At 34.8% G+C, this 72,089-nt stretch overlaps 2 protein-coding genes across 2 annotated transcripts; one reads left to right on the forward strand and one right to left on the reverse strand.

Annotated features, from left to right (window-relative positions):
- Window positions 1-7,443: 7,443 nt before the first annotated feature.
- LOC131166279 (DEAD-box ATP-dependent RNA helicase 18) lies at window positions 7,444-29,206 on the forward strand. The gene is made up of 11 exons (XM_058124683.1): window positions 7,444-7,890; window positions 13,582-13,818; window positions 14,383-14,643; window positions 15,674-15,753; window positions 15,839-15,944; window positions 16,074-16,187; window positions 23,759-23,857; window positions 24,054-24,143; window positions 24,324-24,430; window positions 24,528-24,671; window positions 28,529-29,206. Exons 1-11 carry the CDS (start codon window positions 7,621-7,623, stop codon window positions 28,797-28,799), a joined length of 1,779 nt encoding a protein of 592 aa, XP_057980666.1. The 5' UTR covers window positions 7,444-7,620; the 3' UTR covers window positions 28,800-29,206.
- A 7,412-nt stretch (window positions 29,207-36,618) lies between these two features.
- LOC131165988 (LOB domain-containing protein 12-like) lies at window positions 36,619-37,805 on the reverse strand. The gene is made up of 2 exons (XM_058124191.1): window positions 37,295-37,805; window positions 36,619-37,130 (listed from the first exon to the last, which is right to left on the reverse strand). Exons 1-2 carry the CDS (start codon window positions 37,448-37,450, stop codon window positions 36,690-36,692), a joined length of 597 nt encoding a protein of 198 aa, XP_057980174.1. The 5' UTR covers window positions 37,451-37,805; the 3' UTR covers window positions 36,619-36,689.
- Between the last annotated feature and the right edge of the window lie 34,284 nt (window positions 37,806-72,089).

Below are 72,089 nucleotides of genomic sequence, written 5' to 3' on the forward strand. Positions count from 1 at the left end.
AACCTCAATTCAAATATGAAATTAAATAGAAATGGCAAACGAGAATAAGGAGGAATACGTTGAGACAGGAGGGTGCAAGAGAGAGAGGAGCTACTTTTATAGGCATTAATAGATGGGGTTAGCAATTGCAAAATTATTTCAGGGATTAATTTTAGAAAGAGTGAAATATTAAACCTAGTGACAATTAATTCTATAGATTAATATGAAATTGTGAACAAGAAATACCTTTTGGATATTGCAAGAATAGTTTGGAGTACAACAAATGTCAAAACCCAGACGAACGGGATAGGATGGCACATCCATAGGTGTTCTAAGATAACCCATTCCATACTTTAATTACCTTCAAAAGATACTGTGTAGTTTAATATCACATAAATAAAATTAGAATTACATAGACATTCAATTGCAACAAGTCTCATATTTGAATTTTAGGAAAAGGTGGAAAGGGGTATAAAGTGAAAAATAAACTATTTATATTTGTGTAACTCAAGTCCAACGCGGGCTCTAATAGATTCATACCCCCAGAAAAAGGAGCTGGAAGGCTCTTATTGGTTGATTGTTGGGTGAAAAACCTAGCCACCATGGATGTTTATGGACTCTTCTAGGTATCACTATCAAAATTTTATGAAATCAAGAATCTTAAAACGTAAATCGGTATGTATGGTTGTTAAAATCGCGACTTGAAGGTTCTACGATTCAAATTCAACCCCACGATCCAACTCCTAAGGAAAACCACATTGCTGTAGAATCATAGCAGAATTGTTGGAATCGTAGAATCGAAATCGTAAGTAGAATCGTTACGATCCTACAATGCAGCGTGGGTTGGGTTTTTTCCTTCTTTGGGTTTGAATTGTCAGGCGCAAAGTTTTTACATTTAGCCCAAAATCTTGAAATCTAGGGCAAAATAGCTCCCAGCAGCTCTGTTTGACAGCTTTGCTGCTCGATCAGCAGCAAGCCAGCAACCAGCAAACCCTTTGAACACCTCTCGTCACTCTCTGACCCTTCTCTAGTCCACTGCTCCTGTAACAGTCCTGTTCGTGTTCGATTAGCAGTTCAGCACCCTTCACAGTCGACTCGTCAGTCGGCACTCAGTTCTGATCGTTCTTTAGTGTTCGGCTCCTTTCTTCAGTCCTCTTCGCTCTGTCGAACGCCTCAGCAGGCCAGCAGAGTTAGCACTCTTCAGTCTTCAACCAATTTCTCAGTATGCTTGAGCCTTGAAAAGAAAGAACCATTCATTAAGCAGAATCAGCACTCCGCAGTGAGCTACAGCCACCTACAACTGCTGAGCTCTGTTTTTCTCCTTCTTCCTCTTCCTTTTTTGCTGAGTCGCCGTTCATCTTTTTCTTCAAGAAAGCATCAGCAAGCTCTTTAAGTTTTTTAAGTATTCAACTTCGTTGAAATTTTCTCTTTTTGATTGATCTGGTTTTTTTTTTTTGTGAATTTTGTGAATTTGAGAACTTCTTGTTCAAACAAAGAAGTTGTTCGAAATCATGGGTTCACATTGCTATGAAAAACAAAGAAGGGAGGAAAGAGATGATAGTAGATGCCTGAAATTTATTGAAGCCAAAGGTGGCTGTAGGGCTCAGTGGGAATCAAAGAAAGACTCGGAAATTATGGCGGAATATGAAAGGTTGGAGGAAGAAGCTGAGAAAAGGTTCCAGGAGATGCGTAGGTCTCTTCCACGTACATCTCTCCTTGATATGCTTCAGAGCAGTAAAGAAATGCATGCGTGCCCTCAGGTGGGGCGGTAAACTCCTATTCTGACTACTGGGATGGCTCACTCCACTCCGATGGTGTTGAATGAGCGGATTATGGAGTCGCTGGGTTTGGTGAGCAGTGAACAATCTGCGGAGAAGAGCATGGATGATAATATTCCTGAAAAGAAAAAGCTTTGGGCTGATTTGGAGGAGTCGGAATCTGATAATGAAGCTATGAATGTCCCTATTGATCCAGAAATTGAGAAGGAGGAGGAAAATAATGAAATGAAGGTTCAGAAGGAGAGAATGATAGTCAGGAACAATAAAAGGGTCCCATGGTCTGATCTTTTTGCGAATAACAGGAACCCTAGCTGTTGTACTGCTATTCCAAATTTCCATTCCGATGGGGGAGGAGCTAGATTAAAGATATCTGATCTTTCGAAACCAGAAGACTCGTATGGAAAATGTCTGGTTGGTTATTTTGTTGGGAAAATTCTTGGAAGGGTAGAGATTAATACTATGGTTAACTCCTAGAAATCTAAGGTCACTTACATTAGGCACGAAGATGGCTGGGTGGTTTTCAAGTTCCTGATTGAGGATGAACTTGATGCTGTTCTTCAGAAGGCTCCCTACGCCATTCGTGACTGTACTCTTTTTATGAAGAAGATGCCTAAGCAGTTCCAATTTGGATCTGAGCACAGGACAATTTTGCCGGTTTGGGTGAAGTTGAAGTATCTTCCTTTAGAGATGTGGAATAACATTGCCCTGGGGAAGATTTGCTCTGAATTGGGAAGGCCGTTATGTGCTGATAAGCTTACTATTATGAAGGCCAGAATCTCCTATGCTCGTGTGCTGGTAGAGATGGATGTCACGAAAGAGATAAAAAACTCAGTTAAGGTTCTCCTTCCGGATGATGAAGTAATGGAACAGGAGGTTGTATACGAAAATTTGCCATTGTTCTGCACTTTATGTAAACATATTGGCCACACTGTCAACTTTGTGGTCTCAGAAAAGGAAAAGCTGTAGGTTCTAAAGCTGGAGAATTTCAGAGATCTGCTGCAGTGCCTACTGAGATAAAGGGTAATGTGAAGGGAAAAAATCTGGTGATTGGTGAAATGGCAAAATACATTGTTGATCTATCTGATCAAAGGTGGTCTTCTGGAATTTCCATGAGCCCTTGAACTGCAGGCCTATGGGGTTAGTGAATTCTGTGCATTCTGTTCAACAAAGTAACAAAGTGTGTGATCTATTCCCAGAAACTGGGTATGAATGTCTTCCCAACAATCTGGGTGTGGCTGATGGTTTGGAATTAAAGATGAAGAAGATGGATGATAGTAAATCCAATGGAAAGAAACAGGAGTGTATTAAGACTATCCCTTGTGGTGAAGAGGAAAATAATGAGACAGTTGTTGGTCTTTCCCAAGAGTACCCAGAAATGGTGAATGGGGGATTAACTGATATTTCTGTTCGAGTTCCTGATCCTTGTCAAGAAGTGTCCCAGCAGATGGTTTGTACACTGATGGTTTGTACACTGAAAGCTGTTGGGTGTCGCAGGGGTGGTCCATCCTATCAGGTCAATAAAGGTGTGAATGAGGGATTTATTAGTGGAAAGTCCAAGAAATTTGGAAAAAAAGGAGGAGGTCAGACACAACCAATCAAGAAAGGAGGGCCAGGTCCCTCTCAAGCCAAATGAAGGTTGCTGTATGGAATATCAGGGGTCTAAATAGGCCCCTAAAGCAAAAAGGGATTGAAGATCTCATTAGAATAAATAAAATCGATATGATGGGAATTTTGGAAACAAAGATGTCAAAGGAAAAACTGGAGATAATGATGGAAAAAAAGTTTAGTAAATGGGAGCAAGTTAACAACTTTGAGAGTCATCATGCTGGGAGAATTGTTGTTTTGTGGAACCCCCTCCAGGTGGACTTGCAGGTTCACCATATGAGTGCTCAGGTGGTTCACTGTCAGGTGAAGTGTAGGATAACAGCAAATGAGTTGTTAATTAGCTTCGTATATGGCCTTAACTCCTTTGTGGGTAGAAGAGTGTTGTGGGAAGATATCATACAAACAAGCTGCTCTGGTCCTGGAGCTTGGTTACTTTTAGGAGACTTCAATAGTGTGATGAGCAATGATGAAAAATGAAATGGAGTGCCTGTTTCAGAATATGAATTGAAGGATATGAGTGATTGCTTTAATGTTGCTGGGTTATCAGATGTTAACTCCTCGGGTTGCCACCTTACATGGACAAATGGCTCTGTTTGGTGTAAGCTTGATAGAGTTATGATTGACCAAGACTGGTTCCTTACAGACTGGATGGTGCATGCTAATTTCCAATTTCCTGGTTGTATTTCTGACCACTCTGTTGCTCTTGTTTCTTTGTTCTCTGAACAGGAGTTGGGCAGACCTCATTTTAAATTTTTCAATATGTGGGCCACGCATCCTGACTTTCAAGACAAGGTTAGGGTGGGTTGGCTGAAGGAATTTGAGGGGAGTTGTTAGTTCTGTCTCACAAGAAAATTACAGTCTCTTAAGAAGCCTTTATGTACTCTTAATGCCTTACACTTCTCCCATATCTCATCTCGTGCATAGAAAGCTTGTGATGACCTCTTGGAAGCCCAAGAGAAGTTACATGAAGCCCTGACTGTGAAGAATTGAAAAATGTGCTGAGAACCAAAAAAGACAAAGTAGAGAAATTGGGGGAGGCTAACAAATTGTTCCTTTCACAAATGGCTAAGAGCAAATATTTAAAGTCCAGTGACAGGGGTTCCTCCTTCTTCCATGCATTGCTGAAAAGAAACAAAAACAAGAATCACATCACGTCTATCATGAAACAGAATGGAGAAAGAACTAAATCCTATGATGAGGTGGCAAATGAGTTTGTTTCCTACTTTTATCAACTGCTGGGTACTGAAAATGAATGTACAAGAATTGATATACAGGTAATCAAAAAAGGCCCTGTTCTCAGTGATGCTAGAAAAAATAATATGATCTTGGCCCCTTCTGATGAGGAAATTAAAGAGGCTTTCTTTGGGATTGGTGAGGATAAATCTCCTGGGCTTGATGCGTTCTTATCGGGGTTCTTCATAAAGGCTTGGAATATTGTAGGGCCTGATTTTGCTAATGCTGTCAGGGAATTTTTCCTGAATGGAAGACTTTTGAAGCAGTTAAACCACACATGCATTGCCTTGATCCCTAAACTTAACCATGCGAATTCTGTAAGTGATTTCAGACCAATCTCTTGCTGCAATGTCATCTATAAGGTTATTTCAAAACTTATTACTGCAAGATTAAAACCTGCTCTCGATGATCTGATATGCCCTGCACAAGCTACTTTCATCAATCAAAGATGTATGTTAGATAATATCTATCTTGTTCAAGAACTGGTTAGGGGTTATGCTAGGAAAAGGATTTCTCCATGATGTATGATCAAAGTGGGTTTGAAGAAAGCTTATGATTCAGTTTTTTGGGGCTTCCGTAAAGAATTATTGGAGCTGCTGGAATTCCCAGAAATTGTGATAATCTGGATTATGGAGTGTGTGTCAACTGCTTCGTTCTCTATTGCTTTGAATGGAAGGTTTAAGGGCTTCTTTCAAGGGAGGAAGGGCTTGAGGCAAGGGGACCCCCTATCTCCCCTTCTGTTTGTTCTATGCGTTGAATACCTATCAAGGCTTCTCAGATTTATACAGAACAAGAATGACTTTAAATTTCACCCGAAGTGTGAAAGTTTGGGGATCACTCATCTGGCCTTTGCAGATGATTTAATATTGTTCTCTAGTGGTGATAATGCTTCTATCAAATATATGTTGAAGTGCCTCAATGATTTTTCCTACTGCTCAGGGTTGACAGTCAATCTAAATAAATCTAATTTCTACCAAGCAGGAATGAAAGACTCGGATCTGGATGATGTGCTGAGGTTGTCTGGTATGAAATTAGGTGCTTTTCCTTTTAGATACTTGGGAATTCCTCTGCTGTCTACTAAGTTGAATTCAGTTCACTATAGACCCCTCATTGACAGCATCTCCAATTTGCTCAAGAGCTAGCTAGGCCACACGTTATCTTATGCTGACAAGCTTGAGATTATTAATTCGGTTGTACAGGGCATGGAATGCTTTTGGCTTGCGATTTTCCCGATTCCTCTGAATATTTTGAAGCATGTAGTTAAACTTTGCAGAGTTTTCCTATGGGGTGGAAAAAAAGGGTCTCTTGTGGCCTGGAAGGAGGTATGTTTGCCGAAAGCTAAAGGTGGTCTTGGTATACTTGAGCTAAAAAATTGGAACAACACCCTCTTAACAAAGACTCTTTGGAATATTCACTCAAAGAAGGATAGCTTGTGGACAAAATGGGTGCACCACTACTACTTGAAGGAATCCGAGATCTGGGATGTCTCTCCAAACAAAGGAGATTCATGTCTTTTCAAGAAGATAATGGAGTTGAAAAACCAAATTGTACTGAAAGCTAGTAGCATTGATCTAGCTATTGAATTGATGAACAAATGGGGAATTAATGCAAAAAAAATCTATGAGTTCTGGAGGGAAAAAAACCAAAGAGTTCCATGGGTGAAAGGGGTGTGGTTCAATGGGAGCTTACCTAAACATGCCTTTTGTCTTTGGCTTGGAAATAAAGGAAAACTACCTACTTGTGATAGACTACCAGTGGAAGGAATTGAGCAGAATTGTGTGTTTTGTAAGGAAGAGTTGGAGACACAGGATCACTTGTTCTTCAAATGTAAATTTTTGGAAGAAGTGTGGAGAGAAATTAAAGGGTGGTTGGGCCTAAAGTGATCTATGTCTATCATTAAGGCTGCCACCAAATGGATTCATAAAGAAGTGAAAGGTAATGGTGTCCATGCGGCAGGAAAAAGAATTGCTCTTGCTACGACGGTGTATTTTATATGGCACTTTAGGAATAGATATAGATTTGAAAATCATGTAATCTCCCCTATAGAGTTGGTAATTGTGATAAAAAAATATGTCTATAGGACTGTTTTTGATAAATTTGATATGTATCTTGTTTGATTTGCTTGGAGTGTTGTACTTGAATTGATTTTGTTAGCTACAAAAGATTGGCCATGATTGGTGTCCGGGTATGCCCGGGTTATGATGTATATTATTTGGCCTGGGAATGCCCAGTGTATTTGTAAGTATTCTTTTGATCAATATATTTTACCCCATTTTGATAAAAAAAAAGAAAAAGAAGTTGTAAGAGGATTAGTCACATGGACCGTAAAACGGATGTGTGGATATCCGGTGTGTAATCCAAAAAAAAAAAGTTCTAAGAGACTAAAGATTTGTGTTGTAGACTTGCTGCTTACAAATACTACCTATTATATGACCTAGTTGTAATTTTTTAAAACCTAATCTCAATTTGATTATAAAATAATGTTAAGTACACGTATAAATATAAAATGTTTAATATTAAATATTAAATTGAATATGTAAAAATATAAAATTACATAATCTTTTGGATAGAGTATTATAAAACTCAAACTCAATTTATTAACTTACTCAAAAGCTCAAGCTGAACACAAATTCTAGTAAAATAAACCCAGTAGGGTTATAGCATGAATCAAGCTTGATTAACTCATGAGTTGGCTTGACATTAAGGGTTTGTTAAAAAATAAATATTAAAAAAAAATATTGATTGAAGATATTGTTTTATTTTATTTTAGAAGTATATTTATAATTTTTTTGCTAGGCGTAATTATTTTATTTTTTAAAAAATAACTCGCTATTTACTTTATCTTGGCAAATGTTTATGCGTGTACCGCATATGTTTTTCTGAAACTGCATCTTTTACTTCCGCTTTCAGAATTCAGATTCCTAAAATGATATAGCTTTGACTGGTTTGCGTTTGCTAACTTAACCCTCTAATCAGGGATTACACCTTCTGAAACAGCAACACTGATGCATGCAAAGCAACATACATGGCATCGCCGGACTTTGCTAGTCCAAACAAAGCCTTAACAAACACTCGCTTCTCCGATCTCAGGCCATCGCTGTCCGAGCCGGTTCTGAACGCCCTAAGCCAAGGCGGGTTCGAGTTCTGCACGCCAGTTCAGGCTGCCACCATCCCCTTGCTATGCAGCTTCAAAGACGTCGCGGTCGATGCCGCCACTGGCTCTGGAAAAACCCTAGCCTTTGTCGTTCCCCTCGTTGAGATCCTTCGCCGCTCTTCCTCCCCCAAGCCTCACCAGGTGAGACAGAGACCTCCCTTCATTTCATCCTCGCCCCTTGTTTGTTTTGCTGAGAAGTCGAGATAAAAAAAATATCACATGATTTTGTTTGTTTAAAGCTTGCTCTGAACTTAAATAGTATTTTTCTTTCTTTGAAGAAACTAAGCATCAGAAAATTTAGTCGGCCAATGGAAAAAAAAAAAATTCAACTAGTTTACCAACTGGGGCATTAGTCTAGCTTGTTCTACAATCCATTACAAACTTACGAACTGTATTTTCTAGAATGATACAATCTACCCTTGATATCGAATAGACATGTTCATGTAGTATCTTCAGCATCGAGCTGGACTTCATCATATAAGCAACTTGTGATGGACAGCAGCAGTCCAAAATAACTTATTATAGGCTTGAAGTGAATTGGTAGAGCGACTTGATAGAGCCAGTGAAGCCCAATGCTCCCAATAGAACTTGATTTAAGCTCAAAGCTATGAGCAAAGTATCTCTTATAAACATCCTCATCAGTGCAGCTCTCAGAACAGAGAACACAAAAGGGTGAAAGATGTACTTCCCACTTAACGAACCTCTTAATCCTTGAGAATCAAACAGATTTAGTCCAACATACAGCAGGAGACATATGCATAAGGAAATTTGAGGTTCAATTTCCTAGAAAATCCTGTTAGAATTAAAAGTATGAGGCTGCATCTTAGGTGGACTAAAGAATTGAAGATCACATTGGAAACCAGTTGATCATTGAGACTAGTTCCATGAACCATAAGAGTTAACTAATTAGCAACTCATGAAAGGGAGGGAATTGGACTCATAATTGTTAGAATCTTATGATTCATGATTCAATTCATACGATTCGTATCAATTCCGTACCAAATAGATTTAAATCTTACTAGCAAAAATCTAAAATCAACTTAATCATTGCCGAATCTATTGAATTGATCTAAATTTCTCGATTAACGCAATTCTAGATCTATCATATCCTAACATACTCGACTAGTTTGAGACCCCCAAAGCAACATTTTTTTTTATCTCTTTTATTTTTACATAATTACCTTCCTTTCCTTGTTTTCGTCAATTTTGTGCTTAAAAATAGGAGAAATAGAAAATTGGGTCTTATATTACCTTAACAAAACCATTCTTCGCTTTAGGAGTATAGCGCTCATTGAGAAGAAGGGGTGGAACACTTACCGGCTTACCGGCTAAGGTGGTACTCATGTTTCGTTGTGTTGTTAAGATTCAAAAGTTAGTTCTTTTAGTACTTTGTTCAATTACTACAATTTTTTTAGCTTAATTACGTTTTTTTTCTTCTTTTTAATCCAAGAAAGAATATGCATGAAATACTGTTTTTTTAATTGTTGATAAACTCCAAAAGTTCAATTTTTTTTTTTTTTTATTGATTCCTTCCCTTAAACATCTTAAAGTTTACTATTTTATTAATATTTCGTAGCTCATCCTCTTACTTCTTATTTGTTTAGGGAAAGCATACACATGAAATATGATTTTCTTATTATCAAAATTTAAATGTATTTTGTGTTTTTTGCTTCTTGTTTTTATATCAATATATGCATATCATTTATAATTGATTTTGGAAAAATTTCCAAATCTTACGATTTGATTTGATTTAATTCTTAATTTGCAATTCCAAAAATTGGAATTTCAATTCACAATTCGAATCTCAATTTGAAAATTATGATTGGACTCCTAAATGATTTGAGAGCCAAAACTATGGATCCAACAGGGCCCCAACTTATCAATAAAAAGAAATGTAGCTAAACCATTACCACAAGTTGTCTGAAGCAAGGGTATATGTCAATTCATGTTTGCAGAATTTTTCTCCACATCCAGGTTCAAACTGGAGAAATCTTTGAGGATCAAAAGTTCATAACTCTCAGTTTATAGGAATGAATCCAAGCACCCAACAACAACTCATTAGAAGAGAAAATATTCCAAATTATTCAATAAACAGAAGTCTTATTCCAGTCCTCTAATCGTTTTGAGGCCTAAACTTCCTTCCTCATATGGTCCACACTCCATACACATCCTTCTAGTTTGACCTTGCTACTAGTTGAGCTCCATTCATTACCATGCCATAGATAAGATTTGAATTTATGTACTAAACTATTAATGAATTTCTGTGGGAAAATACGAGCTGAGCACCAATGATATTGGGGATGAAAAGAACTGATTTAGTAAGTTGTAATCTGCCAGAAAAAGAGAGAAATTATGGTCCTGCAGACCAATTTTCACTGATATTCTTTCCAGGAGAATCTCAAGTCATTAGCAGTGAACTTCTCTCTCTCTGTTTTTTTTTTTTTGGGTAATTAAAGGGAGATCCAAATATCTCGCAGGAAGAGCCCCTTCAAGGATTGCCAATCAATCAACTATATCAATTTGAAGTTAGGAGATCAATACGTGAGCAAAATAAGGCAGATCTGCTCTTAAACCAATAAGTTTGTGAAATATGTGCATTTAGCTGAACCTAAATCACCATAAGAAAATAAAATGAGATCACCTGCAAAACTGAGGTGAGTGAGACTTTTAACTATTTTACACTTGCTATGATATCTGACAGCCTTTTCTGGGGAGCTCTTCTTAAAAGCCTAGCCAATCACCTCCATAACCATTACAAAATGATGTGGTGAAATAGGATCAGTGAATCACCCTGCCCATTCCCCTTACGCCCTTTAAAGGCCTATTGAGAGACAGAACAATAAGGAGAGGTAATACACTACTTAATCCATGAAATAAAATTCAAAGGAGTGTCAATGCAGGTGACACGATCAATTAAAGAGTTCCTTTCTATGGCCACCTCAATACAAATTTAAGAAGTGGTTTTATCCTACTGATAGCTATGCGATAATTATAGAGCCACTAAAATGTTGTCCTGCAACTGTCTCATTTTAATAAAAGCAGCTTGGCCCATTACCGACGATGAAAGAAGGAAGACAAGATTGAGGCCTATATGTCATAATTTGGGTCAAACACTTTTAAACTAAATTACAGCAAGCTAGCTATAGGCTCCAGTCTGAAACACTAGAGGGGTTTTTAGATTTTATGAACCAGAAAAATAAGTTTTGCATGAAATCTGTTTCAGTAGTTTTGAATTGTTAAATAAATAAAGTCTTCTGACTCTTCCCTGATGATATGCCAACACCATTGGAAGAATTGAGCATTATAGTCATCAGGTCCTCCAGCTTTTTCGTCAGAATATGAGAGTAGGGCTTTTTTATCTCCTGTTGATCAATATCGTTATTAAGAGCAGATTTCTTGGTGCGAGAGTGACCGAAAATATTTTGTGAACAGTATAGATTGCAGGGCTTGGGATGAACTTCAGGGTTAGCAGAGTCAATAGACCCTAGCGAACCCTCAAAAAATTCAGAATATCCCTCTTATACTATCGTAGCCTTCAAGCTTAGTACCATTTGGATCATAAAGAACTTTTATAGCATTTTTTTATCATTGTAGAAACCATTTGGGAAGAACCTTGTGTTTTGGTGTCCTGACTTAAGCCATGGACTTCTAAACTTTTGCCTCATAATAGATTCCTTAGCCTTGAGAAGCTCCAAATAAGACTACTTCTTGGTTTTGAATGTAGACAACGTAAAACCATCAAAACAATTTTGCAACAAAGCCTGGTGAGCCAACCCTGCATGCTGCGTAGCCATGCTCGACCGCATTGAGTAACTGTAACATGAAGCTTCTGAAATGCCTTTGAACTCCTTTAGAATTTTTAGTTTGCTGCAAAGCACAAACATTGGTGTCTCAGAGATTATAGAGTAGTTCAGCAGTTCTAGATTTTGAAGGAAGTTTCTGTATATGACATCAAAATCCTTTTTCAAATGCATAAAATTATACTAGTAAATGTGTCACTTGCATTGCATGTGATTGTAAGTGAGTAATCTTGAGTTATGTTTGAATAATATATGATATAGCTTAGATTTATTTTAAAGACATTGATATTATTATATTTTCAAAATTGAGTTATAAATTAAAGTATGAATATTCAAAGCTACTTGTAATTTCTTGTAGTTTTTTAAATAAAAACAAAAATTGTTATAGTTTTTCTTTTGTGATTATTATGTTTATGAATAAAATAACACAAAGTCATATTATAATGTATCATTATATATTTAAATATATTTTAAAGGAGGAGCACCGCCCAGGAAGTGCCCCATGAGATGTTGGAAAAGTTTCAAACATTAAAAAATATTTTCTCAAAATTGGGATGACGTCTTAATGAAGTGTAGCATGCATGTTCAGGAGGCATTCAAAGAGTGTATGGACACAACAAAGATATAGACATGCTACTCTCGTTGAAAATTTTATTTCTTAGTTTTTTAAGACTTGCAATATGGTAATTTAGTGGTAGTCTATTTATAGTTTTAAACAAATTGATAATACTTTCTCATGAGTATACTTATTTTTATTTGATATTCACAAATATTCACTGATAGATCATGCATTCGTGTTGTTCTTAAAATTAAAAAATTTAAAGGAAATGCTATATAGTGTACATGGATATATCATACAAGAAAATTCTTATTGATATTGAAATAAAGTTAAATAAATTTAGTATAAATTTATTATCTAAGAGTAAGTGTAATATATTAGACTATTAGATCGGTATGTGTAGATGCAACAGTTTGAAAGATGTATAAACATTTTAAGTTATTGTGTGATAAACATTTATAAAGTATTTTGAAAATATCAAAAGTATTATTTTCTAAAAGATTTTTTTTTTTTGCATGTCTATAAGTCATGATTTTTATTTATTTATATACTAATTGTATAAAGGGATCCTTCGGTATCACGCAATATTTTTTTATACACAATTTCTTAATCATTCAATAATTAAATATTTATTTAATTGTTATTCATTAACTAATATCTTTATAACTACTATTTTTTGTTTGAGTAATGTTTAATTTGAAATAAATTTTACTTTTGTTATCCAAAAGCTACTTCTAGATCTATTATTTTATTCTTAATATTTTTTTTAGAATTTAAGTTAATTGTTAAAATTTGGTTGAACTTTATTATTTTTAGGAATGTTTTGTCCTACATTTAAATGATTAAACATTTTTGTCTGCAAAATGATTTACGCTATTTGCACTTTTATACAGTGTATATTTGATTGAATTTTGTTAATTTTATGAATGTTTTGGCATACATTTAAAAGTTAAGGATATTTTTGCCTACAAAAAATATATTTAGTTAAATTCCATTATCTTTAGAATGTTTTGTCATACATTTTGTTATTAGGATATGTTGTCCTCAAGAATCATCATGATTTAGGGTATCCGTACTTATATATACATGTACGCATATAATTTTGAAGTACTTTTCTTGGCCAGGAGGGATGGGTTTGGATTGATTTGATCTTTTAAAAGTGAGAAAAGAACATTCAAAATGCTAATAAACCAAAGTGTACCTTAGTTAAAGTAAATTTGAATATTTTTTCTCTAGATGTAGCTATTTTTCAAATGGAGGATTAATTTTACTAGAAGATTAGGGATTCATGTACACAAAATGCCTTGGAAACACTTCAGCTATCCAATACCATTGGTCTCGCAGGGATATTCCCTAGTATTATTGTGGAACATTTGTTTCATTAACTCTCAGCCAGAATGAGCAAGTGACTGATTTCATAACTTCAAATTTGTTCCTGTTTCTTTCTGAAGTTCCTAATTGAACTGTCTACAGGTAATGGGAATAATTATCTCACCCACCAGGGAGTTGTCATCACAGATATATCATGTTGCTCAGCCTTTTATTTCAACGTTATCTAGTATAACATCCTTGCTTTTGGTGGGAGGAGTAGAAGTAAAAGCTGACGTGAAGAAGATAGAGGAAGAAGGAGCAAATTTATTAATAGGCACACCAGGGAGGCTATATGACATAATGCAACGAATGGATGAATTGGATTTTCGGAATCTTGAGGTATACATTTCTTTTCTTTCATTAATGCTGTTTTTAGGTTTTCCTGCAAAATGTCTTAAAATTCCAAGGAATTGTTAGTATGCTCTAGCCAATGGCCATAGTATTCCAATTATGGGTTCAAGAAATGAATTGAGTGTGAAATATTGGTAAATATATAATGATGCTCTCATAACAGTATTCAAACATGCTGTGCTGTGACAGAGCATGTTCTAATGTCATAGGCATGAACATTTGAGCCTCTGATAGTTTATGAAAGACAGGAATATTACTGAATTTGAGACAGGCTGAAAAGAGTTTTATGTCCCTTGGAGTATTAATTAAAATCCTCTTTTGCTGAGAATGCTGAGCATGGATTCATGTTGGCTCTTCCACATTTTGTTTGCCCCTTACCTTATTTTTCAAATTTTCTGGTTAAGAGTATCTAGTGAAGTGGAGTGTTTAAAGTTTTTCTCTGATGAAAAATGGCAGAATTTAACGTTGAACTATGGCTTACAAAGTATTTATTTTGGTGGCAATATTAGAATTGATTTTATAATTTATAAATTATAATTCTTGTTGAAACAGATTTTGATTTTGGATGAAGCTGATAGGCTTTTAGATATGGGATTTCAGAAGCAGATAAATTCCATTATATCTCGCTTACCCAAGCTTCGTAGAACTGGTCTTTTCTCAGCTACTCAAACTGAGGCAGTTGAAGAGCTATCAAAAGCTGGATTAAGGAATCCTGTGAGGGTTGAAGTTCGTGCAGAGACAAAGCTGTCTGATGATTCAGCATCATCAGAACAAATGGCTTCTTCAAAAACACCTTCAGGCCTTCACATTGAGGTATGTCTTTCTATTTAGTTCAACCTCCATTTATTAATTTAAATTTGATTATTTATTTATTCAAAATTTTATATTTTCTCTTGATGTGTCAACCAGAATTAGTGAACATAATTGTTGTTTACTGTTTTTGTTTGGAGGTTCCATTATCACAATTCACAAAGGCCTTTCCTTACCATTGAGGCATTCACACCTAACCAGTGTAAAATGGTACTTATTTTGTACCTCGATATGGTGCTGGTTCTAATGAATCATGCTCATTTTCTGTAGTATTATTTGACAGGAACATAGCCTTGTTTTGTTGTTTGAACATTTAACCTTGATCAACTGCCACATTGCTTTGTTTCAAAATTGTTCTTTAAATTTTATATTCACATCAATGAATAAGTTATAACTAATGATGGAAACAGCCGGATATTCCTTTAATATAAGTAATTCCATTATCCTTTCTCTATGCAACCCAGGGCTTCCACTACCAACCAGTAGACATCATCTGGCTGGGTCTTGCAGTATAAACAATGAGGAAAAAAAACAACAAAATGAAACAGTAACTATGGCTCTTGGCCCAGACAATGTCCTAATTAAAAGTCTCCTTTCTCTTCATGACAACCTAAAGGTTTGTGAACCAGATATCATGATGTTGTCAACCCATTCTCAAAATTTTGATCAAATAAAAAATTTGTTTTTAAGATCTATCCCTATTATGACTTAATGGCTATTATAGGCGATTAGGCACCAATTGTTTTCAATTCCTTAACAAAATTTTATGATGAAATAAGTTTATGGATGCAATGACATTTACAAATCATTGTCCATTATATGAAGTTAGGAACCAAGGATCGTGTTGTAGTGTTATCCCATTCATGGTATTACTACCAGTTGCCAATCTCTGTCTCACACGATTTTTCAAATTGCTACATTGCGTCATTTGCATGCTTTTTATGTTATGCAACTTAAAACAATTTGTTATTAGTGATTTGCATGATTTTTCCCTTTCATTTTTTTTGACTTTATCTCTCTTATGATTTTGTAGTATTTGGAATGCGAGGCAGATAAGAAATCATCTCAGCTTATTGATATCCTTACCAGGAACAAGTCCAGAAAAATAATAATGTGAGTTATGGATAGAAATGCAGCTTGATTTTATCATGCTTAAGACAATTAATTATCATAGGCAAATAATTTCCTACTTTTGCAGCTACTTTATGACTTGTGCTTGTGTTGATTACTGGGGAGTTGTTCTTCCACGTCTTGCTGTTCTAAAAGATTGCTCTTTTGTTCCTTTTCATGGGGGGATGCAACAGGTAAAATTATGACTCTCATCCTTCATGATCCAGAATCAGCATTCATAAAACTGATCATCTGTTGTTTTCTAAGTGTGCTGGTTACTTGACTCTGCATTCTTACACTTTCCATTTTTTTGTGTCCACTAGAAAGCAAGGCAGAAAGCATTAGGTTTATTTACAGGTCTTTCAAGTGGCATTCTTCTGTGTACTGATGTTGCTGCACGTGGACTTGACATTCCAGGTGTTGATTGCATAGTGCAGGTAGCTTGATAATTTTTCTGTTTGCCTTTTATTCATCTTGTGATCTTATGGCATGGATAATTTGTTTGCAAATTCACATTGAAATGAATGTCCCTCCTTCCATTTTTTTTATATTTCTTTTAAAAGTTGGTGTACCCTTTATTTTTTCTCTTCTCCTCTCTTTCCTATCGGGAGAACACCACAATTCTAATTTTTTTTTTTCCTTTGGTGGGTTGCAAGTGAATTTTGTTTTCTTTCGTCCCAAGGCCGGGTAAAGGAGGAGGGTTACATTTGGTAGTTGATAGCTAGCGTAAAATTTGTCAGATCATTATGATATGAATCCTTACCGAATATTTGTTGGGGCATCCCCTATGAGCGAAGCGTTGAACTTGTATCGCTCGGGTGTAGCGAAAAGTGGGCGAAGGTGGGTTAGGTCGTTGCCCCGAAGCCACGTGCCGTGTCGGCGTCCGGGTATGGTGTCAAATATGTGAGGGTTTTTACATCATTCTGGATGTAGGCTGGTAAAGAAGTTAGTTCAGGAAATAAGGATTGCAACTTGGAATATAGGGACACTTACGAGTAAAAACATGGAAATTGTGGACACAATGATTAGAAGAAAAATTAACATAATTTGCCTTCAATAAACTAATGGGTGGGGGAGGAAGCTAGAGAAATTGATAAATAACGATTTAAAATTTGGTACATGGAAAAGAAAAACATAAGAATGGAGTAGGAATTATTGTAGACAAATACTTAAAAGATAGCGTTGTTGATGTAAACAGAGTAGGGGATAGAATTATAAAAATCAAGATGGTATTAGGCCAAGAGATAATAAATATCATTAGTTCTTATGCTCCTTAAGTAAGCTTAGTAGAAAATCTTAAGAGACAATTTTGGGAAGATATGGATTGTATTATACAAGGCATACTAGGGACTGAGAAAATATTCATAGGAGGAGATATGAATGGACACGTTGGAAGGGATAATAAAAGTTATGAGAGGATACATAGAGGATATGGATATGGAGAGCAAAATGAGCTTGGGGAGATGATCTTAGACTTTGTTATGTCATATGATTTTATTACAATTAATACTTGCTTTAAGAAGAGAGAAGAACACTTAATAACCTTTAAAAGTGGACAAAATAGAAGTCAAATTGATTTTTTTTTTTAACTAGGAGAGTAGATCATTTATCCTGCAAGGATTGTAAAGTTATTTCAGGTGAAAGCTTAACTACACAACATAGAGTGTTAGTGTTAGATATATGTATTAGAAAATAGAAGAAAAAAGATAAAATAAACTAGTGTAAGAGAATTAGGTGGTGGAACCAAAAGGGATAAAATATAATAAAATTTAAAGATAAAATGTTAAAAATGGGGATTGGACTATAGAGGATGAGATAGATAGAAATTCTCTTTGGAGTAGATTAGCTAGTTCTATTAAAAAGATAGCAAAAAAGATTTTAGGCGAATCAAGGGAAAGATTCTCGAAAAGCAAAGAAAGTTGGTGGTGGGATAATGATGTCCAAAAATCCGTGAAGGCAAAAAGAATTTGGTATAAAATGTGGCAAAAATGTAGAAATATGGATAACTTTGAAAAGTATAAAGAGGTGAGAAAAGATGCAAAAAAGGCTGTTAGTGAAGCTAAACACAGATCATTTAATAGTTTGTATGATAGATTGGATACAAAAGAAGAGGAAAGAGATATAATTGAACTTGCTAAAGCTAGAGAAAGGAAGAGTAAGGATTTAGGAAATGTAAAATGAATAAAAAGTGAGGATGATATTGTCTCGGTTAAGGACGTAGACGTAAAAGATAGATGACGAAGTTATTTTAGTAAGTTGTTTAATGAAAACCAAATAGAAGGCTTAAACTTAAAATTGACAAATGAGGAAAAGAATAAAAATATGAGATTTATTCGCAAAATTAGAGTTAATGAAGTTAAGTTTGCACTAAAAAAGATGAAAAATGGAAAACCTTTAGGATCGGATAACATCCCAATTGAAGTTTGGAAACGCTTAGGTGATAAGGGAATTATATGGTTAACATATTTATTTAATACAATTATAAAAACTAAGAAAATGCCAAATGAATGGAGGAAAACACTTTAATACCTATATACAAAAATAAAGGAGATATTCAAAATTGTAATAACTATTATGGAATTAAACTTACGAGTCATACGATGAAATTGTGGGAATGTGTAGTTGAACAAAGATTAAGACTAGAAAAAAAGGTCTCAAAAAATCAATTTGGTTTTATTCATGGGAGATCTACCACAAAAACTATATATCTTTTAAGAAGATTAATGGAAAAGTTTATGCAAAAGAAGAGGGACTTGCATATGGTATTTATTGACTTAAAGAAAGCATATGATAGGTACCTAGGGAAGTTCTATGGTGGGTTTTACATAAAAAAGGTTTATGTAGTAGGTATACTTATGTCATTAAGGATATGTTTGTTGGAGTAATGACTAGTATAAGGATGATAGATGGAGAAATTAGAGAATTTCCAATCACCATAGGTGTACATCAAGGATTTGCTTTGAGTCCTTATCTCTTTGCTTTAGTGATGGACCAATTGATTAAGAGCATTTAAAATGAGGTTCCATGAAATATGTTGTTTGCAGATGATATTGTATTGATTGATTAAACTAGGGATGGAGTAGAGGTAAACTAGAATTAATGAGAAAAACTTTGGAATCTAGAGGCTTTAGGATAAGTAGAAATAAGATAGAATATATGAAATGTAATTTCAATAATGGTAGGAGCTAGGAGGAATATTGGAGACAAAGTTAAACTTGATGATGAAGAAATAAATAACACTTATAGATTTCGATACCTTGGATCTATTATGCAAGCTGAAGGAGAAATTGAAGATGATGTAAAGTATAGAGTTGAAGCAGGTTGGGTATTATGGAGAAGTACTTCAAGTGTGCTTTGTGATCGTAGAATACTTTTAAAATTTAAAAGGAAGTTTTATAGGACGGCTATAAGACCAACCATGTTATGTGGATCAGAATGTTGGGCGCCGAAGAAATAGAATATCCAAAAAGTAAAAGTTGTTGAGATAAGAATGCTTAGATGGATGATTGGTATAACACTGGAAGATAAATTAAGGAATGAAGATATTCGTGCTAAGTTAGGTATAGTTCCTATAGAAGATAAGGGAGGGACGACTCAGATGGTTTGGACACTTACAACATAGGCCACGTGGTGCGCCAGTGAGGAAGAGTGAGTTACTGTGGGGGACAGTAGAAGGGGTAAGGGGTAGACCTAAAATAATTTTGAATGAGATAGTAAGGATTTAATAACCTTGAATTTGTTAAAAGAAATGGTCGATGATCGCATAAATTGGCGCAAAATGATTCATATAGTCGACTCCACCTAGTGGGACTTAAGGTTTGGTTTTGTTGTTGTTAGGGAGGGGGGGGGGGGGGGGGAGGTTGTTCATTGACTGTGAGGCTAGGCTCTATATATGATAATGAATTGGGCATTGTCAATGTTAGATGCATCCAATCCAGGTATGCAGTATTTTATTTTAGTCTTCCTTTAAATTGCATGTGCTTGTCGGGGGCAGTGGAATGGTATTTGAATGGCTCGTTGATTTAAAACTTTTACATTGATCTTTACTCACATTCAAGTTAATTTCAGTTTGTTCTGTCTTTTGTGTGGAACAGTCTATTTCGTATTATTAAAAGACCATCCTAGTGCACAAAGTTCCTATCAACATGGGTTTTGGGGAGGTGGTCTTGTGTATGTAGGCTTTTCGTTGCACATGGAGATTTTGTGTTTATGGCTGCTTCTGTGTTTCATTATGAATATATTTTTATGTTTGACCAACTCCAAGTACTAGTGAAATTTGAAAACCAGATCGAACAAGTCCATTTACACGTGATGTAAAAAATGTCCCCTGAAAAAATTAAGTCACTGATTTATTGAGTATTATGATTAAGAAGAGGAACCCTCACAAAATCAGAATGCTATCTGGACCTAGCAAGCTAAACCCCATACTTAGTCCTTACTACTCCCCCCCTACTTAAAAAATGCTGTTTGATTCCAAAGGATTCCTATACAGGACTTGAACTCGTGAGCTTGTGCTTGGGGAGGCTTTAGTTTGCCAAATGATCTACCCGTTGGGAGCATTTATTGAGTATCCTTCTCCGTTTGTTGACAATCTATGATGCACTTATCCCTATTTTGGTGAACTGAGGGGTTTCTAGCTTTTTATGCTTAAGAAGGGTTCTTTTTTTGGGGAGGGTATGGTTAAAACTGAAAGAATAATCTGACAGTTCCTCTCAGAAGAACATTTGGAAGGCTTTTAAGCTTTTTATGGCTAATAAGGTTTTTTGTTTTTGTTTTTTTTTGGGGGGGGGGGGGGGTGGGGTTGAGGGGGAGGGTATGATTAAAAATATTTTTCTGACTATATCCAGATAAAAATGCAGAAAATTAATTTGATGACTGCAAATAAATTGAAATGAGATCAGTGGGAACTGGGAAGTTACTGTGGAGGAGACACATGTAAGGGGAATACATCACCATAATAACTGTGTCTAATCACTACAAAAGTGAAGAATCCTGCTGAGGACTGAAAGAGTGATCTGAGAGTCCTTGTGGAAAAAAAAAAAACAAAAAAATTGTCAAATCTATACTATGTTTGGTTTCAAGGCGGGGGAGAGAAAGAAACTGAGAAGTTGGGAGGAAGGGGAATGAGAGGAAAGGGAAAGGTTGCTACATTCTTTGATGTTTTTGGTTGTGTAGGGAAATGGAAGAAAAGGGAAATAAATCATGGTTTGATATGTACCCAAAAAGAAAGAAAGAAGGAACTACACTTTTTCTCATCTTTCCTACATTTCCCCCCTTTTTTTTTTTGGGTGGGGGGGGGGGGGTCGGAGAGAATTCTGATTACCTGAAAGGAAAATGCACCTCTTTTCCCCCCCTTCCCCATCTTTCAACCAATCAAGGAATATTTCACTTCCTCCTCTTTTTTCCCCTCCCACCATGCCCATGCCCTCTTACTTGATGACTTCTAGTGAAACACAGTGTTATTCTTCTCAAAATGCACCCCTCCCTTCCCCCCATCTCTCACCTTCCAACCAATCAAGGGATCTTTCATTTCTTCCTCCTTTTCTCCCTCCCACCATTCCCATGCCCTCTTTACTTAGTGACTTCTTGCGAAAAGTAGTGTTATTCTCAAAATGCCCAGTTCTTTTTAATATTCTTAGGCAGGCAGTCTTATTCCTTTATCTAAAACTAACAATTCTAGGAAGAACTTGCATCGAATATTTTAGAATATTTTTCAGAAGTAAACTAGAAACCATCCTAGTGAAAAAAATTGGAATAGTAACTGTGGTTGAGACTCCTTGACCTGCAAAAACAAAACTAAGAATAATATTAACAAAAATAGCTCCAACTGCTTTGGCCAAATGGGCTTGATTCAAAGCTAATATTAAGTTACTCTAGACAAATACTTACCAAAATTATCCAGCATCATTTCTTCCCATAAGTTCCCTTGAAGGGAATGATCACTCTGCTTAGTAATACTTTTATGACTCTTGACTATTTTTGTATAAATAAGATATTGACATCTGAACTTGTTGGGTGGTAATAGAATAAGCCTTCCAGCTATGGCAGTTCTGACAACAGTGACAAGCAAAAACATCCATCGTGTTTCTTGAACTTGTTGCCTTGTACTTCCAATATATATATGTATTTTAAAAGTCCATTTTGAGTCTCTTACTAGGACACCAGTACCAATAAATTTGCATTTCTACTTAGTTTAGGATCTTCTTGTAAGAATTGTATGATAATCATATCCTTGATGGCAGGTTGCAAGTTTTGAAGGCTAAAGTACTTATCTTTAGAGGGCTGCAATTTGATCATCATTCTGATTCCTGATGTTCTTGAGTCTAGTCCTGCTAGGTGGGCTCCCACTTCTTTCAGCTTTGAGAAAATTTGGTCGTCTCATTTTGGGGTTGTTGATTTGGTCCCACTGTTGGTGGGAAGAGTGTGTCGTTTTGTTAAGGATAAGTTAAAAGTTTGGAATTCGGAGGTGTTTGGAGATGTCAGAATTATATTCGGGAGGAAATTGGTAGTCTGGATAGATCAGAGGAGGAGGTTTCTCTCCACAGATTTGGTTAAAAGAAGAATTTAGCTGCAGAATGAGTCTGAGGAAGTTTTTACGAGGGAGGAGATTAGTTGGAGGCAGAAATCAGGCAAAGTTCTTGGTTAGTAGAAGAATTCAGTTGTTGATTGATTCAGGCCTCTCTTTCAGTCTTTCTTCTATTCCTTTGTAATTCATCTCTGTTTAGGATTATGATGCTCTCAAAGTTAGAGACGTTGTGGTCTTGGGGTGGTGTTAATGAAAGAGATTTTGTTATTTGATATAGTTCCTGTATGCCTAAGAACATCTCTTTACTGGGAAAATGACAGCATTGTTTCCCTGATTCCCTCCGGCATTAGGCAATCCAGGTTTCAGGAGAATGGAGGCGACACTAGAGCAGGGCTTAATGTTAGCCGTGCAAACTTATTTTCTCAGATATCTCATCCCCCTTTTCCTTTCCCAGTTCCCAAGGAAGGTATAAAGTTGGTAATGGAGTGCACATTCAGATTTGGAAGGGCCTTTGGGTTGGGAATGCCCCTTTGATCTTTTCTGTTTATGTAATCTTTATGATGCTCCTATTTTGGATTCTGTAATTCATTGGAATGTGGTTTCTTGAAATTTCATTTTTGCTAAAAAATTTGAATGAGAGAAAGACTAGTAATATTGTTTTCTGATGTTGAATATTCTTGTTTTTTTTTTTTCCATGGGAGTGGTAAAGCTGGATTTTGTTAATTTGACTTCTGTTTCTTAATGCTGATTGCCATTCTTTTATTTGAAAATCTAAGATTCCATACAAAATCAAATCTTTTTACGGTGGAATTTTGAAAGGATCAGTACTAAAGGGGACACTTTTTATAGTGAAGGTCAAATAACATTTTATCTACTGATGTGCGTGCTCATTATTGGATTGGGGTGACTATTGCTTATTGAACTACTTAATATTAAGGACAAATTAGTCATTACAGAGGTGGTCAGATAATTTTTTATCTTCTGTTGTGTGCTTGCGTGTTATTGAAATGGGGAGGCTATTTTTCAACTGTTTTGCATTGTGTGTTCTCATGAGAGATATGGTACAAATTGTTTGGAATTTTTGGAGACCTGTAGGTTTGTCCATCTTATTTGGACATTTTATGCCGCTGCTGTAGAGGTTCTCTTTGGAATTGTGCTGTATTTGCATAAATTTGGCACATTTTGAATTTTAATGGCTGTAGTTCTTGTTATTTGTAGGCTTTCAGAATAGGTTCACTTTGGTGTCCAGCGAAGGGCTCTTTTGAGGAGTTTCTGTGAATGATATACGGAGAGATTGGAGAGTCGTACTTCATTATTTGTTTTGGATTTCCTTTTATTTCTTCTTTTTAACACTTGTTTTTGGTTTGTTATTGTTCCTTGTTTAGTGGAGATGCCTTGCCCTCCCTTTTGTATCTATTCTCTTTCTTTCTTAATATAATTCTTTGTTTATCTCAAAAGGGCTTTCTTTTTGTTTTTGGGCAGTATGACCCTCCTCAGGACCCAAACGTTTTTATACACAGAGTTGGCCGAACTGCTCGGATGGGCAGGGAAGGAAATGCCATTGTTTTCTTATTACCAAAGGTTTGTTCTCATGCATGTGTCGTGTTTTCTTCTTTCATGTGTCATTTTTCATTTTTTTTTTTATCACAGCAATTGTTTGTCACTGTTATTTATTCCTTGTTTGATAATTTCACCTTTAATTCTTTATCTTTATCTTTCTTACTGCTTGCATTTAATGATTTGGTTACAATGGCGGCATTTGTGCATATCATCACAGGAGGAGGCTTATGTAGAATTCTTGCGTCTAAGAAGGGTGCCTATTGAAGAGAGAAAATGTTCTGATGAGGCTTGTGATATTGTTCCTAATGTGAGCATTTTCCCATAACACTCATACCTTTTACTTGGAAAATTTGAATGCGTTTGCTTTTCAGTCATCTGTCTGTGTGCATGCGTCGCATGCATGGATGTGATATTCTTCTTATTTTTATTTTTTATTGTGTTAAATAATTTCACATCATATTGAAGCTGTGGAAATATGTTGGTTTAGATACGGTCTGCTGCAAAGCAGGACCGTGATGTAATGGAGAAAGGACTTAGGGCGTTTGTCTCATTCATTCGTGGATATAAAGAGCATCACTGCTCTTACATTTTCAGGTGCTCACAGTGCTTCATTCTCTACTTTAAAATTATTACATGTCCTTTTGTTCATTTTCCTTGTGTGTTTGTTTTGAATCTCTCTTTGTATTTGCAGGTGGAAAGAACTTGAAATTGGTAAATTGGCCATGGGATATGGCTTACTGCAGCTCCCTTCTATGCCTGAGGTAAAGCATCACTCGCTTTCAACTGAGGGTTTTGCTCCTGTTGAAGATATCAATTTGGAGGAGATCAAGTATAAGTATGCACTCTCTTGTACTCTTCTACTATACCTTCCGAGTATCTACACTCTACATGAAAGTACAAATAGTATAAGTCATTTTGTCGACAAAAATATCCGTATCTTTTGAAAGTAAGACAAAAAATTCTTAATAGAAGTAAATTCCAATACTTTTATATAGAAGTATGAATTGTGTAAATCAATATGTGGACAAAAGTATCCTAAATCTTTTAAAAGTAGGCTAAACATTTATAAAAGAAAATGAATTTTTATACTATATATACAAATGTAGATTGTATAAATCATTCCGTGTAGTAATATCCTAATCTTTTGAAAATAAGACCAAATTAATTCTAAGAGAAGCAAATTTATATATTTTTAAGTAACTCGATCAAAATTAGATAAAATTACACTTAGAATGTCTCAAAGTTATTGTTAACATAAAAGAAAAAAAACTTTCAGTTGGTTAAAAAATATAATAAACTAACAATATGTGTGTATGGGTGTCTATATCTATATCTATACCTATCTTATGAATTACTAAAAATACAAGTAGGATAAATTATTTTATGGAAAAACTATCCTTATATTTTGAAAGTATGACAAAATATTCTTAGAAAAAATAAATTAAACCAAAATTAGATAAAATTCTATTTATATAATCTATTTTTGGAAAATTTAAATGTTTGAATATAAAAAAATAAAATTCATTTGGTTAAAAATCAAAATAAACTAGCTATATACAAGTACAAGTAGCGTAAATCATTTACTAAACAAAGGGTATATCCTAAAATAAAATAGCTTCTAAAATTATTGTGAAATAGTAATATAAATTCTGAAAAATAAATTGAAAAGTTAAATGTTTGAACGTAAAAAAAGAAAATAGATTTAGCTAAAAATCAAAATAAACTTGCTATATGCATACCATATATAAAAGTACAAATTTTTTAAATCATTTACTAAATAAAAATTATATCCTATAATAAAATGGCCTCTAAAAGTATTGTGAAATGGTAATATAAATTTTGAAAAATAAATTTTAGACATAAAATTATAGACCTAGAAGTACCCCAAATAATAAATATTAAATTTAGTTGAGATTTAAAAAACTTATTAATTGATCATTAAGTTTAAAAAAAAAAAAATAGTTAGGAAGATTTTAATAGAAAATCACAATTTAAAAATGCAATAAATTTATTAATATTATCATTAGAAGAAGTCGGATATTGAGATTCATTATTTTTTATGTATCTTAAAGATTTTTCTTGTCCATCTGTTTATGTAGTGCCATAATAGTATCTCATGCTTATGCTTGTATTTTATAGTTTTAAACAAAATATAAATTTTTATGAGTAAATTTGAAACTTCATACTTAATAAAGAATTATAAAAATATTTTGCATAATATCATTCTCATGCAAACATGTGCCATGCATGTGGCATTACTAGTACAAAGTAAATGGATCTGCAAGGAACCTTGTTCCATTCATGGGAAAATGGCTCCTGTGACTGGAACTGTCTTCTAATTTTATGTGACGCCCTGATTTTTCAACCATATATATATATATATATATATATATATATATATATATATATATATTATAACCATACATCTCTAATACCACAATATCATCATCAAAGTCAATGTAACGGAAAAATATAAAACTTTTAATCCTTATGTATAATACTAGAGTTCTAGAGTTTCCACAAAAGTACATATAACTCCCAAAAATCCATGAGTTATCCCAAGGGTCATACGAACATATCCCCAGTCCCAAAAATAAAACATACCTTGAACTATGGAAATCTAAGCCTCCGCTGTCTCGGAGCTCGCTCCGCCTGGCGTTCTGGACTTCCTGAAATGTTTAAAAATCCTTGGGGTGAGACACCTCTCAGTAAGCGGGAATAAATTATTATTAGTGTGTGGCAAATGAGTTTTAGTGTATCATATCATGTTCGTATAAAAATTAACCTAACTGAGAAATCATAGAAATTGTACTCATATCCATATATACACGTTTGCATCTATATATTTTTCCCGTATATATGATCATGCTCAGTAAAATACCTCGTATGTAGTACGATTAGCCCACTGCAACCTGGTCCGGACTTAGGGTCAGTCAACATCTCTCCGAATGCTCAATCGACTTCCATTACCAACACGCTCCCCAAGCTATGTGGTTGCACTAACTCAATCACTAGCAACGGTACCGTGCTCTCATATCATTAACCACCGGGTTCTCATTTCTACCACTCAGTCTACATAATAACATCTTTCCAAAAGCTTTCATTTCTCATAAACAAGCTCAAGCTCATGAGTGTCCATGTGTAAATGACACTCATGGCTGTTCATCATATTTCATCATGTCTGTGTATATCTCATTTTAACATATCAATGAAATTTGCATCTGTATATATATCACATATCATCATATCTGATAAAACTAGTCTATATATATCTCATCCCAATATATTTGTATTAAACATATCTATATATAACTCATATCATTATATCAATGTAGAACGTATCTGTATATATCTCATGTCAACATATCTATTTAAAACATATTTGTTTTTTATCTCAACATAAATCACGTCTCATCATATAATATATATTCACAGATTCACTTTATAGTAATCAAAATCCTTTCTCATGCCACACAGGTTTTTCAATAATATTTAACAATATAATAATTATCCAGTAAAACATAGGATAGTCCCAAAACTATTATTTCTTATATGTCTGATAAGTCAGACTATCACGTATAATATTTTTATATCATACTTTAATTTAATCAATTAATTTTCAGAAATTCTTGACATAATTTAATTCCCCTTACCTTTTTTCTAGTAATGTGCCTGCAAGGATCCTAAACTGACGCCCACGGCGTTTGCACAAATTCCTGTATTCACATGCCTATGTTTAATTAGCTTTACCTCGAAATTATAATTATTTTAACATTTCCTAAGCCCACGTACTCCAATTAATCAGTTAGATTCTAACAAAAACACGGGTATGTTCCACTTCTCATATTTAAATTTAATTTTTAACATATTTAAAAACACCAATATGGTCAAATCCCCGTAGTTTAATCTAATTCCCAAAATATTCCCACAATCTAATTTCATCAAATCCCTACAATTTAACTTAATCCTAAAACATTCCCAAAATCTGATATAATCAAATACTACAATTTAATTGGTTAAATTTTTTAAAACAACAGACATAATTTGTACTCCTCACCTTAGCCTTGGAGTGGTGCTTAGGATTTCCAAATAAAAAATTTGCTCCGATTAATTTGCTAAGAATCGAAGCCGGGACCTCGTGGGGGTGTCCGTTTTCTTATTTGACCTTAAGACCGCCGCTCAATCTAGAGAGAGAAAGCAGAGGAGAGAGAGAGAGTTAGTGTGAGGGGGGGGGGGAGGGGGTTCTCTGGATGTTGAAATCCTGAAGCTTCAGGTGATAATCTTATATATATATAATATATTATTATATTATATTATATTATTTAATTAATATTAATTAATTCAATTTTAAGTTTAAATTTTAAATTTTTATTAATTAATTAATTTATTATTATTTTTTTGGAATCACTACATTTTATATCTCCTTAAAATTTCTTTTCACTTCCTAATCAGTCAATGTTTATAGGGAGCAAAAGTTTTTAAAGTCTCTTTCTCTCTCTCCTTTGAAAAGAACCTATGCTTAGGTGCTTTGTTTATATAGCTCCGGGTAGTGTCTCATCTTCAGTTGACTTAACATGAAGACTAGGCATACTTCCTTGTGCATATAGCCCTTAAACATGTACTCTTAAAATTGAATTTCTTCAATTCAATATAAGCTTGTGATATTGAGTTGATTTTTCAAAAAACCATTAGGGATAAAGCTCGCGAAAAACAACGCAAGAAGAATTTGCAAGCAAAGAAAGCAGTACAACACCATGAACCAAAACCACGGAAGGCCAACACTGCCCCAAATGCCGCGGCTACTGGGATGAGGAAGAAAACAGCCAAGCAGAGACGTGCTGCTCAGACAATTGAAGATGAAGAGGAGTTAGCAAAGGACTACCGCCTGCTGAAAAAGCTAAGAAAGGGAGCCATTGATGAAAGCGAGTTTGCAAAGCTAACAGGGACAGATGAGCTGTTTTGAATCACATGATGAGCTCCCATTTTGTGATTTCAGACATGGGGAAGTTCTGGGACTGAAGGCAAGCTATGATAAGAAAGCCTGAGAGAGAAACGTAAAATTATGGATAGGTGGAAACTTTTGAGAGGGTTTAGAGCATCAAAGATCCAGATAATGGATTGAACATCATCAAAAGAGAGTGACTGTGCATCTGGGAATACAAATTTGAGTCCTTGGATTTGAACAAAACTCAATACTAGCTGCTCCGAATTTTGTTCAAATCTGCTTAGTTTCAAAAGTTTTAATCCATGTTTGGACTTGAATCCTTTAACCTGTGAAGCAATTGCATCCTAATGCCCAAAGCTTTAAATAATGAATGATATTTACTGTTTCCAAGTATGAAGCAATGAAAAAATTCTTCAGTTTACAAATCGAAAGCTCTGAATACTTGTGTTTGCATTAGGGTATGTCAGGGTGAGGCATGTATGTAAAACACAAATGTACCAGAGAAACTGATTTCAGAGTTCCTTCTGGCACTTTTAAGCCCCAGATTCATTATTCAATTGCAGCGTTGATAGGGGCTTTGCCAGAATCTGGCTGCTTCTGCATCATTTCAATTTGATGTTGAAGGTTAGTGAAGTTGTTTCCTTCTTCATGTCCTGGCTTACTGACGGAGGTTTGATGTTGTTGCCTTTTATTTATCATATGTTTCCTAAGGTGTTTATGCTTCTAAATATGACTATATATGTTATACTCTTGACTTGCATTCCTCAACTGTTTTCCCTCAGCAACACAATTTTTTCTTCTTTGTACCATCTAGGTAAGGACATTTTTTTGTTGGAACATAATTAAGAAGCAATTAGAACTGGCTCACTTTTGATGAGGAAGGCATGTAGTACTCATATATCTAATACAGACGTGGTGTTGAGTTGCTCCCCAAAATTAGGGATGTGTGGTTCAAATTGAATTTTGCAATTTGTATCATGAAATTGTTTTTGAGATAACTTATCAAAGTGTATGTGCCATAATATTTCTTTGAGCTGAATTGAGGGCTAACTGCGTGGTCTATTTGCCCAAATTTCAAATAGAATTGTCAGATTTTATTATTAAAATCGCTGCAGGGAACTGGTGCCCAACTGATTTGTTTGGTCCAAAATGAAGTTTTGGTTTCAGTGCTGGCATCGGGTATGACATCTCTCTCTCTCTTTTTATTTATATATATGTACTGAATACTGTATTTTGACTTTGTTGTATAACTTGGAACCCATGGATGTTACATCACAAGAAAATTGGGGACAATAACCGAGAAAACAAAATATTAAAAATTTCTGCGCATCTGGAAGCTGAAAAATTCATTAGTTGATATTTTCCTGTTGAGGGAGTGCTTTAATGATTTTGGACTCGACTCTTTTGTTTTTCATAGATAAATTCTTATGTTAATAAAGCACAGTTTCTTTGCAATAGAGGATGATGGGATGATAGGGATGGATTATATGGGTTAGATGTTTGGTTCATTCACTTAAAGTAGCAGATTTAGTAGAACTTTATTGTGAATGAGGTACCCATTGTGGTATCAAATAGTAAGGAATCTATGTGGTATTTGGTAGGATCAAAATGCTTTACCATGTGGTTGGAAAGTTTTAGAGTTTGAATTTTAGATTTGGATTTATGTGGATTTGAACAAAATGCAATATAAAATTCATGCAAATTTTTATAAAATTGTATTGAGTTTTGTTCAAATTTGTAAAAATCTAAATCCAATACTTCAAATGTGTGCTCTCAAATAGAGTTCTACAATAGAGTTGTGTGGAGTCGTAAAATAATCTTTCCTATGTGCTTTGTTTTGCAAATATATGGGTAGGTGCTTCATTCTATAACAACAAAGTCTCAAGTGTCATTAGGTGTATCTCTTTTGTGATAGCAATATTCTTGGAAAGTTGGAATGCTGTAAATCGTTTCTCACTCTCTTTGTTGAAGTTTGGTTGGTCAAGACGTAATAGCAATTAGCCTGTTTGACAGAGCTTGGGGTATGGGACAAGTTATGGTTGAAACATGGAATTTGGGTAAGTTTAAAGGATTTGAACGGCAGTCTCGTCATTAGCTATAGTTTTTGGTGCAACTATAGACCATAGGTCATACAAATAGTATCGGAGCCAAATGCACAAGTTCAACACCCAGAATTTGTAGGCAGTCACGGAGGCTGGAGAGGTTGCTGCCAAGGTTCAGCAACAATTGGCTCATGAGGTGGGACTTGGTGTGGGTTTGCAGCATTTGAACTGTTGTTGTTTAAAGAATTTGAGTATTACTCTTATTATAAGCTATAAATTTTGATGTGATGAAAGCCACTTGGTCTGAACGAAGTTATTCTAGATCGATTAACCTTTCCAAACAAAAACAAATGTCTAATAACAACTTCACCCTTATTAAACTATTTTAAGTACACTTTTTTGTACCTTGTCATTCTAGTCTAGTATATCATGTTCATTCTATTTAGGTTACTTTCGGTTCACGAAATATCAATTTCTAGGAATAGATTTTTCATAATATAGAGATTGACCACACCCACCACCCCCCCCCCCCCCCCCGGGGGGAAAAAATGTTGCCATCTTACAACAAATGAAAATGCAAAAAGATAAAAAAAATCATAATATGAAATAGATGAGGAATAATCATTCTCAATTTTTTTGAAGAAAATATATATCATTTTATTTTATATTTGATGGAATAAGATAAACTTTTACGTGAGTGACGTTGTCTAAAATTATCTTATCTCAAGTACGATTTGATTCTCACCTTCTAATCTTGCTACACGTTTGGTACTAGGAATATAATTTAATTTATCACTTGATTTCTACATGTTTTCTATTCAAATTCTTATCATTTGATTGTGACAACAGTAACAATAATAAGCCATAAGTCCTACCATGTGGGGGCGATTATATGAATCAATTTTTTGTGAATTCACATGATCGAGGGAATTTTTTTGACCAATTTAAGATCCATTAAATCTTTCCTCATTTCTAATTATTTAAGGTTTATATCTTCCTCTTTTAGCATCATTTACAATAACTCGCTCGCTCCTCTTTGCTGGTGCATGACTTGGCCTACGTTTCAAATTTTCAAACCTTTAAACGGTCCTTCCCTCCGTTTATCTTCTATTAATGTTATGTCTAACTTATTTTATTTTGTGAATTAAACATTAGAGTTACATAATTCAAATGTTATGAAGTTGAAAATGATATATTGATTGTTCGATTTGGTTCAACCCAAAACAAAAAAATAAAAATACAAAAAAGAAGAAGAAAAAAGATCCAGAGCAGAGGTTGAGGGGCGCATTAAGATCTTAATTACACTGATCTGGGACATTTGTCTTTTCCAAAAAAGCAGATTCATTTTTTGAATAATTGAAGCTCTTATTTGTCATGCAAAATGACATTTTTGTACCCCGGCATGTTCTGATTGGTCAGGGGATGGGGAAGAGAGAAGGAAGAAGCAAATTTTAGTTAAAAAGTTAAAAAGGAAGGAACAATTTTAGAGGAATGAATCCAAAAGAAGAAATGAGATTTGAAGGCAAGCTGTCTTTCCATTCACGGTTAGTAGGAGAAAACAAGTGACAATCGATGCTGGTGGGTAAAGGAAAGATTCTGATTCTCTTGGCTTTTTTATATAGTTTGACTTGATATTATTATTCTCCTTCAATTCATTCTCAGCTGTTTACAACCTTTCTTCATCACTTGGGAGTTGGGAAGCTTCATGCTCTAATGTGGAATTGTAAGCAAGCTGCCATTTGCAAGTAAATTCTAAATTTACCCTCTAAGAGGTGTTTGGTGATCACGCTGGACTTCCCCTCCCCAACCTAGCCCTAAAAGCCTCCACAGAAACTCAAAAGAGCATCCTTATCAAAGGAGGGTCGTACCCTAATCTCCTAGGAGGTGAAACAGGGAGCTAGGCTCCGAATCAATTAAAGTTTAAATCATATGATTCTGTGATCCTATTGTTTGTTAGAGCCATTACACACACATGTGCAACAATATAAGTTACCATGTAGTTATCTAGAGTTGTATGAATATTTCGTTAAAACTAGTGAAGAGGGATAAAAAGAGTATACCATAACTCGGTAGATGAGTTGGATGCTTGAAGAGCCATCAAGATCACTGTATCACACAAATAACTACAATCCATTAGTAGTTCTATAAAAATAGGCGACGGTTTCCCGCTCCGTATGTTCAAAGTTCTCTTGGTTAGATTCTAATATTCAAGCCTTCAAGGTAATGATATTCTAACTGAAATTAAAGCTTAACATTTAAATTGATAGAATATAGAAATGAACTTGTTTCTACATAGATTAATTGAGTACTGAAAGGTTCAAACACACACGCTATCATATAAAGTGGGAAAAAATAGATAGACATGCTCTAGATAATTTGAAAACATTTGAATTATAAAAATTTTCACTTCCTTCATTTGCATGTGTTACATTTCTATTGGCTTGTGTGACGTTAAAATGCATTTGGTTAATATAAGTGTCCGAGAAAAGGGTGTCAACTCAAAGGTTAAAAGAAAAAATATGCCACAACATATATTGAAGAGTGGGATTCAATGACCATGCAAGTAGGATCTTACGGGAATTTCTGTGCCTAGGCGTCCTAGGAAATAGTTGGATTATAGGAATTTGAAGTCGATGGAATTAGAAAGAAATAGAGTGGAATCTACAAACATAATAGACTGTCGACTGCTGAACAATGCTGGATGCCCCTGATTTGATTGGGGGGGACGGGGCGGGAATATGTCAAAATCCATTTTTACGCGTGGGGGGCTCCTTCCCCGACGCCCATGAGAAGAATCACCTGTCTTTTCCTATCTCTCTTCTTTGTTTCTTTTTCATTCCTTTCCCGCATGTTGTTTTCCTCCCCTTCTCTGCTGGGTGGCAGCCCCTCATTGGGTATAGCTGTGTGGGCAAGGCCACGCTGCCCCACATGCTGTCACTCGTGTGCCTTGCTGCAATTTTTATGCATTGTCAATCAAACTGCAGCTTCTCTTTTGCCGTGAGGGGATTTTTTATTCTCTATTTTTATTTTAATTTTTTTTAAAAATATTTGTTGTTATTTTCTAATGACTGAAAAATATACTGAAAATAATGAATGTTATCGATTTTTAGAACAAAAAATTATGAAAATTGAGAATTATGGAGCACACGTGTAATTATACTAGTTGATGCACAGACGGCCAGATATGCATAATGCCATTATAAAAATATAATATAACTAGTACTCATGACATCCTTGTAATTAGCTTTGGTACCATATTAGTGTGTCTAAAAATTTAAATTATTAGGTTTGTGGTACAATAATTCATATCAAGTTTTAACACTTTTATATATATAAATTTAAATTATTAGGTTTGTGGTACAATAATTCATATCAAGTTTTAACACTTATATATATATATATATATATATATATATATATATGTTTGTATATTGAAATTTCACCAACTCAAGTTGCTACAACATGGGAAACCACATGCCCCCATGGGCATGGAGCGATGAAAAGGCATCAGTACATAAGAAGGAGCATTGGAAGTTCAATTTCAAGTAGATACACTCACGGAACCAGCGGTATCTGTGGATAATGAGAATTTACTCTGTGAGCCAGCGAGAACCATGGATGGTGAGAGTTCGCTCTGTGAGCCAGCGGGGACCGTAGATGGTGAGAGTTTTCTGTGAGCCAGCGGGGATCGTGGATAGTAATGAAGATGTGTTTCGGGGGTCGGGTTAGCCGAACGTCCAACTGATGCACGGAAGTCGTGTCCGCATTCTGGACTTTACCTGATCAACGAGACCTAGGGGGAGGACATTGATTCGTAAGTTTGGTGCCGCACCAGGGGGTTCAAAAGACTTGTTGGTGGCTGGAGTTCCTATGTAATAAAAAAGAAACATGGGAAACCACATACACAAATTTTTTGGGAGAGAGAGACTCAATTGAGAGTATAGTGAAGGGTCTGAGTTGTTTCTTATTAGTACTCTAATATTATGTTTAAATTAATAGTAATTTATTATTATAAATGAATAATTATAGAACAATAATTTTATAAAATAAAATATTTTACATAAGTTATGCATGAGAGGCTTAGGAATCGTTTGTAACTATTTATGCAAAATTGATTTTCATAAAAAGTACTAAATTTAATAAGTACTAATAATAGATGCTGAAATTGTTGCTTGTTTATGTTTAAAATTAGTATTTGAATACTTATTTTATAGGGCGCAATATGATCAGTTTTACTTATATTATAAATTAAGATGTTAATATTTTTTTAAGTGACAATTTTATTATTACTTATTTTAATTATTTTTAGAATTTAAATATTTTAATTAAATCAAATAATATAAGATTATTAGTTTTAATTAACAACAATCTTGTTAATATATATATAGATATATAACATATTATTATCATATTCACTATGATAAAATTATTATTATTAGTTAAATTAAAATTTTAAATATATTTAACGATAATTTTAATTAATAGATTCAATCCAGAATTGAATTATATTTCATTAATAATTGATAATTATATTAATTTTTATAATTAAAATTTAAATATTTAAACATTACTATTATATTAATTTATAATATAATTAATTTATGCTAAAAGTAATATCAATAACTAAATTAAAAATTTTTAATTTATTTAACGTTAATTTAAATTTATATATGGTTCTTTTCATTCATTCCAAAATCTAATCATATTTATTAATAATTAATATGTTATAATACAAAATAAAATAATATATGATTATTTTTAATATATTTAAAATTAATAATTATGCTAATTTTTATTTTTAATTATTTAAATATTTTTTAAGTGAAGGGGAGCTTAAGCGCAATGGTAAGGTTGTCGCCGTATGACTTGGAGGTTACGGAATCGAGACGTAGAAATAGCCTGTTGCAAAAATGTAAGATAAGACTGCGTATTATAGACCCATTGTGGTTCGTCCCTTTCCCGGTCCCTGCATATGCACGAGCTTTGTGCACCGGGCTGTCATTTTTTTAAATATTTTTTAAGTAAAAATAATATAATATTATTTTTTAATCGAAAATAATCTTGTTCTTAATATATATCTATGACATTTAATATTAATTTATGTTTAAATAATATTATTAATTAAATTAGGTATTTTCAATTTTTAATATTAAGTTAAATTAATAGATGGTTCTTTTTTTCATTCTAGAATTAAATTAGGTTTCATTTATAAGTGGTCAAAAAGTTATCTTAAATTATTTTTTAAAATTTACTCAAGCAGTTATCAAAAATGCAATTATGAAACACTATTTTTTGTTTAAGTGATGGGTGCTATAAACACTTTTTTTTTAAGTGATGGAGACTTAGCATCCATGATTATAGCTAGGTTCCCAGCCACTAATGGTGTAGGCTATGTTATGCACGGGAATTTATATAAAAATATAATATAGTTTTTATTTGAATTCAGATACATCGTCATCCTATTAAGAAATAATTTTACACGTATAGCTGATTAAGTGCTAATTGCATAGCATCTAGTAAGAGCTGCAGCCTACAGATTACTTGTAAAATATGAAGACTTTGTTCTTAGATTTTATTGGTTGTAAAGTCCACCAATCCCCTAATATTATAATATATAAATCTACCTTGCAGAGGAAACTTCTGCTGATAAATTTTTACAAACAAATGACCTCACGTTGTTTGTAATGTTTTTCTTTCCCATTCTTTATTTCTTTTGACCCTCTTTTTTATTTTTTATTTTTATTTAAGTTACGTACGTAAATTTTGAAACTTAAAATAGTATTATAATACTAATGTAATGAAAAAGGGGCAAAACGCTTTTAATTACGAAACGAAAGAGCATTTTTTTTTTTTGTCTTAAACATGATTAGGAAACCATGTCAGGATGGCCAAAGAGAGTATCTCTCTTGAGAGACTCATGAATTACACCATTGCTAGAATTAGAGGCAACGTTGAAGCAGTAGTTGTGATGTGGAAGGGGAAGCAGGTTATTATTGTTGTTTTGAACGAGAAATAATTTATTCTCATTAGCTGCTGCCACCGTAGATCCTGTCGCCGCCTGAACGGGTACTAGTTGGTGGGGTGGTGATGGTGTTTGTGGCGGCAGCGCGGCGGCAGCTGCCTCCTGCTGGAGCTGAAAGCAGAGGATCTCGGCCTGAGCCACCGCCAGCTGCATCTGCAGCTGGGAAACTTGGTTTTGCAGGTAGCTTATGGCTCCCACGCACCCGTACACTGGGTCTCTCATTCTCGCATTTGCTTCGTACACCAGACTGCTCACTGCGTCCACTCTCTGCTGCTCCGGCAGCTCCTGATCATCATCAATGATCCAAAAAAAAAACCAAAAAGCTAAATAATTGAGGATGAATTCCAACTATTGAGATCTACCTAGGACGACAATGCGTCAATTTACACATTTTGTAGCCTGAACTTTGAAACCTGATACAGATACGTATAATTTTTTTTTTTTCATACCTGGAGCATTTTGCTGACATTGCTGGCGCCGAAGACCTTGTGGACGATGGCGAACTTGTAGGGATCGTGGGAGGGGAAGTAAGGGGCGAAGATGCAGTCTTGGGCGCACCGGCGGCGGAGCAACTTGCAGGACGCGCATGGCGAGTTCCCCCCCATTAATTCCTACCTATTAGAAAAAAATAATAACAACTCGATTGATCTTAGAAAAGAAGACAATTAAACCAACTACGGCATGTGGGAATTCAGCGGACTGCCCAGAGCTCGATCGAGCTTTTTAGGTGAATTAGACTCTGGTAGTAAAGAGTGAGACTAGAATGTATATATATATATATATATATTGTAGACTTTTTAGGTGCCGAGCTTGTTAGGTGAATTAGACCATGGCTATACAAAACGCTGAAAAGAATATCCCATATGAGATGAGAGAATTTTAAAATAGGACTGTGTAAGTCAGATCTACGATGACATGGGTCCATGGCAACACTTGATTGAGCTTTGCAGTATGAAGCTCTTACTACAAAATCTAGGCAGGTGCTATTGGCCCTTGACATCACAAGGCCTGTATTTTTCTTTATAATATTAATGTGATGAAAAGGTATTTAGTATTTTTTGAATACTGTATATAGCGCATATCATCACTATTTATTTGGTAAATTTAACATAATTTTAGTTACAGCGCTTATTAAATGACGTCATTGAGACTCTTATTTTTTTTTTGAGCCTTTTTTTTTTGGAGCCTTTTGGAATACACACCAGGTATCCACGCGTCCGTTTTACGGTCCACGTGACTAATCCTGTGCTCCTTGAAGTTGACCCCACAACTCCAAAGGGAGGGTAAATTCATGAGTCCAGGGGCGGAAACGAGTTCGAGAGAGTTTGAACACCTGATCTCGTGAAAGGCACTCCGCAGCCCGCACTACCACCTGAACCACACCCTGGGGGTTTTTTGGAGCCTTTTGCCATTAGGGAGGATGGTCCAGGATGTTATGATCAAATGTGTTATGGGAAATTGCTGGTATTTTTTAACTAAGAAATGATTTAATTCTCTCCTACTACTTAAGTAATAGTTAATTAATTTAACTTATAAAAGCAAGAAACACTTTTTATCTACCCACCTTTGGGCTTTGGGTCGGCTTCTTGGCAAGCATAGTGGGAAAATACCTTTGCTCTTGGCTGATATTAGAAAAAAGTCTACAATATATATATATATATATATATATATATATATATATATAATATATTTATACGAGAATGAAGATTATTTAAAAAATATATTATTAAAAATTAAGTAATCATGTATAATAGTACTATAAAACTTTTACGAAAGTCGGCACGCATCTAACTACCATGAAAAATTATTGCATGCTCTTGATGCATGCACCGTCATTACTTGACACAGTTATAGAGTTTACTAATTAAACTTGTAATATAATATAAAGAGTGTACTAAAAGCTATAATAATTTGTCAATAGCTATGTCCCTTAATTTAATATTAAACTTTTAAAGAGGACGTCATTTTTATAAATTTTTACTAAATTATAATTTAGGGACAAGGTATCCCATGATAGAATCAATATAAATTTGTATCATGGCCGACTATTGGAAGCACGCCCCTTTATATATTAAATCTTTTCTTTTTTACAAAATCATTTCATAAAAATTAAACTATTTTGATTAATTTAATCATTTTATATATTTGGCCCTTTCCCAATATAAACAAGCAAACAAATAATTTTTGAATATTTTCTTGTATATTTCCCAATATTCTTCTTTGTATTGCTGTATTTCCCTATATTTCTCTGTATTTCACTATATTTTCTTATATTTCCACTGTATTTGTACTTCTACTGTAATTGTATGAGTAGTAAAATAAATGCTTAAAATTTTTTCGTTATATGGGGTCCCGGTCAAAATGGGGCGTCTACACATTTCATAAAAATGAAACTATTTTGATTAATTTAATAATTTTTATATATTTGGTCCTTTCCCAATATTAACAAGCAAATAAATAATTTTATTTTTAAACTTCTCATATTATAGAATTTTAAAAAATATATATGAAACAATGTTAATTAAGGTGCTTCCGTCATGCATAAATATTAGTGATGAAAAACATCTTTAGTTGTTTTATTATTTTCTACTTAAAAATTGGGGTATCCATTTCAAAGTTACATTTTGCCTTATCCACGAAGGCTGAGGAACGAAGTTCCTACAAGGCGTTGACATTTTATGTGAACATAATTCAATTAGCATGATTTATAGTTTCACGTTTTTGTTTTTTGACTATTTTTAAATGGTGATTATACGTACCCAGTTGTATGGTAGGGTTAAAAGTTTAGCTAACAGGGATAGACATAGCTCAAAAGTCTAACCCAAAAAGTAAGAAATTCACAAGAAAATCCATTTTTAAATATATTAAAAACATATTCATGTGAACACGTATAGAGTGCAAATTTTCTCGTCTCTTTGTCTCCAAAAAAATCAATCAGTATTAAAAATAATAATAAAATTATATATTTGAATTTACGTATTGATACAGTCAAAATCGACATGTCCATATTTTAAAATATGTGCATAGAAGCAGATAGCCGTAAGGTTAGTTTTGGATAACATTGGGTGTCTTGCATAATTCCCACTAAATTACTAATAGTCCTCAGCACGGTCACGGAAGTAGCAATTGATGGCTTACATAACCGTCCACAAGTTACTTGCAACCCATAAGTCGCTCGTAACCCCTTAGATATAATGGTATCTCATAAATACCAAGTTAGGGAAAGGCCTATCCTTTCAATGCCGATATCTAATCTCATGCACAATGGAAAATATAAACATTCATATGGAATCTAATAGACAAAACCAGAGTTTCTAATTAACTTATTTCATACATTCATACTTAAAAACATAATCTATTCTTACAATCTCCAAAAGATATTCTGAACTAAGTCTATTACATATACAAAACACTTACGTAAGTTAAAAAAAAAACGACCATACAAGTCCCTCTAGCAACTAGGACCGACGTCTTGTAGGACCTAAAACAAAGGTTGTATATTGGGGTAAGACACTTCTCAGTAAGGTGGAAGATATTACATTAGTGTGTGACAATACGTATTCAAACTAGTAGAAAACAGTTACATATATAGCATATTCTCAATACTGTAATATAGGAAATATATATATATATATATATATATATATATATATATATATTTCTAGCAATAGATAATTAGACATCGTTGCAAGCAAGAGTTCCCGAGGTTAGGGTAGGGTATAGACCCATACACAGTACAATCCCTTCGCCCGGTACTCAAACCTGTGACTTTGCCCATTTTAGTTTTCAAATAAGAAATATGCATATTTAGAACACTATCCAGCTTAGATACAATAATAACAAATGTCAACACTACCCCTTGACTTCAGTTATGCGATTTACTATAGTTCGACTGGTACCACCTAGTCCATTAATCCACTAGTGACACACTCCAAATCGAGCCATCTATCTCGATACCCACACTGAAAGTCATATGTGTGGTTGCACTGTATCCAATATAAAGCAACGGAACCGTGCTTAAGCTTTTTAAGGTTTTATATAACGTTGAGCTTTTTAAGGCTCTCTTATAACGGTGAGCTTTTTAAGGCTCTAATATAACGATAAACTTTCTAAGGCTTTGATAGTAACAAGTTGCGGTTTCAAATATCATATATACAATTTATAATAAAACGAATTAACTTGTTTCCAATTCATAAATCACCTGTATAGTTCCAGTATTTTCACAAACTCATTCATTCATACTGTGGTATAAACCAGCACACAAACTCTCAATTTAACCCTTTTTACATATAAAGCTCGATATATAACTTAAACTTGTTTTCCACATTTTCAGATAGCAAAATGGAACTCCAGTTTCCATAGTTCATATACGTATTTAAAAAGATTTACATATTCCATTTCATATCATATGTCACACTTGTTTGGTCAAAATCCACTATATATATCATATAACTCGATAAATATCATTTAAATGGAAAATAAGGGGTTCAAACCTCTCCTATGTTAAGGTTAATGCAAATAAAGAAGTTTTTAAAATTTGGAGATCATACACCAAAACTCTCGTTTTTACCAAAATCGTAAAATCGTAAAATCAACATTTTTACCTAGTGAAACTTTGCAAATAAGCAGTTAATACGTGCATATAAACAGTGAACTTATGTGTGATTTAGCATGTGAACATGTCCATATTTGAGATCACACATAAGGGACGAGGAAATGAAAGCCAAGACAGATTTTAAAGCTAATTTCGTGTGGCATATTCTATGGATGACAGATGAGCAAAAGAAGAAAGAAGAAGACAGTTAATTTTTATTGTAATTGCATTTGGTTTTCTGGTCTGTAATATTATGGTCTACAATAACTGCATCTCATGCATGATAGGTTTATGCTTAAAGGCTACTTTTGTGATGTTTTGGGTGACCGAACCTTGGAAATATAAAATGCCTCAGTTGATCAAATTGGCTAGAGGTCAATAGGTTGACCAAGTCTAAGCAGACCGAATGGTTTTTGAACAAACTCTCCTCAGTTGATCGAACCTTGGATGTGACCATACTCATCGTACTCAGCCGACCGAAATGTTAGTTCAATTTGAGCTCGGGTGACCGTAGTTCGTAGCTCAGCCAACCGAACTTCTTACCGAGTGACCGAAAGCTCAAAACTTTGGAAAATCGCCTAGCTCAGCTGACCGATCAGTAGCCACAGGCAACCAAACTAGAAATGTCATGCCTCGAACCCAGCAATGGGCTCCAGGGTGTGATTTAGTGACCTAACCTGTCTTTGTATCATACAAACATCCATGATACTATACAAAATGAGGGTCCGACCCCGTAGGGTTCACGTATACCCTATACACAAGCACATACTCATGATCAACGCAGCGAAATAATTCAACTTATTACATTCAACATACCATACCAGAGTCTATACAATACAAAATATAACCCTCAAGTGTCTATATAACCCAAAACAACACACCGACTACAATTCAATACTTACACAAGTACTTATACAACGCTAACCAACAACCACGCTCCCAACTTGCCAGAACGCTAGTTTCGGCTACTCGAAAGACATGAAACACATTTGTGTAATAAAGGTGAGACACTTCTTAGTAAGGGAGAATCAGGTTATATCAGTGTATGGGCACATGAGTGATATTTCAACAGTAAAACATAACATATCACAGTTCCAGTATTTTCATAATACAGTTCTAGTATATCTCACAAATACATCATACTATCCAGTGTTGTCACACTCTTTGGCCTAAGTCGGTCGCATTACATGGCACCACCAATAACCTGGCATAGCATAAGCCCCCACAAGTTTAACCGACACAAATATGGTGCCACACACCCTTCGGTGATAAGCCAGAACAAACAGGTGGTATTTCACACCCTCGGTTAGAGCCAAACCTCTTGCCTACAGTATTATTTCGGTCCACCTCAACATCTAAGCCTTCGGTATTAAACCGGCATAGTACAAGCCCGATGTTAATCCAACTCGCTTTGATTGTCCTCGACCTTCGATATTATTCCAACTCGACATTTTCACAAAACCTGGAACATTTTGGAACTCAATTTCCTATATCTTATTTTAATATTTCACAACTCAACTCATTTCAATATACAAGCTCATGCCACACTTATTTGGGTAAATAAATAATCACATCACATTTAGTTTGAGAATATAGTTTAACATAAATGAAGGTACAGTCATCTCTATACTATGATTTATTCAAACATATGATTTTTTAATAGAAACTGAGATGATACCCGAAACCCCCAAATTTTCCCAAAATTGTAACCCTAAAATCCCGTCATTTTACCTATTAAATTTTCCCAAATAAGTAACCAAAACATCCGTATCATTGGAAGCCACAGTTTTACCAAAATAGATTTCACAAATAACTGTATAAACAGAATCCCCTTACCTTTCCCCGATAACCAAAATATGAACTAAACGGCTCCAAAACAGCGAACCAAGTTCCCAAAACCTAAAAATCACAAAACAATACTCCTTTATAATCTCGTTTACTACAGATCTACTAAATTGAAAACAGTTTTAGACCCTTACCTCGATTTTTGGGTAAAACTTGGAAATCCTCAAAACAAAGATTGGATCTGCTATAAACTTAGATATTCTCCTCCTAATCCACGTAGTAACTTTTGGTCATCGAAACAAGCGACGAATGGCGAAGAATGGTAGAGAGAGAGAGAGAGAGGGAGTAGTTTGAGTTCTAGAGAGAGAGAGAGTTTTGAGTTTTCTTAACCATGAAGTAATGAAATTGATATTTATAGACCCCTTAGCCCGGTCAGCCTCGTCGACGAGACGGCACCTTCATCGACGAGCTGGAGAAAGGTGTTCGTCAATGACGGGGTTGCCTTGTCGACGAGCCTGAGATTTCAAAATTCTCAAAATCTCTCGGTATCTCTTCGCCGACGAGCCTCTGAATTTCGACGACAAATAGTATAAGGGCCTTCCTTGACAAGAACAATGACTTCGTCGATGAAGCCTGCTTATTTACCTTTTTACCCTTTACTTATTTGTTTAATCTGGATTTCTCGGGTCAGGTTCTTACAACCTCCCCTCATTACAAAATTTCGTCCTCGAAATGTGCAATCTCTCATTCACTAACTCATTAGTACACCCAAACGCATACCTAACTCTAAGAAGAGTCGGCGGCCATGTAACACTCCGACCCCGAGGGGCCTGGGATATTAACTTTTTACAACTGATTTACAGTGGAAGCAAAATAAACTCAACTTTTATTAAACCAGAGCGCTAATTATCCATATTACAATCATTTATTTCAAAAGAAGAAAAATTACACAAACATAAATATCTGAAACCATACTAATATTTCTAATCAATCTTTATTTTTCTAATCCCCACCCGCATGCTTGCTAAGCCTGATTTCCGACATATCCTTCAGAGTTATCTGAAATAAAATATGATTGGGGTGAGACGACGCTCAGTAAGTAAATAAGATTATTATTAGTGTGTGGCCAAAATGAGTTTTTAAAGAATTTCGTAAAACAATAATTAATACTATAACTTCAAGACTGCTTTTAGAATAAACATAAATTTAAAAATTTCTGCATAAAACTTTTATCATCAATTTCAACAGTAAATTTTTACAATCATATACTATAACTGCTAAATTAAACTTTTAACTTTAAAACTGTAAAAATATTTAATGATAAACATACATATACTTTTCCTTATACGTTTTCCTTAGATCGTCATTTAAGCACCAAAATGATCCTTTTCACGTAAACTTACACTTTTCCTTCAAATCATCAGTAACTTTGTACACGTAATTAAATATGTATAAACATATATATTATAAAAACCACCTTTAGGCCTGTTTGCCGTAAGTCATGTTTACCCCCATGACTGGGTTGTGCGGTCCGAAGACTGGACTTAGCTGGCTGGCCGATCAAACTAAATCAACGTACGTAAACTTTAAGTGAGATTTTCCTTATTAAGTCCTGGTCCGGAACCAGGTGTGCACTCAGGAAAAATCCACTAACATAAATAACCACTCTGTAAACAGTGTGGGTGCACTCTGATCCGTATAAACTTTAAGCTGCGGTACCGAGCATCTGTAACTTTGAACTTTCGTTGCCATAAGGGGTTTTAAAATCATCTTATTATAATTTATGCAATTTAAAAATAATATCGTGAAAATCTCATTTTTACTCATATTTTCATAAAAATGCAACGTACAAATAAACTTATGCCACACAATTTTTGTGTTAAAAATATATATAATTTTATTTTTGAATAGAAAGAAATGCTGAAAATTTACCCGAGGGGATTGGAACATTTCTTAACCCAAAAATAGATGCAAGTATATTAAAGATAGAACTGGTATAATTAAATATGCGTAAAAATAAACTCATAGAAATTTTGTGGAACTAAGTAACATAATTAAAATTTACATACAAAATAAACTCGGGTATGAATTTAAAATAAAAAGAAACTAACATAATCAAAATTTACTTACCTTCTTCTTTTACCGTGTGCTACGAACACAATAACTATCTTTAAGATATGAGATCGGAAAGAGTGGGTGAGTGAGAACTTACTCAAAATTCTCTCTCCACCACAAATTCTTTCACTCACTAATCCTTCTCTTCCTTAAAAAATTGTTGTAAAAAATGAAGGTTGAGAGCTCCCTATTTATAGGAAAATTTTGGGGAAGAAATGAAATTTATAGAAGTGTGGGGAGATGGGTGAAATTATAATTTTTAAAAATTAAAGAATGGGCAAGGTATGGGTTGAGTATGGGATGGGGATGGAGGCCATGTGGGAGTGCTTGCTACCATTCCCATTAAATAAATTTTTAATTAACTACTTACCTAATTAATTAATCAATTAGTTAATTAATTATTTTATTATTTTTCTTAATCATTATTATCATTGTTATTATTTTTAAACTATTTTTAGTATTTATTTATTTATTATTTCTTTTTGAACAAGCATTAAATTTAAATTTTAAAAACTCATGTGGGCCCCACATGGTCTTGTGGACCCCACGTAGTCTTGTGGGCCCCACACAAGTTCGAGACCAAAATGGATCGTACGTAACTCTAATAATCTTCATACGATTTTATGAGCCCTACATAGTTTCGAGACTCGTGTAAACCTCCATACGGCTTCGGGACTCATGTGGGCCCCGCATAGGATACCTATATTATTATTATTTTATCATATATTTCTGTAAATTATGTTAGTCAAAACATTATTTTATGTACTTATTTACGTATATAAACAGTGTCTTGTGGCTCCGGAACTCATGTGGACCCCACATAGTCTTGTGGGCCCCACATATGATACCTATATTATTATCATCTTATTATGTATTTTTACAAATTATGTCTGTCAAAACACTATTTTATGTATATATACTTATTTACGTGTACGAACAATGTCTATCCTGTTTATCCTATGAAATTCCATTTTGATCAGGCCGACCTCCAGGGAGCGACTGAGCCGCAATGGTCTCTGAGCACTCGCTAAGACAAGGTCTTTCTTAGGCATCAAACATGGAATCAAGGATCCTACAGAAAAACACTTCTGTATTGATATTAACTTAATGACCATTTTTATTATTTTATTATTATTGTACTTTAATTATATATATATATTTTTTTGGGTCATCATAGGCCACCCACATAGTAGCCTCATCCCAAATATATAACATACCGTCACTTATGGCGAAGGAATACCGTGGTTACATATACACTGCCTCGGGAGCTCACAATATCACAAACTCTCCTAGAGACTAACCACACATCATTACTCTAGTTAATAGAAACATTACATACTTACCCAAACCGATCCTGCAAACTCTATTCCTCAGAACAATTGTGGATATTTTCGGCGTATTTTCATCTTTAATTCCCGAGAAGCTTCCTCAATCGCGAGATTTCGTCACAACACTTTCACTAATGTTATCTCCTTGGTACTCAGCTTCTAAACTTTCCGGTCCAGAATCTAAACGGGCACCTCTTCATACGCCAAAGCATCCCCAATCTCCAAAGATTTGTAACTGTTGGCCTTACAAGGCTTGAAATCTTGTTATCTTGTTTTGATGCTAATAAACAAGTGAAATTTAATGTATTTGTGTGAGTAATGATATTTCAGGGCTTATATATGAGAAAACAAAGGTCAAAGTGCTCAAGAGGATCAAATGAAGCTTAAAAGAGTTCAAGCATGGATTTAAAGATGATATATTAAATCCTGAAGAATATGAAGACATGAATGAGTTGTTGAAAGCCAAGAAATACTAAAAGATCCAAAGAAAGGCAAAGTGATAAAACTCAAAGAATATGAAAGCTTGAAGAAAAGATGGAAGCTTGAAGAAACAAAACATGAAGACTTAAGAATGAGAAAAGTTTTAGAAGTTTTCATGTAAGTACTTTAAATGTTTAAAATATCGTTTGCAATATTTTGAAACTCTTAAGTTAATTTCTTAGACCTAAATACCTTTTAAAATATCTATAAAAGAATTTAAAAAGTCAAAAATTATTTTAAAAGGGTTAGAATCATTTTTGGAATAAAAAGCACCAAAAAGGGTTTTTCTGTTTGCTGTCAATTTTGATACAGCCGTATTTAGGTATATTTTTCACTATCAAAACTTCATTATTTTAAAAAGTGATGAACATAAAAGTTTTAGGATTTTCTCTTAGCTTTCTTTTGACACCAAGAACACATAATTTTAAGTTATACATAAAAAGTTATGGCTAAAACATTGAAGGGGAGTCACTGCTGTCAGTCAGCTGAACACTGTTCATGTGCGACTTCAGATGACTTCAAACGATTGAAGATTAAGTTCAGTTGACTGAAGATTTGTTGGACAGAATATACAGCAGGCAGTAGTGGTTCAAATGACTGAACTTGTGACTTCAGTCGACTGAATTTGCAACATCAGATGACTGAACCCTGATTTCAGTCAACTGACCCTGTATCTAGTTCTATATTTTTAAGGGGTTAAGAAACTTCAGTTGACTGATCACGACACTTCAGACAACTAAACACTATTCAACGGGAAAATTTTTTAAAATTCTAATATTTTATAATATAGCCGTTTGAACTCCAAACGTTCTAAAATTTTGGGAAACACTTAAAGGAAACTTTTGCAACATGGAAACAAGTTTGAAAGCCTATAAATACATGGTTTTGCAAATCAAAACACATCCAAGAATTGAAAAATCTGCTTGTAAAGCTGAAAGTATTCTTATTCTTCCATAGCTCTCTTGTTCACTCATTGAAAAATTATTTTGCTGAAAATTCTGAAGTGCTGATCCTTCTTTCTCTGAGTTCCTATTAAGGATATTGGTGAATTCTACACTTGAGCTTCATTGTATTTCATATTAGTATTTTACATTCAAAGTATATAGTGCTGAAATCGTATTAACTTGCTCTTTGAGAGAGTATACTTGTATGCAAATCTTATCTTGTGTTTTTTATAGTTCTTTGACGTTCCAAGGGTCGTTGGATCGTTGGCTAAGCAAGGGGACATTGCTTAGAGAGGCGGACTCTAGCCTATGTAAAGAGTGACCGAACGAGGGAATATTGTTTGGAGAAGGCGGGTTCTAACCTTAACCAAGGAGTGTTGTAATCGGTATTGTTCCACTCGTCAACGGAACTGAACTAGTGAATCCTTCGGTGGTTTGCCAAAGGCGAGGACGTAGGCTGGGTATAAGCCGAACCTCATAAAAATCTCCATCTCATTCTCTCCTTCCCTTACTCTTTATTTTCAGCATATTTAAATTGTGTGGATGGTTTAAAATTTCGGAATCATATAAACTACATATATTTGGAAAATCAAACAAACTTAAGGTTTAATTTTGATTTGGGTTGCGGAAACCGAAAGGGAGTACGTTGGTGACACCATATCTTGCGGAAACCTTACGGGAGTACGTTACTTGGTAAACATCCCAAAGATAAATTTACCAAAAGTTTATTTGAGTTCTAAATATTTGGAAAAAGTGATTTGATTCATCTATACAGGACTTTACATCAGCAAGCATAAATTCTCATTCATTACAGGGCTTGGTTCAAATTTAGCAAATATAAACAAACAACCATCTTGAGTTGTTATATTACCAAAGTGTTGAATACTTTATATCTTGGTTTGGTTGTTTGTTGTTTGACTTATACTTGGAAAATAAATTGATTGAAGATTGCGTTTAATTGATTAGTTGTTTAATTAAGTTGTTGTGTGATTGGTGAAATTAAACAAATAAGTTAAAGAATTGGTTAAGTGTTTAAAGAAGTTAAGGATTCTTAAAAGAAGTTAAAAGAAAGTTTTAAAAGCCAATTCACCCCCCCTCTTGGGAAGCTATTTCTAATTTCAGTAACTAATCACATGTGACGGATCCGGCACGTATCTCCTCAACATAGATACATAGAACACATTGTGGATCCTGGAGAGCGCTAGGGGTAGTGCAATCCTATAGGCTACCGGACCCACTTGCTCAAGTACCTCGAATGGTCCGATATACCTCGGGTTCAGCTTGCCCTTCTTCCTGAATCTCATTACTCCTTTCATTGGAGCGATCCTTGAGAATATCTTACCCCCCACCTCGAATTCCAACTCCTGACGGCGAACATCCGTGAAACTCTTCTGCCGACTTTAGACTGATTTAGCTATATCTTTGATCAATCTAACTTTCTCAAAAGCCTGTTGTACGAGTTTGGGTCCCAATAGATGCTGTTCACTGACCTTATCCTAGTACAGAGGAGACTGACACCTCCGACCATACAATGCCTCGAACGGTGCCATCCCGATGCTAGCTTGGATTTTTTTCCCGGCAAGAGCAGCAGCGGTAGTCCTCTCAGAGTTCTGCATTATTGTTCTTTCTCTCGCAGGCAAGCGACATCTCAATTCTCTCTCTGTCTCTTCAGCATTTCGTTCGGCCTTTTCTCAGTTCGTTCAATCCATAGACATCTCAGTCTCAGGCAGTTTCTCTGATTCGCAGATCATCTCTTGCGTTCCTCCGTCTGTGGTCGTCTTCTCTAGCAAGAGCAGTAGTAGCAGCATCTTGTCAATAGCTCCAACTATCTTCTCCCAATATCCTGAAATTCACAAAATACAATACAATAACTTAACGGCGAAGCCTCAATAACTTTCACAAGCATCGGCGACGAAGCGCATCTCCACTTGAAAAGGCTCCCACGTGGCACTCCGACGGCACCTTCAACTTCTCTGATTAAACAATCGCTGCGTTTGCCTTTTAGTTCTTATGGTAAGGCTATCAACTTGAAGATTTATATTTTTTTGGCCGTCGTAGATATTGGATCTAACCCGATTCAGCGGTTTGATTCATCTTAACTAATCTGACATTATGGAAGCATCTGGTTCTTCAATGGCTGCAAGTACTATCACCGGTTCTCCAACCTCTTCTGAGATTGCTATCCCTAGTCTCACTAGTGAACAATACCGTTAACTGGATCTTTTATCTCCCTTGAACACCAACTCTGCCAATTTTACCTGTAATCTTGCCTCTTGTCATTCTACTTCTTTTTCTAACACCGAATGGATTGTTGATTTAAGTGCCTCCAATCAAATGACTTCCAATTTGTCTTCTCTTGATAATATTCAGCTTCTTAATCAATCATGTCCCATTAAGCTTCCAAATGGTGACATTGTTTCTGTAACTCATACCGGCACTATGCAGTTTTCTCCTTCTTTCTCTCTTTCTAATGTTCTTTATGTGCCTTCATTTAAATTTAATTTATTATCCATCAGCAAACTTACCAAGGATCTCAATTTTGTTGTTATATTTTTTCCCACTTTTTGTGTCTTTTAGGACCTATCAATAAGGAATCTAATTGGGACGTGTGAAGTACGGGATGGGCTTTACCACTATAAACCTCCCTCCACCTCAGTTTTCCACTCTCAACGTGTTTTTGACACTACTCTTTGGCATCAACGTTTTGGTCACCCTTCTATTTCATGTATTCCGAAAACCTTAAATATCTCTTCTTCTCATTTGCCTTATGATGTTTGCACTAGAGCAAAGCACACTCGTTTACCTTCTTCTTTAAATACAAATAAGAGCACATTTTGTTTTAATCGAATTTATTGTGATATATAGGGTGGTTATCCTACAGATTCACTTTCTAGTGCACATTATTTTTTAACAATCGTGGATGAATACTTGCGTGCTACATGGGTCTATCTTATGCGCATGAAATATGATACTTTCTCTTGCCTTATGAATTTTTGCGCCATGTTAAAAATCATTTCAATTGCACTGTTAAGCACGTGCGCACTAATAATGGTAGAGAATTTCTATTCACTCCACTTCAAACCTTTTTCCATGACCAAGGCATTTTTCATGAGCGCACATGTGTGGATACACCTCAACAGAATGGTGTTACTGAGCGTAAACATCTCCATCTTCTTAATGTGGCTCAGTGCTTACGTTTTCAAGCTAATCTTCCCATCTCTTTTTGGGGTGAATGCATTCTCACAACCACTTATTTAATTAATCGTACCCCTTCACCCAACCTCAATCATAAGTCCCCTTATGAACTCCTTTTTCAGAAACCACCATCATATACACACTTGAGAGTTTTTGGATGCTTGTGCTATGCCCAAACTGCTTGCTAACACCGTGATAAATTCTCTCCCCGTGCTCTTCATTGTGTTTTCTTAGGTTATCCTGCTCATCATAAGGCTTATCATGTCTACGATCTTGAAAACAAAAAAATTTTCATCTCCCGTGATGTCACTTTTGAAGGAATGTTTTTCCCTATCATCTCATATCTCCAACTCCAACATCTCCTCCAGTCCTTCCCCTTCCCATTCTTGATATACATCCTTCCTACACTTTACCTACTCCATCAACCATACCTTACTTCTAGCCCCTCATCTCTCCATCCTTCTCACTTGGCCTCCTCACCGCCACCCTTACCCTCACCCCCTTCCCCACCACCCCCTCCACCCACCTCTTCACGACCCAAAAGAGCTATCACATATCCCTTTTACTTGGCTGATTACATCTCACCTACTTTACCAAAATCCTCCACGGCTTTACAGGTTTCAAGATGTACGGTTCATTGTCTCTCCTCTTTTTTATCTTATATTCATTTCTCTAATCAACGTTTGACTTTTCTTTCTATTATGTCACAACATCCCAAACCCACCTTATATTCTCAGGCTGTGCTACACTCCCATTGGCGTGATGTCATGGCTTCTAAAATCCAAGCCTTAGAAACCAATAATACATGGATTCATCAACCTCTTCCACCTAGAAAAAAAACCAATTGGTTGTAAATGGTTGTTCAAAATGAAACTTCGGGCCAATGGATCCATAGAGCGACACAAAGCTCGCTTGGTGGCCAAGGGCTACACTGAGGTAAAAGGTTTGGATTATCATGACACTTTTGCTCTTGTTGCTAAACTCGTTACTGTTAAATGTGTTCTTGCAGTGGCTGCAGCTCGGAATTGACATCTCCTTCAATTGGATATCAACAACGTTTTTCTCCATGGTGACCTCGATGACTAGGTTTATATGATCCCTCCACCGAGGTATTGCAAACAGGGGGAGACTCGTGTTTGTCGTATCCAAAAATCCCTTTATGGTCTTAAGCAAACCTCTTGCAATTGGTTCTCTAAATTATCTTCTGTTTTACTTGTAGCGAGTTTCACCCAATCTCAGGCCGATCATTCTCTTTTCACGTGTTCTTGGGGTCAGTCTTTTACTCATACTTGTTTATGTTGATGACATTCTCATGGCAGACAATGATCTCTCTAATATTAGCACTTTCAAAGTCATACTTGCTTAGAAATTCAAACTACAGGATCTTGGCAAATTAAAATATTTCCTTGGCCTCAAAGTTGCTTCTCATTGGCATATTTCTTAATCAACGAAAATATGCTCTTGACATCCTCACTGATAGTGGTCATCTTGGCGCTCATCCTGCCACTTTCCCATGGACCAAAATCGTAAGCTCAATAATACTGATGGTGATCTTATCTCCGATCCAAGCTCGTTTCGGTAACTCGTTGGACGTTTGATATATCTCACCATCACTCGTCCCAACATTGTATTTCCAGTCAACATTCTCAGTCAATTTATGCACCAGCCTAGACAACCACATTATGATGTTGTTGTACGTGTTCTTCGATACATTAAGACTTCTCCAAGATATGGCTTATTTTTTCCTACTAACAACACTCTTCAAGTCTCAACCTATTTTGATTTGGATTGGGCTAGTTGTCCCCTCACTCACCGCTCCACCATTGGGTTTTTCATTCAGTTGGGCATTAGTTCGATTTCCTGGCGCACTAAGAAACAAACTATAGTGTCTCACTCCTCCACCGAAGCTGAGTACTGAACACTTGCTTCTACTACTTGTGAACTTACATGGCTCAAAACTCTTTTAAATGATCCTGAAGTACCGCATTCCTAGTCTATGCTCTTATGTTGTGACAACCAAGCAGCTCTTCACATTGGCTAGAATCCAGTTTTCCATGAACATACAAAACATATAGAAATCGATTTTCATATTATTCGTGAAAAATTACGGTTGGCCTCTTCTTCACTAAGCATATTCCTTCCCATAGTCAGTTTGCTGATATCTTCACCAAAGTTTTGGGTCGTGAACATTTTCAAGACTCATCACGCAAGTTGGGCATTACGGATCTGTTGGGAGAGATATCAATAAACAACCACAGCGGAATAATTCTTCTCCCTATATGCAAGCAAATATAGTGTATCTTTTCTTTTATGCATGCTGGAAATAATAAGAGAAATAATCAATCACACAAAGTCACAAGAATACAAGCAATTTTTTACGTGGAAAACTTCCCCAGTGTGAGGAAGAAAAACCACGGGACCTAGTCTAGTTAAAATCTCCACTATCAATCAAATAATCGGTACACAAAGTCTTCTCTAATCATAATTAAAGGATACAAATATCTCTTATCAAGATATCTACAATCTTGGCAAATACAAAGAGAATTGGAGAGAATATACCAAATTCGCGGTTACTATTCACGGGCAAAACCCCCAACTCTCGAGCTCCAAATCCGATCTCCACCATTCAGATTGTAGCTCCTTGAGTCATGAATCTCTCCTCCAAATTTAAGCTCGATCAGACCACAGATGAAGCGGGATCAGAGTCTTAATGAAATCTGCGCAGCATGAGAAAAATCACGTTTTTCTCTCTTTCTTTTGAGAAGTGACGGCTCCTCTCTTCTCCCCTCTCTTTTTATAATTTCCTTTAGATTTTTCACACTAAAAGGGCTAGACTTTGGGCTTTTAATAAAGCCCACTTGGGCTTTCCTCCACATAGAAGGAAATAACCCAATAAGATCTTTATGCTTCAACTTGAGGGGGAGTATAGAGAAATATATACTTTCCATCTTAGAAAAATACACTTTCCCATTTTTCAATTCTCTCATGTATATATATACCCCTGTAATATTCAAAAATCAATAGTGAAAATTATTTTTCTCCAATTTTAACAGATAAAATTGGGGGCTAGAATTGTTGGCTCGAATTGGGTCGATTAAGAATTGAAACCGACTCGGATTGAGACAAATATCAAATAAACCTCGGCTAGAAGGCCTACCTGCCCGAATGGGGCCGAAATTAATTAGAATTGGCCTTTATTGGTTATTTAAATTACTAGTTCGAATTATTACTCTCGAAAACTTGCTTTGAATATTTGAGAATATTCGGAGGGGGGGTAACTGATACAATCAAAATCAGTACCCTCATATTTACAATTATGCCCATGGAGGCAGACGGCCGTAAAATCGACTTTGGGTAATATTGGGTGTCTTGCGTAACTCTCGCTAAATTATTAATAATCCCCAACGCAGTTACGAATACAACAATTGATGACTTTCATAATTGCCGCAAGTTACTTGTATGAGTTAATTACAACTCATAAGTTGCTCGTAATCTCCTAGATATAATGATACCTCATGAGCATCTCATATCTACTTCTTGCTACTGTTATAATTCAGAGTCTCTTATAAGTCTTTTACTTAGGCATCGAAGTGATCCCTCATAGTACACCCTAGGTCCTTCAAGCCATTCTAGTTTTATCTTTTTCAGGTGGTCGTGATCGGGGAACGAACGATTCACGAAGATCATTTAATTTTCAGACAGCAACACGTATTAGTAAAAGTAATTTTAGTAATACCCCCAGGGTGTGGTTCAGGTGGTAGTGCGGGCTGTGGGAGTGCCTCTCACGAAGTCAGGTGTTCAAACCCTCTCGGGTTCATTTTCGTCGCTCGATTCCTGAAATTTACCTCCATTTGGAGTTGTGGAGTCGACTTCAAGGGGCGCGGGATTAGTCACATGGACCATAAAACGAACATGTGGAAACTCGGTGCGTAATCCAAAAAAAAAAAGTAATTTTAGTAATGACATGCAATAATATTGTAAAAGTAATTTTAGTGATAACATGATATAACTATAGCGACCTCAATTTCTAAATAAGAAATATAACATAATAAATGGAAAAGTCAACCCGAACCCGTGGGTAATAGGGATACCTGTCAATCACAGCAGAAACCTAAGCAACAATAAAATAAAATTTCAATCATTCAACCATGAAACATAATACCAGAGTTATTTACATTCCCAAAATACTGTATTTATTTACAATTTTCCAAAAAGTCAAAATTACATTAGGATCGTACAGCAAAAATCTCCTGATCCTAGTTCAACGCTTACCCTTCTAGTAGGGAAGCTAAACCCACTTAACGGCGGCCCTAACCCGCCGGTCCCTCTGGGTTTCCTGAAAATCATTTAATATTCGGGGGTGAGACACTTCTCAGTAAGGGAAAATAAACTAAATACAGCTGTGTGACAATATGAATATTTATGGCACTTATACGTATACAGTACATTTCATAACTCTGTAAACATTCATCATATCATACTCGATAATCATATAATTTCATATTTGTTAATAACTCATAACATACATAAAACATCTGCTAAAATTGTAATATTGAAAATATACCCAAGATAAATAGCTAGCTAGTGTCATGTATTACCCCCCATGACGGGTTGTGCAGCCCGAAGGCGGGACCCGACAATGGCTGGCCGACCACTGCCGAGTCAAATATGTCTATAAGTACGATGGGTCTACCACACTCTGGTCCGGACTGCCAGGTGGACGTCCACACTCTACTGAAAGTCACATCGACTATCCATTTCCCATCCCCTCGTCGGATGGTTAGCACTAATCTGAACGTAGATATCTGATCTACATATAGTTACGGTACCGAACTCCTGAACTGAACTAAACCAACATCCGGGTTCTGATAACATATAGTACATGGTAATATAGCATTTTTCATAATTTCATAAGTACGGCCTCGTGCCGAAATCATACCTAAATACGGTCTCACGCCGTTATCATAAATACGGCCTCGTGCCGATAACATAAATATGGCCTTGTGCCGATAACATAAATACGGTCTTGTGTCGATAACATAAATACATGGCCTCGCACCAGAATCGTTTCAGGTATATACATTCTAAAAATAAATCATTTATCATATATTCATCAAATTTAGCACAACATAACTCATCTTTTCATAATACCTGAAAATATGTTTTGCTTATAAAATCTTTCATATCATAATACATTTCACATAAAATAATATTCATGCCACACATGTGCTATTAAAAGTCATACTTCATATTCTAAAATCGTGATTTTCTGGCATCTCATACATGCATATACATTTTAATCATCATAACAGTATTTTCTCAATCATACATTTCATTCATAATAAACAAATATAACATATGCTTTTCTAAAAATAAATTTACTCATAATTAATAATAATTTGTATGAAAAATAATTGCTTTAATTTATTCCCTTACCTGGTTACTGAGAAAGCCCCCAAAACAATCTAGTCTAACTCCCGTACGATTTCCTGAACAATACCCTGAAACTGAAAATTTCCAGGAGTAAACGTTAGTATTTTCATGCGTACATCATTCCTTGTAACTATCGTAAGACCAAAAACGGCTTAAAAAGTCTTACTTCAACTCAGGGATGATTTCTAACTCGCTTTCACCAACGATCCGCTCCGATAGATTTGGAGAGAACTTCCCCAGAAGCGTCGTGGTGACTTCAAATTGTCGATCCGGTGTAAATCTGGCCCGAAATCGATAAAAGAAAGAGAGAGAACCAAAGGGGGGAGAGAGAGAGAAGAGGGATGGCTTCTTTAGAAAGTTAAAATTTTGGATTTTTCTATTTATAGAACAGGGGATTTTGTTGACAAACCACATCATTCGTCGACGAAATTCAGTCCTTGTCGACAAAATTCAGTCAGCTCAGAATGCCTCTCGGTATTTCTTCGTCGACAAATCTTCTGTATTTGTCAACGAATCTCTTATGTTCGTCAACGAATCTTCTTATGCCTTCGTCAACGAATCCCCTGTATTCGTCGACGAGACCCTGATAACTTTCTCGATTTATCGTTCCAAAATGCAATGTCGCGTTCGTCGACGAATTCTACGGCCTCCTTCTATTTTTGTCTTTATTTCTCTCTCTCTTAATTATTCAAATTCCATTTTTATTTGAGTTGTCACAATAACGATCTCCGCACACGTAAAATTTAGTATGATAAAAAAAAAAATACTATTTACCATCAAATGATCATTTCCACTTAAAAAGGACTAATGTCAAAATTTTCAATTTAATCATATACGTTTGAGTATGATTAATACATATATGTGCTTTATATATGGACAACTAAAAAAGTTTTTCTTTTAGACCAAATTTTTCAACACCGCCTCTAAAATTTTTAGATTTTAATTAAAATTAATTAATATTAAATTATTTCTTTGTTAAACTATTTATGTTAAATTTTAATTTATATGGTGTGCATTAAATAATTGCCTCATTGACATTGTATGCAAACATAACTCAATTGGCAATTCATGCAAAAAGGAAATGACGACCCAAAAATGATAACTTACCCTCAAATGATCAATTCCACTCTGAGAAATAAATTAATTTAAAATTTTTAATTTTTAATCATATAAAGTTGCCAAGATGAGAATATTTAGATAGATAAATGGTACAAGATTGAAAGATAAATTAAGAAATAAATATATTCTCAGTAAGTTAGGAGTAGCTCCTGTAAAAGATAAGATAAAAGAGAGATGACTCGGATGATTTGAAATACTTGCAGCATAAGTCACATAATGCGTTAGTGAGGAAGAGTAAGTTAATTACTGTAAGGAGTGATAGTAGAAAGGGTGGGAATAAACTTAAATAACTTGAAATGAAATAGTGAGTTAGAATTTAATAACTTTAAATCTATCGAAAGAAATTATCCAGGATCGCATAAATTGATGGAAAATGATTAATGTAATTAACCCACCTAGTGAGATTTAAGGTTTGATTTTATTTCTTTCTGTAATCAGTGTATACACTCAATATATCTAATAATTTTTCAGAATTTCTAACTAATAATTAATTTCTAAATAAAAAATTAATTTATGCTCTAAACCTTAATTCATTTAAACTTTCTAGAATTCATCATTGTTAAGTAAAAATTATTATTTAGTGCCATGCATGCCTATGCCACTTGATTGTCATATCATTCTACCACCCAAATAATAATGATATTAAGCATAGAATCATTAAGAATTGAAAAAAAAAAAATAAGAAATCTCATTATACTAAGTTAATTGCTTTGTTTTACATCATTGTTCACTTTTAGAATAATCAATTGTTTGACATCAAAAATGAGTTGGTCCTCAATTATATCCTAAAAAATTATTAGAAGTTAGTTTTCATGTTTAGCTACAAGAAGATGGGGGCTACATACATGAGATGAGAGGGTAAAATATATATATATATATATATATATATATATATATATATATATAAATCTTTATAAAGGGGTCTTTTAAAACAATTGAGTGTTCGATAAACATTATTTTGTTTCGTATTTCACAGGTAAATAATAAAAAACATAAAATTAAAATTTTCTTGTTTTGAGAAAGCAAAACACAGCTAATGAAAATCAAAATTGAAAACAATAACATGACAATAAGAATCACTGATTTGGGTGTATAGTCTTCTGTGTTGTTTTATTTTTTTCACAAAAAGAAAAATATTTCCCTATTTTTCATAAACTAAAAAAAAATTAAACTTGTTATCGTTGCATGTTTCAATACTTCAAGTCACATTTAAGTTGTGAAAAAATTTATTTTAAAGAAATAATAAATACTTATAATAGAATGATTTAAAATTTACAAAAAAAAAATGTTTCATAACAAAACAAATAAATACAAGAATTTTTTTATTAATTCATAACATTGAATAGATAATAAATGGTTGTACATGAATTTCAATATCTTATTCATGCTAAATAAAATAATATAAAGTTTTACCTTTTGAACTTTTTTTGTAAATTATTATATCTCTGCATAATTTATAATCTATAGTATGATGATAGTTTAAAATTCATGATTTAAAGCTTAAAACATTCTTGAAGGGAGCCAAAGCCTAGTCTCAATTTTATAATCCAAAGTGTTGACATGGTTCTTTTTAGCATAAGAATTCTGCTAATAGCATCAAGGTCAATCCTAATCAAAATAAAATCCATGAAAATTCCAATAAACCCATAACTCGGACCTAAGTTCGGTCCATTGCTACTTAAGTAACTAATTAAATGGTTATTTGGTATCATTGTCAAAAATTATGAAAATAAAAATAAACGAAAACTAAAAATCAGAAACCAACAGTCTATCTAATTAATACTCATAAAGCAAAAATAAAATTAAAATTTTGATTAAAAAAAATTCTCATCCTTTGATTTAGGGACGCCTAACTGGGTCCGAAGCATTTGCCAAAATAGGAGTTCTAGTCATTAAAAAAATATGATTTAAATCATAAGTATAACATAATACAAATTAAAAATGCTATAGTTAAAAAGTTATTCTAATTATTTTACTTAATCGTTATATTTCAAAATTCACTTTATAAGAACAATTTTACTATGCATGAAAATTGAAAAACAGTAAAAAATACTTTGTGATTGTCTTCATATTTTTTTTTAAAAAAAAAATTGGATTTTTTTTATTTTAATTTTATTTAAATTCATGTGACAATTTAATTTTAATTTTAATTAAAATGAATGATTAATTCAAAAAAAACTATTTCTAGATATTAAAATTTTCTAACAACTCACTGCCAACATATATAATTGAAAACTAAAAAAACATGATTTTTTAGTTTTTTTCAAATAGTTGAAAACTAATAACAGAAACAAAAAATTTATAACATAAACAAATACATTTTTATAATGTGTTTCTTCAATATGCCGAAGCGAAAATAGAAAACGAAAAACACAATAACGGTACTAAAAAGATCCTAACTAACTAGTTAGTTAAAGTTAGTTATGCTTCTCATCCTCTACCATACATTCAAACCCAAATAAATTATTAATGGCCATTTATTATTGGCCTTATTTTGTATTTTTAAAACCCTAAGCACAATTTAAATGGGTGATTAAGAAACTTGGTTTTTGGGTAGCTTGGTATTTAAAAGATTATTGAAATAAAAAATTACTAGTATAGAACCCGTGCCATGCACGGGATATTGTTTCCGTATTCGTATTTTATGAATTTCTCTATATGATTATTATTTAGTATTAAAATTTTCAAATTAGTTTCACTATATTTAAAAACTTTTTAAATATAAAGCATAATATGAACCTACTATGCTATAGAAATTATTATATGAAACAAAATTTACATTACAATTTTGACAATATAATAGTTTTTATGTAATACTCATTTACTTTGAGAATCAATACTCAAATAAATTTAAATTATTTTATAATTTTTCATCAATAATAATATAGCATAATTAAAGTAAAATAAAATATAAATCAAAATAAAAAAAAATTCACATCATTGGATTTTAGAAATAAAAATTTTTCATGTATTGAACTCAACATGTAATAAAAAAAATATTTGGGGTTATTTAGGGGTTATCAGAATGTCAATATCATTTTCTTTATTTTAAAACCCCACTTTTTTTTAATAGTGTAAAAACAAAAATGTAATTTTATTTGTTCAATCAAATGTCAATATTTTACATTTTATTTGTGTCAAGTCTCATCCTTAACAATGTGCAATTTTAGCATCAAAATTTTCAACATCTTCGTTATTAATTATGAATTTATTAAAATTTTAAATTTCAAATTTTAAATTTGTAAATGGAATGATACAACAACTTTCATTCTAATATTCATACAAAACATTAACTCAAAATAAATATTAAAAGCATATCAATTTGTGAGAAAATTTACATAGACAAAAAAAAAAAATCATTGAATAGTAAAAATTGACATTAACTTTCAAACAATGAAATAAAATGAAATAGTATGTAAAATGAAATAAAAAATCAAAATAAAAATACACTAAAATAAAATGTCAGATGTTTCTAATTTTATAAACAAAAATGTCTCATCCACTAAGTTTAATATATATGCACAAACAAAAACATTAGGGATTATTTAAAGCTAATAAAAGGAATGAAACATTTGTTGAGTTAAATTTCATGAATAAAAGAAAATCTCAAAAATATACTCCTATAACATTATATTTATATATATATATATATATATATATATATGCTTTTAAAAGGAAACAAATATGTTATTTGTTACCTAATTGTTCCATAAATGGCAGACTAAATTAACTATGACAACTAATTTGTTAAAAAAAAAAAAAGTAATAATAATAATAATAATAATAAGTAACTCACATAGGGAAGATTTACAAGCTCAAAAATATTCAAAGTATTATATAGTTTCTAACTGTTCTTAGGAATATGCATACTATAAGCAACCACCAAAGCTTGAATAGATAAGTAATTTAACAAAAAATGTGTTTATTTCTGATGTCAATTTTTTGTTCTTATTGTCAATTTTCATTTGTTTGTAAAAAAATTGAAAACCATATTTTACGATTTTCAATTATTTTGACAACCTGTTGCGAGAAGTTTTATTATCTAAAAATATTTTTTTGATTTAAATTATTTATTTTATACACTTTAAATTGAAATCAAAATCAAATGATCATATGAATTTAAATATAATTAAAATAAATATATATATGTATATATATATATATATAAATTTCAAAAGTAATAATAAAATCAATTGCAAAATACATTTACTATTTTTCAATTGTCACGTCCAATAAATTTTTTATTGCAAATTAAATTTTGAAAATTGAACAATTTAATAAAATAATTACGATATATTTTATTTCTATTATTGTAATTTTTAATGTATATTATTTGTAATTTATTATCTTAATCCTATTTTTATAATATTATCTGATTTGAAGACAAAAATGATTATTTTTTAATTAAAATTTTAATTTGTATTGGTTTTATAAATGTTAACCAAACAATTGCGAGTTTTTAGTTTTTATTTTTATTTTAAATTTTACATTTTTATTTCTTGCTTTAGTTTTTCCAGCGATACCAAACGGCCCTGGGGAAACCCAACCGATATGCCCATGCTCAATCTGAGCCCATTACCTGGCCCAATTCACACAGTGGCAAGGGCCCATTAGAAAAGGTCCACTGATAATTTATAATATGATAAATCAGGATGACCTGTACTCGTTGTATTTGTTCCTACCTTTTTTGAGTTTCGGGCCTCCATTAGCCGACAGGACAATTGGGCCTTGAGCCCTGCTAAATCCCCGGAGCTCGAGATAGCCCAAGCCCATTTCCCATACAAGCAATGGAAAGGAACGCCAAATTTATTATTTTTTTTCCCCTTCTTTTGGTAAATTTGTCCCTAAACCAAAACAGTAAAATATACTTCTAACCTTTTCTTCTTCTTCTTTTTTTTTTTTTTACTTTGCAGTAATTTAGCAAGTATTTTTCTGTGTAAAATTAAGAAAATGGGATTTGCTCCTAATTAAACTATTTTAACTCATATTTAATGCAACAAAAATAAATAGAAGAAAAAAAAAAGAGAGAAGTTAAGAGGGAAAGACTTAGTATAGTCCGATCTTGTAAAGATTTAGCATACAAAAGAAAATAGATCCATTGAGATAATGAACTCACGACTCACTACTTTATTCCTCTCCACTTAATATTTAAAATTAATCATCTTTAATTAAATATCTCATTAGGTGAGTTTTCAAATTTTATTACATGAAAGAAGCTAAAATCCTCAACACATTTAAAAAGAAGGTTGAAAATAAATTTTTATATCTATAACGAAGAGTGTTTTATTTGGTGATTATTATTTTTTAAACAGGTCGAAACTTTACACATGCTTTGAGTTATGCAATGAGAGGTTGTGCATCTCCTTTTTTAACCTAAATTAAGATTATAAACTTTAATTTCTTGCATGCTTCAATAATTGAGCATATTGTGTCTCTTTTATTTGTCGATTGGAATTTGAAAGCCTACACTAGGTTGAACCGTTGAGCTACCCAATAGGAGATAATCCCATCTCTCAATTCATATCTTTCTTTTACCCATTTTTTCTATGCATAAATCACAGATTTTGACAATATAAAAATGTCTCATGAGAGGCGTATTGCGTGACTGTCACATCTAATAATTGTAATCACACATAAAATCATAATTAACTCATAATTATGAATAACTACTAATACAATAAACATATTAACCCTATGTTTGGGAGAGGTCTTAAATTTATATTTGTATAAATTTAGACGAAATATAATACAAATTTGTACTGAGTTTTGTCTGAATCCATCCAAATTCAAAACTAAAGCATAAAATTTGTACTTTCAAGTGTACCAAAGGTTGCAACTGGAAACATGAAATATAGATGTCACGCCCCGAACCCAGTAATGGGACCCGAGGGTGAATAAGTAACCTAATCTTATCCCTGTATCATACAAATCATCAATGACACGGTAACATGAATAAGGGTCCATCCCCATGGGGTTCCTAGGCACCCTATACACATTCACATATATCACGGAAATACAACGGAAGATAAGTTTTTCTATACATGTACAGTACCATACCAGAGTTTATACAAAGAAGTCTAACTCCACAAAATACAACACAAATCCGGGTGGCAATCAAAACCCCCACAAGACCACCCAGCATAAGCTTAGGACTTATCTAGGTACTTCCCGCAGTACACCAACACTACGCTCCTGCACCAGGTAGCTAGCTTTGGTTATCCGAAGGACCTGAAAAATATGTACATACAGCAGGGGTGAGACACCTCTCAGTAAGGTAGATACAGGTTATATCAGTGTGTGGCATTTGAGTGTTATCATGACAGCAAAACATACACAGTTAAATGCAATTCCAGTACTAGTGTCAAAATAGTGCATACACGCACACACACACATGATCAACCCAGTGTCGTCACACCCTTCGGCCCGTAGCCTGCCCACATTACACGGCGTCCCTAGCACATGCGAACCCCAGGCTTCCATGGTATCGTACCGGTACTAACTAGTGAATCCACACCCTTCGGTGATCAACCGGTAAGGATCATGCCCTAGGATATAGAACTAGACACTCTTGCCAAACATGGTCAGCGATTTCATACGCCCTCGGATATAGACCCGGACACTCTCAATACCTAGAACAACTCAGAACCCAGTTTTGATTGCATTTCACCAAAACACAACCATGCATGCTCATATAACCAGACAAACCACACCTATTTGGTAATCTAAAAATCGTGATTTTCGAAACATATATAGTTTAAATAAAGTCAAGGCACGACCATTCCTATTACACAGTATAAATCACCATATATATACGATTTTCCAACAAAACTAGGGATGTAACCCAATACCCCCTTTTTCCCAAAACTGTAACATGAAAAACCCATAATTTTATCTGTTAGATCCCCCCAAATGAGTAATCAAATCGTACACAGGACCGTGAACCACAGTTCTACTGAGACCAATTTCAAAAATAACCGACATAAACTGAATCCCTTTACCTTTTCTCGAATGACAAATCCAGAACTCCAAGGCCCTTAAATCACGAACCGAGTTCCAAAACCTACAACCCACAGTACAAAACTTGCTCAAAACTCTGTTACCTACAAGACTGCCAAATCAGAACTGAAAACCGAGCATTACCTCTATTTTGGTCCAAAACCCGAGAATGCACGAAACGCAAAACCAATCCATAGAACTTGTAGAGAATCCTTCCCTGATCCTCGTGGTAACTTTGGATCTACAATTCCTGCTACATATGGCGAATAAATTTAGAGAGATAGAGAGTAGGTTGAGTTTCTAGAGAGATAGAGAGAGAATTTGAGTTTTTTTAGCTGAGAAGTAATGAAAATATCTATTTATAACCCTTTGACCCGTCCACTCCTCGTCAACGAGACTCTGCACTTTGTCATCGAGAACTACAAAGACTTTGTCGACGAACTCTAGCTTCGTTGACAAAGCTTGCTTAATTACCAATTTACCCTTCTTTTAATTAATTAATTTCCTATATCACGGTTCGGGTTCTTACAACCACCCCTCCTTACAAAAATTTCGTCCTCGAAATTTTCCATCTCTTATTCATAAACTTATTCATGAAATCAATTATACACCTGACTTTAGAAAGAAAACCGGTGACTACTATAACGCAACCCCATCACAACATATATATACCCTCACTTGTGGCGGAGGAATACCGTGGTTACAAACATAAATCGTCTCAAGAGTTCACAAATACACACACTTCTCAAGACCAACCACCTATTCCAATACAAAGTAGGGTAATGTACATAACTAAGAACAACTGTGGATACGTATTTCTGCTTCCAATTCCCAAGAAGCTTCCTCAACCTCGTGATTCCGTCATAATACCTTCACCAAAGATATGTCCTTGGTACGTAGCTTCTGAACTTTATGGTCTAGAATTTGAACAGGTATCTCCTCATACCCTAAAGTATCCTCAATCTCTACATTCTCGTAGTAAATAACATGTGAAGGATCCAACACGTACCTTCTCAACATGGATATGTGAAACACATTGTGGACCCTCGAGAGTACTGGGGGTAGTGCAATCTTGTAAGCTACCAGACCCACTCGCCTAAGAACCTCGAATGGCCCGATGTACCTCGAGCTCAGCTTGCCCTTCTTCCCAAACATCATCACCCCTTTCATCGGAGCGATCCTCAAGAATACCTGACCCCCCACCTCAAACTCCAACTCATGGCGGTGAACATCTGCATAGCTCTTCTGCCAACTCTGAGCTGATTTAATCCTTTCTCGGCTCAAACCTACCTTCTCAGATGCCTGTTGCACAAGTTCAAGTCCTAACACCTGACGTTCACCAACCTCACTCCAATACAGAGGAGATCGACACCTCCGACCATACAGAGCCTCAAACAGTGCCATCCCGATACTAGCCTGGAAGCTATTGTTATAAGCAAACTCTACTAGTGGCATAAACTGTATCCAACTACCACTAAAATCTAACACACAAACCCGCAATATATCCTCCAAGATTTGTATTGTCCTCTCCGACTGTCCATCAGTCTGGGGGTGGAACGTTGTACAGAAAGTAAACTTCGTCCCCAATGCTTCCTACAAGCTCATCTAGAATCGAGAAGTAAACCTTAAGTCTTGATATGATACAATGGACATTGGTACCCCATGCATTCTAACTATCTCATGCACATACATGTCTGCCAGCCTACTCAAAGGGTAGCTAACATTCATCAGTAAGAAGTGAGCAGATTTTGTCAACTTGTCCACGATCACAAAAATAGCATTCTGCCCGTGAAGTGCTGGCGACAATTCGGTCACAAAATCCATGGAAATTGTAACAACCTAGAAAATATTGATATTCAAATATTAAAGAGAGAGGAAAATAGATACAGAAACAAAAGGAGGTCGTAGACTTCGTCGACGAACGCAACATTGCATTTTGGAGAATAATTTCAAGAAATTACAAGGACTCGTCGACGAATACAGGGATTCGTCGACGAGTGGTTAAGAAATTTCGTCGACGAACACAGGGCTTCGTCGACGAGAAAATACCGAGAGGGGTTCTAAGGCAACCTGAATTTCGTCAACGAATACAAGGTCTCGTCGATGAAATCTATGAAGGACTCGTCGACGAACACAAGGTCTCGTCAACGAAATCCCCTGATTTATAAATAGTAGAAATTCGGGATATTTTTCATTTTTCACCGAGCTTTCTCTCTCTCCTCTCTCTCTATACGACTCTCTCTCCCTTCTCTCTTTGTTTTTGGCCCTACCAGTCGCCAGATCGAAGATCCGAGGCTACCATGACGCTCCTGGTGAAATTCCCTACAAGTTTGCCGGAGCAAATCATTGAGAAAATGAAGTTGGATTTCATCCCAAATTCTGGGTAAGGTCTTTTATTGAGTTTTTGGCTTTCTGATAGTTATAAGAAATGACGTAGGCGAAAAAATAATAATATTTTGTTCTGGGATATTGCGTTTTCAGGAGGTTGATCTAGGAATCCTGCGGGTATGGAGCCAGATTTTTATAGGAACTTTTCAAAGTTGAGGTAAGGGAGATATGTTATGCTATGAGTTTTAATAGAGTTCATAGAGATTTCATAAACATATTTTTATGTCAGTTTATTGTACTGTTTTTAAAGAAAATGAGCATAAATGTTTGTGTGACCTAAGTAGACTTTTCATGTGAAGAATGAACTTATACAGTTGTTATGAAACATCATACTATACTAATACAAAGATATAGATAGTATATACATTTGATATGGTTTTCCAGCATATGAGATGATACAGAGATAGATTTATGTTCGCAGAGAAATGTACATGCATATACAATTTTATATGAATAGTTCATGAAATGGTTATATACATATATTCAAATACATGTATATAGATGCTCATATCAGTATTTTATATTACAGTTTATTACAGAACGGTATATACATATATACAATGTTATAACATGCCATATTTTTCCTATTACCATAACATACAGAACACAGATAGAGTATATATATATATATATATACAGAATGCACAGATAGATATACAGAGGTAGCATCAAGATGCTACAGATACAAGTTTACAGTACAGAAAGACAAAGTTATGGTAATTTGGGAACACAATGAAAATAGTAAAAGAGTATGTATATGTATATATGTATATAGTATCAGATCCCTAAGGAACATTACACAAACAGATACAACTTACAAAGTACGGTACCGTTGCTAGACATAGATAGAGTGCAACCACATAGTTCAGATAGTATGTGGGTACCGTCAGCCGTGCTCAGAGAGTATGCAGCTCCCCAATACACTGCGTTGAGGGGGCCGGTTTGACGAGGTAGTAGCCAGTCCCGAGCTTAAAAGAGGATACAGTTTGGCCGGACTGAGGTAGTGTAGAGTATGATGACCTATCTGGAGGGTTGACCAGATAGAGTCCCACCTACGGGCCGCACAACCCTGTCATGAGGGGTCAAATCATGACGTATAAAGTCCCAGGGATAAAGTACAGATATTTATATATTTACAGTTTTACAGTATAGTATGATATTATCAGTATGAATAGTAGAAAAATACAGATGATACAGTGTACTTTAAATTGAGAAGGAAAGATATGTTTGAAAGATATGATTTACAGATTGTTTATTGCATTACAAAACAGTTATTAATTTAAAAGCATACCTAACTTAGTTGCCACACACTAGTGATAGCATATTTCCACTTACTGAGCGTCGACTCACCCCTTTATTCTAACATTTTTCAGGTGAGTCAGATAGGCGAGCAGATCAGGCTCGTGGATAGAGAAAGTGTTTGGTCACCTTGGTTATAGGGTGAGTTTTTGGCAAAATTGTGTATGTTTTTGGGATAGATGATACTGGAATGGCATTTTTGTATGGTCTGTATATTCTAGAATCTGGTATTGTACAGTTTATGTATAAATGGTTTCATGATATATGTTTCCGTTACGTAGGAATGTTTACTGTATATATATATATAAAAAAAAAAATTTGATAGAATTTTGAGGTCGTTACATAAATATGCTCCCATTTCCACACCGAAATAGCTAAGGGCTGTAACGGTCCTCCCGGCTTCTGATGTTCAGCTTTCATCTACTAACACGTCAGACACTGCTCCACGAACTGAGCAATCTGTCTCTTCATACCACTCCACTAGAAGGTCTCGCGCAAGTCCCGATACATTTTTGTACTACCTGGATGTACCGTATACAAAGTGCGATGTGCTTTCTCCAGAATCGTCCTTCTAATCTCATTGTCGTTCGGAACACATAGCCTAGTTCCAAACCTCAACACACCTCCCTCAAAGATGTTGAACTCTGAAGCCAATCCCTCCTGTACCTTTTCCACAACCTCTGTCAACTCCGCATCACTAGCCTGCGCGAATTTTATACGCTCAAACAAAGTCGCCTGGACCACCAAACTAGTAAGGAAATCCTGATGATCACCACGCACTAATTCTATACCTGAGCTCTCCAGATCTTGTCTGATGTGATGCTGAGCTACAAGTGTAGATATCGCCATATGATTCGACTTCTGAATCAACTCATCGGCTACCACATTAGCTTTTCTCAGGTGATAACTGATGGTGCAATCGTAGTCCTTAATCAACTCAAGCCACCATCTCTGCCTCATATTCAACTCCTTCTACATGAAAAAGTACCTAAGGCTTTTGTAATTAGTGAAAATCTCGCATTGCACACCATACAAATAGTGTCACCAGATCTTTAGTGCATATACAATAGCAGCCAACTCCAGATCATGCATAGGGTAATTCTTCTCATAATCCTTCAGTTGCCGTGAAGTATAAGCTATTACCTTATCCTACTACATAAGCACGCAACCCAAACCTTCAAGAGACGCATCACCATAAATCACAAATCCGCTATCCCTGGAAGGAATGGTCAAAACAAGAGCAATAACCAGCCGGTGCTTCAATTCCTAAAAGCATTGCTCGCAATCACTGGTCCACTCAAACTTCACCTCCTTCCTGGTCAATCGATTCAGAGGTCTAGACAACTTAGAGAACCCTTCCACGAACCGACGATAATAACCTGCCAGTCCCAGAAAACTCCCAACCTCCTACACACTCTTCGACCTCACCCAGTCGACCACAACTTTGATCTTGCTAGGATCAATTGATATACCATCACCAGTTACTACATGGCCTAAGAATGCCACCTAATTCAACCAGAATTCACACTTCTTTAGTTTAACATACAACTTCTTCTCTCGCAGAATCTATAATACTAACCTCAAATGATTCTCATGCTCTTTCGTACTCATTGAGTATACCAGAATATCATTAATAAACACCACCACAAACCGGTCTAGGTACTCATGGAAAACCTTGTTCATAAGATCCATGAATACTGTCGGAGCATTCGTCAACCCAAACAACACGACTAGAAACTTGTAGTGGTCGTATCTAGTACGGAAAGCAGTCTTCGCTACATCCTCAGATTTGACCCTCACCTAATGATATCCTGATCATAGGTCAATCTTCAAAAAGATCTGTGTACCCTCCAGCTGGTCAAAGAGATCATCAATACGAGGCAACGGGTAGCGATTCTTCACAGTTATCTTGTTAATCCCACGATAATCAATGCACATACGCATCGACCCGTCCTTCTTCTTCACAAACAGTATTGGAGCTCCCCAGGGCGAAACACTAGGTCGAATAAAACCCCTATCTAGTAATTCTTGTAACTTTTCCTTCAACTCCTGAAGTTCTATTGGAGTCATTCGGTATGGAGCTTTAGAGATCGGTGCCTTACCGAGCAACAACTCTATCGCGAACTCCACCTCATGATCCGGAGGTAAACCGGGTAAATCATCTAGAAACACATCCGGGAACTTGCTGACTACCCGAATATCTTCAAGCCTCAACTCATCCCGCTATGGTTTCCTCACACAAGCCAAGTACCCCTAATATCCGTCCAAGAGTAATCTCCTCGCCTGCAATGCTGATAGAATCTATGGCGTCAAATGCACACACGATCCCACAAACTCGTACTTCTACTCCCTTGGAGGTCTGAACACTGCCACCTTCCTACGATAGTCGACAACAGCATATCTAGAGAATAACCAATCCATTACCAATATAACATCAAACCCTGACATGTCGTACTACAAGATTTGCTGGTAGCAGCTTCCTATGGATTACCACTAGGCAGTCCTCCAACATCCTCCTACAGAATGATATACCCCCAGATTGTAACGACCTGCTCCTTTTTCACATATTTTTTTTTATATATATAAATAAATTATCATCACATCATACATCCCAGCTTAGCAGGTCACAATCCACCTGGGCCCGTGGGCACCAGGGATATAACAAAACATACAGTAGAAGCCTACGCAGCAGAAAGTATAAAATCATATACATCTCATTATAAAGTGCATAACACATACCAGAGTCACTACAATTACTATCTCATAGTATATACATCTCAAAAATGAAATCTAGGGACAATCCCCACAAAACTTAACTGTCCCTACCAAAAACCAACCCTTCCAAAGAGGGCAAACAACTGATCTAGATCAGCGGGGCTTTTCCTGCTCTCCTATCAGGGGCTCCTGAAAAATGTATAAGATTTAGGAGTGAGACACCTCTCAGTAAGGGAAATAAACTAATACCAGTGTGTGGCAACATGAGTATTATGTGTTCTACATATACCATACATAACATATTCAATACTGTTTATCAAATCTGGGAAAACATACATGTCTCATCTCATACACTAATAATAACATAAAACAATCCTGGTAGGTTAGCTGGCTGTTGTCATGTATTACCCCCACATGACTGGGTTGTGTGGCCCGAAGGCGGGACCTGACAATGGTTGGCCGACCATTGCCAAGTCAAACAGTAGTCTGTAAGTACGATGGGTCTACCCAGACTGGTCCGTACACCAGGGGCGATAACAGCACACTTCTTGAAAATAACCACATCGACCATCCAATCTCACACCACTCCGTACAACGGCGTTAACACAGATATCATGATCACGAAGACCATGGACACATAGCAACGGTACCGTGCAAGTGCTAGCCTAGACCAAGCCAACCAGGTTCTGATATCATATACATATACTAAAACCGTAATACATAAATATCTCATATCATTTATTTTCACATCAATCATATCATTTCACATATATACGTGTATCATAAAAATCATCGGCCCGTACGCCGGTATTACACATTTTAACATAGCACGGCCCGTACGTCTGCAAATCAC

The sequence above is a fragment of the Malania oleifera genome, chromosome 10, assembly GCF_029873635.1.
Source record: "Malania oleifera isolate guangnan ecotype guangnan chromosome 10, ASM2987363v1, whole genome shotgun sequence".
NCBI lineage: Eukaryota > Viridiplantae > Streptophyta > Magnoliopsida > Santalales > Ximeniaceae > Malania > Malania oleifera.

Coding starts and splice junctions, on each gene's coding strand:
- LOC131166279 (XM_058124683.1), top strand. CDS start 7,621: ATGGCATCGCCGGACTTTGCTAGTCCAAACAAAGCCTTAACAAACACT. Junction 7,891..13,581: donor CCTCCCCCAAGCCTCACCAG/GTGAGACAGAGA, acceptor AACTGTCTACAG/GTAATGGGAATAATTATCTC. Junction 24,672..28,528: donor TTGGAGGAGATCAAGTATAA/GTATGCACTCTC, acceptor AAAAACCATTAG/GGATAAAGCTCGCGAAAAAC.
- LOC131165988 (XM_058124191.1), bottom strand. CDS start 37,450: ATGGGGGGGAACTCGCCATGCGCGTCCTGCAAGTTGCTCCGCCGCCGG. Junction 37,131..37,294: donor ATGTCAGCAAAATGCTCCAG/GTATGAAAAAAA, acceptor GATGATGATCAG/GAGCTGCCGGAGCAGCAGAG.